The sequence below is a fragment of the Tiliqua scincoides genome, chromosome 1 (assembly GCF_035046505.1).
Source record: "Tiliqua scincoides isolate rTilSci1 chromosome 1, rTilSci1.hap2, whole genome shotgun sequence".
Classification (NCBI taxonomy): Eukaryota; Metazoa; Chordata; class Lepidosauria; order Squamata; family Scincidae; genus Tiliqua; species Tiliqua scincoides.
In genome coordinates this window covers 277,525,346-277,586,293 of record NC_089821.1, presented here as the reverse complement: position 1 = coordinate 277,586,293, position 60,948 = coordinate 277,525,346, and the positions used below count along the sequence as shown (strand labels likewise).

The 60,948-nt window shown below is 45.1% G+C and overlaps 1 protein-coding gene and 1 pseudogene across 1 annotated transcript; one reads left to right on the top strand and one right to left on the bottom strand.

Annotated features, from left to right (window-relative positions):
- The first annotated feature begins 532 nt into the window (after positions 1 to 532).
- MTMR9 (myotubularin related protein 9) lies at positions 533 to 33,585 on the top strand. Its single transcript, XM_066626447.1, has 11 exons — positions 533 to 816; positions 1,904 to 2,255; positions 9,260 to 9,368; positions 11,566 to 11,691; positions 12,459 to 12,632; positions 13,213 to 13,430; positions 17,961 to 18,122; positions 19,740 to 19,881; positions 22,671 to 22,891; positions 25,140 to 25,291; positions 27,504 to 33,585. The coding sequence occupies exons 2-11, from the start codon at positions 2,071 to 2,073 to the stop codon at positions 27,680 to 27,682; spliced, it is 1,668 nt and encodes a 555-aa protein (XP_066482544.1). The 5' UTR covers positions 533 to 816; positions 1,904 to 2,070; the 3' UTR covers positions 27,683 to 33,585.
- Positions 33,586 to 56,411: 22,826 nt separating this feature from the next.
- Positions 56,412 to 56,531, bottom strand: LOC136636992 (5S ribosomal RNA; annotated as a pseudogene).
- Between the last annotated feature and the right edge of the window lie 4,417 nt (positions 56,532 to 60,948).

Below are 60,948 nucleotides of genomic sequence, written 5' to 3'. Positions count from 1 at the left end.
ATCCCCTCTTAAAGGCAGGCGAGATGCCGTCACCACATCCTGTGGCAAGGAGTTCCACAGGCTAATCACACACTGGGTACAGAAATAGCCTGTATGCAAAGACTATACGTAAAGGCTTAATAAATAATGCATGAATGTTTATAGAAAGGCTAATGTAAAGCCCCTGTAATAGAGCCAAGAATATCTGCATGGAAAAAAAACTGCCCAGTTACAGCCCTGCTGTCACATCAATTGACAACACACAACCCCCAACCAGTGAAGGTTATAGCTTTGGGATGGGGGAATGATCTGGCTGCGGAACTGTCCTGCCCGGGGATGCGTTTCCAACCGGCGGCTTTTTATCACACCCACTTCCGGTGAGGGCAAAAAAGGCGGGGCTGGGGCGCTCTCGTTCTTCTCCCTCCACTTCCGCCCTCATCCTTAGAAACCGGCGAGGCCGGATTGGCCGCTGAAGGCCGTCACGTGACCCAAACGGTACTGGACTGGGCAGCGTTGGTTCCATCTCTCGCCGTTCACCCTCCCCTTCTTTTTTTTTTCAACATCCGGGGTACAGGTTGGGAGCTGGAGCTGCGGGATCCTTCACTAGGAGACAGCTGCGTCCCCCCCACCCCAGTCTGGGAGAGGGCTCAGTGGAGGAGGGGCAGGAGGGATGCCTGTGCGTCACACAGTCCCCTTTCATAGCGCAGAGGGTTAACCCCTCCTGCTGCCAGGCTGCAGCAGCCCCTCTCTCCTTTGCTCCCTCCCCACCATGGAGACTGGCAGCCCTCCCTGACAACTGGGTGGAGCCCCTTGGTCTGCCCTCCCCACTCCCTACAGGTGGGTATGGGTGCCCTGCCAGGAGGAGGGGGACCACCCCCAGGGGGTGGGGAGGGAATAAAGAGGGCAGTTGCATGGGGTGGGGAAGCTTTGACACCCCCCCCCCCAGCCTAGTAAGAGCTGCTCCCCTGTCATTGTGTGGCAGGGAGGTGCGGTGGGGGTGGGGGAGGTGAGGCAGAGCCTCCCTACTGGAGTCCTTCTAAAAGCGGTGGTGCCACCGTGTGAGGTGTTCGAGCACCTCACACAACGATGCCACCGCTTTTTGAAGGACTCTAGTAGGGAGGCTCTGCCTCACCTGCCCCCCACCCACCCACTGCACCTCCTTGAAGTCTCCCTATTGTCTAGGCAAGCTGGCAACTAACCCCCACCTCACTTTTCCATCACTGCACTTCTTCACCAGCTCTATTCATCTCCTGGCCTACAGCTGATCCCTGGTGGGGGTACTTAACTGTGCCCCTCTCTGCCCGGCCTACCGTACAAGTGACTCGAGGTCATGCCCCTGGTCTTGGGAACTGGGCACAAACCTTCTTCGGCTGCCCCACTGCTGCTTTCTGTGGTTTTGCCCGTGCCTGTTGCTGCGGTTTCAGCCCTAAGAGAGACAAATGAAGCCTCTGAACTATAGCCCAAGCTCTCAAAATCTGTGTGAGATTAGGTTTGCCAGATGCGACGGAGGGTGCTGGGATGCGGGTCTCTTGTTGTCTGGTGTGCTCCCTGAGGGATTTGGTGGGCCACCTTAAGAAACAGGAGCTGGACTAGATGGGCCTATGACTTGATTCAGTGGGTCTCTTCTTATGTTCTTATTTCTGTTTTTTGCTTCATTTTCTTAAACATGCTTTCATGTGATTCCTCCTGTTTTTTCCATCTTTGTTGAACAGGAACTGGGATGTCCCAGGATCCTTCCAGTGGCACCTCAGATTGTGATGTCTCCCTTCTCTCCACTGCCCCCCTCTCAGCTCAGACCCCACTTTTACCTTCCCTAACCCTCTCCTGTATCCTTAACTCTTCTTAAAACCCCATTCATATTGAGGGTTTTAATTCTTTTTAAGTTGTACATGATATAAAATTGCTTCATCTTCTTTCTTCCCAGCAAGAATTTGAATCTCAGTGATGATCTCTGCTGGATACCTGGTACCATAACTGTGGGAGTTATTGTTGTCTCTCTGGAAGCTGCCAAGACTTTAAGTTGCATCTTGCTGGCCAGCTGAAAGTGGCACCACTTGGCTGCAGGGACGTTGCGCTGGATCTGGAGAAAACATGGAGTTTGCTGAGCTTATCAAGACGCCAAGGGCAGATAACGTGGTTCTTCATCGCCCTTTCTATCCAGCAGTGGAGGGGACGTTGTGCTTGACAGGGCATCATCTCATCTTCTCCTCACGGCGGCAGGACAATGCAGAGGAACTCTGGCTTCTGCACTCTAACATTGATTCAATTGAAAAACGGTGAGAATGCTCTCATCCCTCTATTTGGGCAGGGGACAGTGTGGAAGTTAGCTACATATAGCCCAAGGAAATGGAGGTGTGATAAATGGGAAGAATGTGAAGTTAAGGAAGTTGCAGGTAGCCATGGAGGCAATGGAAGTTGGAGGTTGTGACAAGGCTTTGTGGAAGAGGTAACTTTCATAGGAAATGGAGATCACGTCATGGAAATATTCTTGGAGGCAATTCTAAGCATGAGGAGAATAAGGGTGGTTTCCTTCTTCTCCCAAGATGAGTACTGGAATGTTTTACTAAGAACTAGTGTATTAGTAATAGGGAACATGCACTAAATTTTTATTTTGTTATTAGTATTCAGTGTGGTTCACATAAAATATCTCAGTAATCCTGCAAGGTAGGGTAGTATAACTATCCCCCATATTAAAGATTGGGGGCGAGGTGGGGGAACTGTTGCTGAGCTACAGTTGCCAAATGAATTCATGGCTAAGCTTCTGCTTGAACCTGGGACATTATAGATTTCCTAGGACAGAGACAGTGGTCACACTCTAGGGCAGTGATTTGCAACCTTTTTATCTCACGGCACACTGACAAGGCACTAAAATGGTCAAGGCACACCACCAGGTTTTTGACAATTGACAAGGCACACCATGCTGCCAGTGGGGGCTCACATCTCCCATTGGCCCTATTAATAAATGACCTTCGCCCAAATTCCTGTGGCACACCCGAGGACCACTCATGGCACACCAGTGTTGCACGGCACAGTGGTTGAAAATGGCTGCTCTAGGGTATTGGTTTCCTGTAGAAATGAGGGGGAAGCAAGTGTGTCTAGTTCTGGGCTTTTGCCCAGATCATTTGGTGGTGTGGGCTTGTGCTCTGATAACAGTACTAGTATTTCAGTGGGTGGATTTGTGTTTGTATCTGATTTCTGTAGTTGCGGTCAGGAAGAACTTTTTCCTATGGTCAAATTTGTCAAGGTTCCAGAACCTGTTTGTATTGCCTTGTTCTGCAGTTAGTGATATGCCTGTGATAGAGGAAAAGCTCTCGGTTTTTAATCAGTGGAAGTCAGTGGGAGACATTTTCCTCTATCACTCACATATGTGTGCTGGAAAAAACTTCACCTGTTGACTTCTGCTTGTCCTTTATGCATCTGTCACTTCTTTGTGGACATGAGAAGCTGGGCAGTATAATCTTTTCTGTTGTTCTATTTAGTCAGCAGAGTTCAGTCCCCACCCCTGCGGATCAGGCCGAAGGTCCAGTTAGTCCTCCATTATTTTTCTAATGGTGGCCAGCTCACAGCTTTCTAATGGTGGTGAGCTTCAGAAGCTCACAATTGGTGTGAAGGTGATATTCATGTCCAGCATCTCATGCACAGAAAGATATATCATGTCTTGATATGCCATGCTGAACACTATCCTGTTCAATAACCAGTAATAGACTTGCAGCCAAATCCTGAGCTGCCCAGCACACATGGCTCCTGTGGTGCCAAAATGGTTACCACGGGATCATGAATGTGCTGGGCAGCCACTGATGGCTCCTCAGGGGAAGCGGACTTTTGTCCCCTTCCCCTAGGTAAGGAAAGTAGCCCTGCAATGGGGCTGCTTGATTCTGCAGCAGCTCTTTAGCCGGCACAGAATCAAGGAGTCCCGCGTCGGGCCATGCAGCCTGACAAGGGGCTCTGGATACGACAGCTCAGCTCCGCTGATCCCACCCTCTCCTGTCCTGCTCCTTCTCCCACCACACCTTCCCCTTGCCCTGGAACGCTTCCTCCCAACCTCCCTCACCCCTTCTTACCTTTCTGCCGCCCAGCATTCACACGGGGTGCTGGGCAATGGACTGTGGGTCCAGCACCGGAGCTGGCCCAGTGTAGGCTTGCACTAGGTTAGTTCCAGTGCTGGGCCTGTGGTAAGGCTCACAAATGTGCCTTATGGCATATTTGCATCTGTGCATGCCAGTGGTGAGCCAGCATGCCAACTTCAGGATTGGGCCCTTAATCCTCTCCTGTAAATTTGTCTAACTTTTTTAAAAGCCAGTGACCATCCCCGCATCTTGTGTCAATCAATTTTGTAAGTGAATAATTGTACAGAAGGAGAACTTGGTTTTATTTGTCCCGAAGCTACTGCCAGTCAGCATAAGAACATAATTCAGACTGATTGACTAGATCTGACATTGGGAAAGGCACTAAACTTGATACTCTTCAGGCCTCTCTTTGGCCTTTGATTCTATGAACTTCACCTGTCATTTCCAACCCCAAGTGAGCAAGGGGGTGGCAATTAACTTGCACGGTTCAGAACAACTTTTCTTCTGATAGCCTGAAAGGAAAAAAGAATGAATTATAATCTGCAGAACCTGTGGTTGTTCTTGCATTCTGCTCTCTCGTGCATGTTCCTTTCTTCTGTTCTGAAGAACAGCAAGTGGTTTGAAACAGTGTTGAAATGGGACAAATAACCTGTTGACACCCCTGCCATGCTATTTTGCAATTTCCTTAAATGTGGATGAAGGGGGAACTAACACAGCAGTGTTCCCTTTCGACTTGTAAGGGCACCAACGGGTTCTTCTCTTTAGAGTGTTAGCAGTACAGCTGTGCTGTTCATAGCCCTGTTGAAAGGGGCTTATAGTATGATAGTCACTTCCATGACATCGGATTGCCTTGCAGAAGAATTATTTTGAAACATGTATATTTTCTTCATAAAGGCAAAGAAGCACATCTTAATACTTACACCAATTCTGTTCTTGCCCACTCCTTCCCAAGAGTTCAGCGCAGGTCACAATTATAAATAAGAATATCCCATTAAACTGAATATACCTGACATCTGCTTAATCCGGGCCACTGAATGTTGATCCAGGGTGGGACATTCTACGTCTCTTCCAGAAAGTAGTCCGTGTTGGTCTTTGATGGGAAAAGAAGTGCCACAGATATGGCAGTGCCCCTAAGAACATGTCTTAAGGCTAGGTGCAATTGAAAAAAAGCTCTCTGTTCATCTGTGGCCCATATCAGACACTTGTCTTAGTGGAGGTTACATCGGGTGAACTTACTTATTCTTGTTCAAGAGGAGTTTAGTTCTGCTGCCGCCATGGTGTCAGCATAGTTGCTTCAGTGGTGATTCAGCCTGATTTGCCCTGTCCCTAAGCTGAGAAGGAAAGTAGTAATTATTCCACCTTCATTTGCTTTGGGTGAGTGGAGGAGTATGCAGCCTTTGAAAAGGGCACTTTCTCTCCAGGAGGACAGGATGCTTCTGGCAGTGATGCTGTCTTTGAAGCATCCAAGATCCTTAGGCAGCAATTAGCATTTCCATAGGCTTACCTTAGCAAGGGAGTCGGGATGCTGCACCAAGGCCTTTATTCCCCTGCACCTCAAAATGATCAGTTACTAACTGCTGTGGCTGCAAATACTGCTTTGGTACCTGGTAGCAAGATTTGACCTTGGCTAGCGGTGAAGTATTGCTGGATTTTTAAAGTTGTGATTTTCACTGACATGCTTTAGAAAACTGGTTGTTAAAAAATGCCATGCCTTGCGCTTCCACCCCCATCTGGCCCACCAGAGTAGTTTACAACATGTTATAAAACAAACATGTCAATAATTAAAAACACGAAATACAAAGAATCTAGCAAGAGAGACAAAGCATGATTAACAGAAAACCAGTCAAAACTGATGAGTCTTAACCCATTTCTGCCCAGCCCACAGGTGTGCACATTTGATCCCTGTTGTGTTGACACAACATTGGGCAGAAATAGCTTAAACAAGTGCTTAAACAGCCAGGCCTGGGCTACTCAGGCCTCCTGAGAAAGAGAATTCCACCATTTGAGTTTAATTCATTTACTAATAATTTTATTATGTGGGTCTGGGTGGGGAGGGTCTTTGGAGAATTGGGAGATAGAGTAGGCTGGCAGTCTTCTGGCAAGAGCTGAAAATCCTTGCATTAGAGCAGAAAGACTGTGTTGGCCTGACAGTGCATAATGTAATCCCCAAATCCCTGGCTGACCTCATCCACTCTTGCCGATTTGTTGTGTGTGTGCGCCAATGACTTAGCATTCCCTCACTATGGAAACTCTAGATCCTTTATGTCTAGTCCTGCAAGTCTAATTCTGTCTTAATTCTTGTTGACTGATTGTTTGAGCCCAGCATGAGCACAGTTGTGATCCACTTTGCTGTGTTTAAGCCTCCTCCACTTTCTCTAATGTTTCAGGCCATGAGGGGATTGGAGTCTCCCTTTTGGCTTCTTGTTCCACTGTTCTGTATTAGCAAGGGACACTTCCCTTCTATGCAACCACAGGCGAATACAGAATTTAACATCCTTATAAGAACATAAGGACAGCCCCACTGGATCAGGCCATAGGCCCATCTAGTCCAGCTTCCTGCATCTCACAGAGGCCCACCAAATGCCCCAGGGAGCACACCTGATAACAAGAGACCTGCATCCTACTGCCCTCTCTTGCATCTGACAGCCCATTTCTAAAATCAGGAGGTTGCACATACACATCATGGCTTGTAACCCGTAATGGATTTTTCCTCCAGAAACTTGTCCAATCCCCTTTTAAAGGCATCCAGGCCAGATGCCATCACCACATCCTGTGGCAAGGAGTTCCACAAACCAATCACACGCTGAGTAAAGAAATATTTTCTTTTGTCCGTCCTAACTCTCCCAACACTCAATTTTAGTGGATGTCCCCTGGTTCTGGTGTTATTTGAGAGTGTAAAGAGCATCTCTCTATCCACTTTGTCCTTCCCATGCATAATTTTGTATGTCTCAATCATGTCCCCCCTCAGGCGTCTCTTTTCTAGGCTGAAGAGGCCCAAACGCTGTAGCCTTTCCTCATAAGGAAGGTGCCCCAGCCCAGCAATCATCTTAGTTTTCCTCTTTTGCACCTTTTTCATTTCCACTATATCCTTTTTATATCCTTTATATCCTTTTTATCCTTTATCCTATATCCTTTATAATCTTTCTCTTCCTATTTTCTCCCCCCCCCCCCCCCCATTATTGTAGCAAGTCTCTAGCCTTTATGATTTTGGGAAACTAAAGAGATGTCCAGATGAGTTCTCAGAAGCTGAGGACAGAGATGGTACTTCTTCAGATCCTTCTCCTCCCACCAACTTTCTTCTTCATAATGTAGGTTTAGAAGTCTGCTACACTTCTGCAATGCAGAGGCATGTACAATCGTGGACTGATTCTGTCAATTGGCAAAGAATCCTGAGCATCTGTCTCATTTAAAACTGACTTGAAAGGACAGGATATAAACTGTCAAATAATGGGCAGCATCCCCAGTTATCTCCTCCTTTGGAGCAAGGTGTTGATTGGATGTCCCCAATTAAACAACAATAATAAAGTCTTTGGATGATTAGAGAAGCATTTAAAAATATGATGCAGCTGGCAACTGGAAAAATGTAAGAACTTCAAAAGAAGGTCATGCTGGATCATACCCAGAGTCCAGTCTTTCAACTCTAGGACTCCTGGACCTCTAACAGTTGTGTAGGAGTGGGAATTTCAGCAGTTGCAACTTGTCATCACAATTGTTATCACACATTTATTAAAGGTCCAGGAGCCCTAAAGTTGAAAGGTTGGCCATATCTGGACTAATGGACAGTGTTGAAATGGGATCACCTCGCTTGGTTTCTCAATTCTTCTGCTGAGGTAGAGCAGGCAAGCTGAAGGGCCACTCACAATCTCTGCTCCAAAACAATCCCAAGGTAGGCCACACTATGTTGGAACAGCCCCACAAATGCACCTTCTGTATATATCTTGTATATATTTTTTATGCAGTCTTTATTTAAAAAAATTAAAGGGGTTAATGACTAACAATTTCCAAAGAGTGTTCGAAACTAAAACATTCTGGAAGCAGTAGAAGACAGAACAGCATGCAGGAGACCTGACCAAAGAAAAGGGTTATTTTCTTGTCTTTGAAGACCTTAAGCAGGAGCTTCACAGCTGTGGCACGACCACCAGAAGTGCCCTCTTCCTGGAATACATTCCACCAGAGTACTCACTTTTGCAGAGTTTTTATTTAGTTCATCCTTTCAACAGGGCAGGGCAAAAGAAACATAGCCACATGGCATCTAGCTGTAGAAGTCTTCCAGAGAAGCCTAAAATATTTCTTTTTCAACAAGCCTTCCAATTTCACTATGGTGTTTTTTAGTGCCTGCTAGTTTTTATTGAGCTTTCATTGAGTATTCGTATTTCAGCTGCTTTTGCTCTTCTGCTGTCTTTTTGTAGTGACTTTGCTGCTAGGTGTGTGTCTTTTAATTTTTTTTTAATGTTTGTGTCTTCTATGGCATTTATATTGTTTTTATTATCTGTCTTTTGTGTATTTTTATTGTAAACCACGTTGGATCCTTTTTCCAGGGATAAACAGGTAGCATCTCCCAGGCTTGGAGGCAATTTCACACTGTAGGACCTAAACCTATGTATATCTTGGAAGTGTTTGTATCCTGTTTTTCCAAAATGATCATACCAAAATAGTCCCCAGGTGACTAATAGCAAATATTATTTTCCATAGCACTTGGCATAGAATGACACCTGACAAGATTTTTCCAAATGGAGTTTTACTCATTACACTAGTGAGTGGGGTGAGGGGAAAACTGTTGGGCCATTTCCCACTGCAAATATCTCCCCTTATTTTTAGCCCAATTCCAGCCCGGGGAGGGGGGGGAGAAGGAAAGATGTGAGAGCTGGATATATGGATTATACCTCTGTGCAAGTATTGACAAGTGCAAGGAGGGTTAAATGCCTCCTTTTCCCTTCCATTAATCCTCCCCTCTACACCTGCATTTGTGATTTGTGTTACTTTAGCAAATTAACTTTAGCCTCACAGAGGGCAGTTCTACGCGAGTGTTTCTTAACCAGCAGCTCTCTTCTGTTAAATGAAGGGTGTGTGGAAAGCTAGGCTGCGATCCATTTTTCTTTCTTGCTTGTGTGTTGTGTGTTGCTGAATGCAACAGAGTCAGTCGGTGGCTGCATTTGAAGGCTCTGGAAGCACCTGCATCCTCTTATAGTTATTTCTGCTTTTTATCACTGTAGCTTTGTTGGTTCCTTGGGGACCATTATTATCAAATGCAAAGACCTGCGCATTATTCAGCTTGACATCCCTGGCATGGAGGAGTCTTTGAACATAGCAAGCTCTATTGAGGTAAGAAGATGTGTAGAAGTTGAAAGACTCTGGCACACATCTAGATGTTTTGCAGAGGTCCACGTTGGAGGCTGCAGTGGGGCTCCCCATCCTGACGCTTGTCCAAAGAGGTGTTCAAAGTTGGCTGTTTGACCAGTTAAGTTGACAAAGTTGCTTTTTTTAAATCTGTCAAATAAGAGCCAAGTATTTTTAAAGCTTGAACAAGAAAGATGGTGTAATTAATAATCAGCAGTTTGATACTTGTACTAACTGCAAAAACAATTCAATTAAAGTTTTGTAATGCCATTAATCTTATGTTACCACAATGTTGTGGAACATTGAACCACTTACTTGAACGTATATGTGAATAAGTCACTGAATAGTTCCCCCTGCCCCCATTGCTTGTTATCCTGGAATACCAGGATCCACCTACAGTTCCAAAATCTTTTAAAAACGAATGAAATTATAACAACTCACAAAACAAAAGTCAGCTTTTCAAGGCAGTTGAGCTAGATGGAGAGCAAGTCACTGCTTCAGGTGTCACCACCATATATTCAGGGTATATTTGACTGGTCAGTTGATTGACGTGCCAGCCCTCGAGGCATTCAGATGTGGAGAATGAAGAAATGGCTAAAGAACTTGTAATATTGTGACATTTTTAAAGCTGTATAAATCTGAGGTAGAGGCAGCCATTCTGTCTAATTAATGCAGGGCTCTTGTTGTTCCCCATTGAGAGAGACCCCCCCCCTTGTTTCAGACATCCTGTTTGTATGTGATACACTGAAATCTAGACACTGCCTCTCTTACTGTGATGTTCCTGAGTGGTAGTTCCACCTACTCGGGCTGACTAGGGAAGCTGCTAGCAGTGAAATGTTGACAAATAGGGCAGTATCAGTAAAAGCAGTGGCCAGGTCAGTTGGGCTTGGGACTTGCATGAGACCTGGTGAAAAGAGAAGAAGAAAATTATTGATGGCGCATGTGTTCAGTATATAATTCGTTGTCCTAATTTAGCATTCCTTCATGTAAGGATAGGCCTTTGTGGTTCATCTCTTGATCTACTGTTCAAGGGATAGTTACCTTCTCCTGCACCTCACTGCTCATAATGGCCGTGCTTCTGCTGGCTGCCGTGTTTTCATACTATACTGTACCTATGTGCACAGTATCCTAAAGGAGCATCGTGATTGGCAGCAGGGGGCCAACAGGCATTGGGAGCAGCAGAAAGTGTAGGTGCAGTGGCAATAGGTTAAGGCTGCGGTTTTCAAACTCTCTGGGAGTTTGAAACCCACAGTAAGTCTTTGCTGGGGCAGGGGGGAGGCGGCAGGGGCAGGGGGAAGGCAGCGACACGATCCTCAGGATCGCGTTGCTCAGGGGGCTACAGGGACTGGGGTGCACCCTCCAGTCCCTGCAGTAGCTGTCCCTGTGTGTGGGGAGCCCTGCGCGAGTGCCTGCAGGGCGCCCCAGCTCAGGGAAAGGGAGAGTGGGATGATCTGCTCTGCCTTTGCAAAAGCGGAAGCAGAGCGCAATCGCCCCACTTTCCCTTTCCCTGACCTGGGGCACCCTGCAGGTGCTCGCGCAGGGCTCCCCCCACACAGGGACGGCTGCTGCAGGGACTGGAAGGTGCACCCCAGTCCCTACAGTCCTGTCAGAAGGGAAAGCGGAGCGATCATGCTCCGCTTCTGGTTTTGCGGAGCAGGGCACGATTGCTCTGCTTTCCCTTTTCCTGACCTGGGCTCCCCACACCCCTGGGCTCCCCGCACCCCTGGGAGGCTGCAGGAGGCTTGGGCAAGTGCACCCAAGCCCCTGCAGCCCCCCTGAGTGGCGCAATCCTGTGGATCGCGCCGCTGCCTTCCCCCTGTCTCCTGGCTGCCCCTGCCCCCTAAGGGGGCAGAGGCCAGGACGCACAGGTGTGATGCCCCAGTTTGAATACCACTGGGCTAAGGGTTGGGAAGAGCCAGAGCTCAGGAACATAATGTTCCAAATATAAGATGAGCCCTGCTGGATAGGCTAGAGATCCATGGAGTCCAGCATCCTGCTTCTGATCTTGACCAGCTGAATGCCCCCTGGGGAGTTCACAAGTAGGACATGAGAGGAGGAACTCTTTCGGGGGGGGGGGGTGTTTCCTGAGTGATGTGGCTCTATGAGAAGCCTTTGGAGGAAAAGGGCTTTGTTGCTAACCTGGTGACTCTGTGTGTATACCTGTTCTGTTTGCCTCCTGCAGGCTTTGTCCACTTTAGATTCCATTGCCTTGATGTATCCGTTCTTTTACCGGCCCATGTTTGAAGTCGTTGAAGATGGCTGGCATTCCTTCTTGCCTGAGAGGGAGTTCGAGCTTCTCAGTTCAGTAGTAAGTCTCAAAGAACAGGGAGGTCTGCATGGGACTAGTCAGAGAGGGCTTGTCCCAGGTTTCTGCCTTGCATGGTATGAGAACTGGGGAGGTAGGGAAGATTGGTGGTGGTGGCGCTGCTTCTTTGGGACTGGTTCCTGGAGAAAGCTGCCTTGCCGCTTCCTTGGTGGAATTTAATGACAGAATGAGAACTTCTCTCCCAGACATTTTAAACTGATGTGCAGATATTTTAATGGTGTGTGGATAATTTAATTGTGGCCTTAAGTATTATATATGTGGCAATTTTTCATAATGTATTTTAAATTTTTTCAATAATTTATATGAATTGTACCCCTCCTGGGATGTTTTTAGATGAAAAAGAGGCTGGAGGCAAGGGTGTGAAAGATCCAAATTCCCATCTCCTGAAGCTGCTTATGTTGCATCCATGTTTGTATCATATCTGCAGTCTTTGGAATGCTGCACTCTATGATTGCAGAATAAACTCGGCCAGATCGATGTACCCTGGATTTGTTCAAAGCCAAATCTGTGACCAACTTACACACTGCTCACTAGTGGTATGGAAAACCCAGGAGCATAATTGATGAAGCATCTCTCCAAGAGTGAACTTTATAAAAATGGACAAAGGAAAGGACTTCTGTTCATAGGGTAGAAATCCCAAGTCCTTGGAGGCCTCATTTCCTGGAACTTGATGGACTAAAATGCCAGAAGTTCATGTTTTCTGATCTATCTAGGATTTGTCAGGTCATGTGTATTCATTTTCTCCACAGACAAATGAATGGCGATTAAGCTATGTCAACAAAGATTTCTCCATCTGCCCCTCTTACCCACCAATCGTCACTGTCCCTAAATCAATTGACGATGAATCTCTTTGGAAAGTTGCTGCATTTCGCCATGGTGGACGCTTCCCAGTCCTCAGCTATTATCACAAGAAAAACGGGATGGTAAGTTGGTGTCTGAATGGCATTTCAGGCAAGAGGAGCTGTGTCTCATGGGGGTGGGGGCTATGATGAACCAGATGTGAAAAAGCATATTTATTCAATTGTTTCTATCCAGCTTTCCACCTGAGCAGACCTCCCTCACGCTGCCTTCTCAAAGGGGCTCATGATATAGAACAGTACACCAGTTTCCCAAGCACAGAAATTTAAAACTGATCCCCAGCATTCTAAGCAACTAGTGCATCACGAGCTCAACCATAATTGAGCCCAAAGGTTTGCTTGGAAAGCCAGATCTTGGCCTCCTGGAAGCTGAGCCACATTGAAACTGGTGGACCTTCCAAGGGGGTTCTTTGCAAAGCTTAGGTGCTTAGATCAAAAGGCTCTGTCTCAGATGCCCATTGGCAGTTGCAGGGATATGAGGCAGCAGGCCCTCTGATATTTAACCTGAGTGCAGGGGTAAGTTCATATGTTACTTGGTGTTTTTGTAGTGCCCCTATGTGAGCTCAGGGGTAAGTTCATAAGTTATTTGATGTTTGTGTAGTGTTCAAGATGCTTCACACGTACTCCCTGGCTGTTGCCCTCCTAGGTTATGATGCGTAGTAGTCAACCGCTCACAGGTACCAATGGGAGACGCTGTAAGGAAGATGAGAAGTTGATCAATGCCACTTTGAGGGCAGGCAAGCGTGGCTATATCATCGACACACGTTCTCTGAACATAGCGCAGCAAGCCCGGGCCAAAGGTGGAGGCTTTGAGCAGGAGGTGCATTATCCCCAGTGGCGGAGGATTCATAAGTGCATTGAGAGGTGAGCAAGTGAGATACAACCCACTGTGATCATGTTAAAGCTGTTTTTAAGGTAAGTGGGGAGTGGATGAGATTGAAGAGCAAACCAACTGAAAAGAATACTTAGCAGTATACTAATCCCACTTTTAGAGACAAACGTCAAGGGGAGCCAGTCTGGTGTAGCAGCTTGAATATTGGGCTTAAATCAGGGAGACTTGGGTTCAAATCTCTTTCTATCCATGAAGGTAGCTAGGTGACTTTGAACTAGTAGCTGTTTCTCACCTAACTGCCTCACAGGGTGGTTGTGAGGCTGTTGTGCACAAGGTGGGGAGGAGAAACTATGCATGCCACCTCAAACTCCTTGGAGAAAAGCATTTGCTCTACCATAGAAGTCTGGCTCTTCATAAAAGCTCCCTTTCTGTGGAGTTGGACCATCAGTTCCGCTAGCCCAGGACATTCTGCTTCAACTAGTAGTGGCTCTCGGAAGCAGAAAATGTTCTTTCCCAGTCATGCTAAGTGAGATCCCTTGACTGGGGGATGCCCAGAGCTGAATATGGGTCCTTTTGCATGCTGAGCAGATGTTCTGTCTCTGAGCTATGTATTTCCTGTATGAGGTAGTAAAAGTGTGTGCTGTGAAAGGCACAAAATGAACCACTTGGAATAGATGTCATGATTCTTGTACCCATATGTTAGTTTTGTTTATGGGTCCTTAGTAGACATTGCACTCCTATTCATGTCCTGCCTATTCCCTCTTGGGTGGAAGGAGGGTATGACTTGGTGGCAGAACACCTGTACTACATGTGGCACATTCTAGACTCAGTCCTCCTCCTCTTCAGTCAAAAGGGGAATTGGGTAGCAGTGCTTGACAAGACCTTGGAGAGGTGTTACCAGTCAGAGTGGACAGAATTGGGCTTGTAGTCCGGGACCATACCATCCGTTGTCTGATTCAGCAGCCTTGTAGGTGAGTTTTAGCTTTTCTCTAGTGGCAAGCAATTGGGACTGATTTTTGTAATGTGCCTGCTCTTACTTCTTTTTAAAATCCTTTCTTACATCCCATTTTCTCAGTAAATGGCCTATGCACCTTATCACTTCAGCCCCATCCACCAAACCCCCTGAGCTTCTCCAGCCTGCCTCCTGAGAGATACTGCTGCTTCCCCACTGTTTGCCATGCTGCTGTTCTGTGAGCGAGGACCCATAGTAGCTCCCACAATACCAATCCGTGCTCTTGTATTTCTTTGTGTATTGCACATATGCATTCATGTGTTACATGTGCCATGTCAGAAGGAAGTATAATAGCTAGTGTTCAGGATCTAGCATCCCTGTAAGCATCAAAGCGGAAGGATGTGCAATTGTACTGCAGGCCAAAGTGGGGGCATGGGTTGTCCCTCTCCATACTTTAGCAGGTGCTATCAAATGCTACCTCTGTTCAGGATCTCCTGCTTCAGACTGTGGAATTCCTAGTTAATGCAATATTAGCAGTTCCAAAGGGTTATGCAGTTTAGGTTCCGGCTTGCCCTTATCTCTGGCTCTGCACTGCCAACCAGGGTGGAGTGCAATGCAAATAGACTTAAAACTATCCTTGTTGCTCAGATAAGATGGTATTGCCCAGAGGTAGTAAACAAATGACAAAAACCAGTCAGTGTGGATCACAGTGTCCTTCAAAGCAGAAAGTCCCTTCAGAGAAAGGAAGTTTCTCCCTTCTCCTTCAGTTCTGCTTTACGTCAAGACTGGAGTGCAAAGAGCGTTTGGCCTGAATCAGATCTCCTGAGAAAGTCCTACTGTGCTCTTCAGGTAAAACCTCTCAGTGTTTTGACATAATTAAAGAGTCAAAACAGTAAGTGCATACAAAAGCTTAGAGCAGGATCAGCGGAATGGCAGGTGAGGCAGATTAAAGCGTATTCAGAGGTTTATAAAAGATCTTTAAACTTGGAAAGGCAGAGATCTGTGTGGTGTTCTACCCCCTCCATTCTGCCTTTGTCTTTGTTCCCCTTCTTCCTGCATTGACCTCCTGGTCCACTATTGCTTAGGCCAGTGGTTCTCAAACTTTTTAGCACTAGGATCCACTTTTTAGAATGACAATGTCAGGACCCACCAGAAGAGATGTCATTAACCTGGAAGTGATAAATTAAAAGTTTAAAGTTTAAGCATTTGTTTAAAATTAAGAAGAACCTGCAATCCTATCCACTGTTACCTGGGACTAAGCCCCATGAACTATCATTGTTAAGAGCATATATACAAGCAGCCTGTTAAAAGTACAGATCTGTAGCATTTCCCCAAATGCAGTCACATACCATGGTAGCATCAAATCTAATATATTAAAAATAATACACATTGAAATGAAGGGAACCCACCTGAAATTGGTTCACAACCCACCTAGTGGGTCTTGACCCACAGTTTGAGAAACAATGGCTTAGGCCAGTGTTTCTCAAACTATGGGTTGGGACCCACAAGGTGGGTCGCAAGCTAATTTCAGGTGGGTCCCCATTCATTTCAATATTTTATTTTTATTAGGTTTGATGCTACCATGCTATGTGACTGCAGTTGGGGAAATGTTAGACCTATACTTGTAACAAGCTATGAATATGCTATGTACCGTATTTTTCGCTCCATAAGACCCACCTGACCATAAGACGCACCTAGTTTTTAGAGGAGGAAAACAGGAAAAAAATATTCTGAACCAAATAGTGTAATAAAATATTAAGCTATAACAGAACATTTGAACCATGTAAAGTGAACAGCAGTCAACAGTGGCATTAAGAACCATTATCACTGTCATTAACAAATGGAGAGACTTAAAGGTTTGAGTACTCTAGTTTTCTGGAAACCCCAAGAACTCATCATCGCTAGAGTCAGAATTTATGAAGCTCACAAAAGCAGGTGCGCACAAATAGGGGATCACATTATCTTTCTGCTACAATGATGTTCTGCCAAATTCCAATCCACTGGGCCTCGTGCCCGCTTAAGGCTGATCAGTCCCCCTTGTGCAATTCATCAGTGCAGCAAGCAAAAGTGAGTCCAGTTCCAGATGCCAAGTAAATCAGTCCCATCAATCAGAGTTACCAAATCAGAGTCCAGAGCCAATAAGCCAAATTACAGTCCAAGGTCAGGTTCCAAGTAGGTTAGTCAAATCCGTCAGGGTATCCAAGTCCAGTCACAATCCACAGTCAGATTCCAAATTCAATAAACCCAGTCAGTCTCCTCTCTTACCTCCAACCTGCACTCCTTCAAAACCCACAAACCCTTTCTGCCTCAGGTACTCCTTATATCCCTGAGGGCCCTGTTGCCTTCCAGTGGCTGCAGCTGTGCAGCACACTCTGCTGGATGCCCAGGCCTTACCCTTAAAGGGGCCACTGCTGACACCACGTCTACCTCCTCGCCAGTTCTTCCGTGATTCCAATACAAATGAACAAGTGGAAAGTCCAACCACAACTTGAATTCTCAAGACACAACAAACCTCTGGATTTATGGTGGGAACCTAGCCTTACCTGGGGCTTGTGCAATAAGCAAACACTGGCATTCTGACCAAGGAGACAGTTTTTTCTTTGTGATTGGGGGGGGGGGGGCTTACATTCAGATGCTGGATGAGGTGAGTGAAAGCGCCCCTCCCCTGCTGTGTGAGTGTGGGGGGGGCAGAGCATCTGTGTGTGAGAGAGGGGGGGGAAGTGTTTGTGTTGCAGAGAAGTTGTGATGCTCCAGGCTTGGGGTGGGGAAAAAGAGAGGCTGTGATGCTCTAGGCTTGGGGGGGGGGAGCAAGAGTCTGTGATGCTCCAGGCTTGGGGGGGGAAGAGAGAAGCTGTGATGCTCCAGGCTTGGGGGGAGAGAGGATGTGATGCTCCAGGCTTGGGGTGGGGGGAAAGAGAGGCTGTGATGCTCCAGGCTTGGGGGGGGGGAGAGAGAGGCTTTCCTGGGAGTAAGCCCGCCTGACTCTAATGGGACTTACTTCAGAGTAGGCATGCACAGGATTGGGCAGCGATACTGCCACCCCCCCCCACGCTTTCCTAGGAGTGAGCCCCAGTGACTCTGAGACTTAATTCTCAAGAGCTTGGGCTCCATCCGGCGCTGCCACAGGCGCTGAGGGAAGGCAGGAGCCCCACGGCCAGCTCAGCCTCTGACTGCCCGGGGAAGCCGAGCAGAGCGAGCGGGCAGGGGGCAGGGCCAGGGTCGGGGCGGAGGTTTTTTTTTGTTTGTTTGTTTGTTTTTGCAGTATTCGCTCCATAAGACGCACACACTTCCCCCCCACTTTTGGGGGGGGGGGAAGTGCGTCTTATGGAGCGAAAAATACGGTATATTCTTTTAACAATGATAGTAAATGGGACTTCTGGGTAAGTGTGGGTAGGACTGCAGCTTAGGATTGTTAAATTTTCCTGCTTGATGATGTAACTTCTGGTCATGACATCACTTCTGGTGGGTCCTGGCAGATTCTCATTCTGAAAGGTGGGTCTCAGTGCTAAATCTGTGAGAACCACTGGCTTTGGCAATACTAAGCTAGATGGATCATTGGTCTGACTTAGTATAAAACAGCTGCATATGCTTGTATTCTTCCTCATCATAGGTACAATATTCTGCAGGAGAGTCTCATCAAACTTGTAGAAGCCTGCAATGACCAGTCTCATAATATGGACCGGTGGCTGAGCAAGCTGGAGGCTTCCAACTGGCTGACCCATATCAAGGAGATTCTAACCACAGCTTGCTTGGCTGCTCAGTGTGTTGACAGGTAAACTCCCTTGTGTATCTTTGCTTGGTACCAAGATACTGTCTCCAGGATTGGAATTGGGATTGATTGGGAGCAGAGTGTTGGATGAAAGGTGATCCTCCAGGCTGATTTGCTTTTAGTTTTAAAGGAATTAGTAAGAACTTACAGGTGAGTTTTGGATCAGAACAAAGATCCATTAAGTCCATTATTCCCCTTGCAGTAGGGGCCAACCAGATGCCTATGGGGAAGTACATGAGCAGGGCCCTTCTGGTTGTTCTCAGCATCTCATGTTCAAAGACATGCTCCATCCAGGCATGGACACTCCTTTACCTGTCACTGCTAATTGCTGTTGCTAAACATGTCCTGCATGGAGTCATCCACTTCCTTTTCAGAAAACTGTCTTCCAATTTTTATTTTATTGTCAAAAAATAAGCATATACACAGAGAATGTTCAAACACAAATATATCTATGCAAGTATTCATAAAGGAAAAAATGTTAAATGTCCATTGATTTCTATATAAGTACACTGTGATGTCACTAGCTCTGCTTTCGAAACAAGGGAATAAACAAAATGGATAAATATTATCTTCTAAACTCATATTCCAATGATTAATATGTAAAAACAAGGTGTGAACAAACTTGTCTCTATCTGCTTGTCTGTAATATGTAAGCTTAGTTAAGAAATTGCCTCTACCAGTTAAAGAAATGAAGCATTCCCAGCATATGCTAACATGGAAAAATATACACACTAGACACACAAAAAAGATACAAGTTCAAAGTCATTTGCAAGCATCAGATCTTTTAAAACAAAACATTTTCAAGTGTATTTGAGTTTTCTAATAAACATACAAACCCCCAATTTCATGCCCACCCCGTTCCCTGCCAAAAAGTTGGGGGGGGGAGAGAAAGAGAGAAGGGATAATTATTTGATTGTAATTAAACGCTTTTGTTTTGAACAAAATTTGTGTCCCATTTGTATCCAGCAGATCCTTCATATATCCCAATAATTCATTCATGTACAAAATATCATTTTATATACCCCGTATATGTATTATACACCCCAATATTCCCATCCAAAATGGTTCAGTAACAAGATATGTTCAAAAGATATGCGTAACTGCTCAGGCACCTCCAGGATCATAGGGATCAACTTTTGTAGATAATGAGCCAACTGTGTCAGTATTTAAGTGCCTCTGAAACTGCAGTTTCAAGAAACTTCCTTAAGTGATACACTGACTAAATTGTCAGCTCCCCCTGTTAAAGCACCCTGAACCGTTGACCAGTTTTGTATATTGATGGAGTGAATTCCATTGTTAATTATGCATCACATGAAGACATTTCTTTTCACTGTAGTAAAATTGCACAGGCATTTGGGAATGCTTTAGAATTGTCTGGTCTGGCAGCATTTGTTCATGTGATGTTTTGGCTGTTTTTATTTTTTTGAGATTGTACCCTGCTGTAGAAACCTGTCAGAGAAGCAATGAAGAAAAATAGTCAAACAATAAACTGGCTTAAGGCCACCCTGTTGAGTTTCAAGGCTGTAGGGATTTGAGCCTGGGTCTCTGCTCCAATACTCTGCTGCCCTGGTTTAAGCGTATGACTGGAGGTATATCTGATATTGTCCTGGTTTTTCGCAGGGAGGGAGCATCCGTCTTGGTTCATGGGACTGAAGGAACTGATTCAACACTACAGGTGACCTCCATAGCTCAGATTATCTTGGACCCAAGATGCAGGACCATACGTGGCTTTGAAGCTCTGGTTGAAAGGGAGTGGTTGCAGGTAAGAGCCTCTGGTTAGCAAATGCTTGTGTGACATCTGCGTACACAGCTCAGTGGCAGATGACATGTTTTGATGTCCTTCAGTTGCCATCTCCAGAACCTATAGGAGGGAGTTCCACAAATTACATGCTGGATAAAGAAGTATTTATTTTTGTCTGTTCTAACTCTCTCTCCAGTCAATTTTAGTGAATGTCCTCTGGTTCTGGTGTTGTGTGAGAGGGAAAAGAACTTTCTCCTATCCACTTTATCCATCCCATGCATATTTTAATATGCCTTAGTCATGTCCCCTAGCAGACAGTTTCTTTATAGGCTAAAGAGCCCCACATGCTGTAGCCTTTCCTCATAAGAGAAATTGTGCAGTGCAGTACAAAACTAAACTGGTGGAGTAGCTAAGAGCAACATTAGACCGCAGCATTCCAATTAACCAGCATCCTCCATGAATGTGTGCAATCTTGCTTTATAGTCATGTGTTCCCTTATGCCAGGTAAAGCCCCAGCCTGCCTAACAGGGCTTCTCAGATCTGTTCCAGCTGGCGAACTAGGAAGTCCCATGTGAGGCCCAAAGGCTCAGGAAGGACATAAGCGGGTTAGGATATGGCATAAGCCACCTCCACTGATCTCACCTCCCTGCTGGGCCTGTCTCACTCTCTGTTCTGCCCTGTTACATCCCTTCTCACTTCTGTTCTGCCTTCCCCCGCCCACCGTCAGCCCCTGCACTGCTCAGCACTTTACCGGTGGCCTTTCATCTAGATGCAGTGCAGCAGGCTGGCAAAAGTCTTCCCACTAGTGCTTCTTATATGCAAGTTGTTATAAACATGCTTTATGGGACATTTGCGATGGCACTTAGACACAATAAGATTGTGCTGTGAGTTAACTGCTACCCTGTGCTCACTCATTTGGGAAGCCTGACTGCCAAGCTGGTGTGGTTAGGTCCTGGCTACATGTGTCCAGAATTTTTTATAGGCAAGGGCTGACAATTGCTGTACAAAGTAGTGTTTCTCTCCAAGGTGGACAGCAAATGTCCACCAGCTGTGAAGTTACCCTAGTCGTCTTTGTCTCGCATTTTGATAATATGTGGCTGTTTGTATTCCTTGCACTACATTTAGCACCCTTCCGCCTGATCAGCAGTTTTGCACTTGGCTACATCCCTTCAATGCAGTCAGTCATTCTATGATATAATGTGACAGTCTTTGCAGAGCAGTCACTGGCTGGAAACAGTTGCGTATATTCATGCATTGGCCTCTTTTGGAGGCAGCTGCCAACTCACTGCAGTCAGCTTAAAAGTCTCACTGCTGCTGGTACCGTAACATTAAAAGACATGTGCAAGAGGCCTTCCATTGTGCCTGGGCTTATTTTTGATCTGTCAGAAGTTGGTGGTTTGTAAGGCAACATAAGAGGAAAAGATTAGTGCACATGTAATTAAGGAGTGCAAGGTGCTCCTTAATGGGTGATTACTGTGCAAGTAGCAAGTATGAGCTATGCTGAAGAACCAAAGAAGGGCTCTTCTGGATTGGACCAAGTTGAATTGCCCATTCAGTGTTACATTTCCAAGCAGCCTACAAGTAGGGCATGGAAGCAGCACCCCTTCCATTCTCACAATTTGGTCAGGCCCCAAATTTAGTATTCTGAGAAGCTGGATTTCTTCTCGTCTTAATACAAGTTTCTAGTCCTTCAGACTGTGACTATCAACTTAAAGTCTGTGGGCAATGCCAGGAGAAACAGTGTGTGTATGGAGGGGCGGGGGTGTTGAGTGCAGCTGGATATTTAAGAAGCAGGACTCTGGTTTCCTCTATAGTTTTTTTCCCCTTTTCTACACTTAGCAAACCCAGCAAATGTAGGCAAAACCTGCTTTGAATTAACATTTTATAAGGGAAAATAACTACCCTTTTCCAGGATTTTTTTCACAGATTCATTCTTTTTGATCATTAAAAAAATCCATTGCAAATATCTAAGTCACTCTACCGCATATCAAATATTCATTGGTCTGGCAAAGCCACTTTGCTGAAGCTAAGCAGGTTTAGGTCTATGTCAGAGCCTAGATAGGAGATCACCCGGGCGCCCCATGTATACTGTCTTGAGCACCATGATGGAAGAAAGGCAGCATGTAGAGTACATATTTATGTCTGTAAGAGATTTATTTATTTGCATCATTGATCTAAGACAGATTATTCAGTATATATCAAAATCAAAATATTGACAACTTCATGGGTACATTTGGATAAGTATATATCAAATCTAGTACACTAGAAATTCTCTTGTTCATAACATACCCTGCTCTTGTTGACTTTTCCCTTCCTTCGAAATATCTAATCCAATGTGTAAGCATAACCATGAACTCTGCATTCCCAGTTCCTTTTTAACCAACCTTCTAAGCAAGCACTCTAAGAATCTTTCTCCTTCTTGGCAATTTCTGCTCTGGCTGTTCAAAATTAACACCTTGGGTCCCATTCCTCACTGTAACTAAGCATAATACACATAACTGAAAGGCACGCATTCTTCCCCTGTTCATCCCTGCTTTCATCTTCATCCCTTTCCTCTGTTGCCTAACTTGTGTCCAGTTTTATGTTGCCAACCTGTCTGGTGCTTTGCAAAGTACCAAGCATGTTGGCTCTATAGAAATAAAAAACTGGTACAAGTATTTCATCTCTCTTTGACTGATTAGAAACCTTAGTTAAAGGTATATGGTTTGCAGAATGCAGAACTTTCATGATGCAGAATTTGTTTGGGTTCCTGTGCTACAAAGCCTACCTTTTTCCTTTCCTGTGTCATTGGATGTTCCCTGTTCCGACAGGCTGGTCACCCTTTCCAGCAGCGCTGTGCCCAGTCAGCCTACTCGAACAGCAAGCAGAAATGGGAGGCGCCGGTTTTCCTCCTCTTCCTGGACTGTGTCTGGCAGATCCTGCGCCAGTTCCCTTGCTCCTTTGAGTTCAACTATCACTTCCTCATCATGCTCTTTGAACATTCCTATGCCTCCCAGTTTGGCACTTTTCTGGGCAACAATGAAAATGAAAGGTAATCGAGTGATTGTTCTGGAGATTGGGTAGATGGGATACTGAGAACTAGAGAGTCACAGCTGCACTGTGCAGAATGTAGATCTGTAAGCTACAGTAGGCCGCCTTACTCTCTGAGGTTTGAAATACATTTCAAGTCACTATTGACATGAGAAGTTGCTCTCACAGAGTTGGGCCATCCAGTTAGCATTGTGTACTTTGACTAGCAAGGCCTGGGCAAGACATTTTCTCAGCGCCTGCTTCCTCTTTGCTTATAAAGTGGAGATTCTGCAGATTGACCCTGGAGCTTCCTACATGTGGCCTGCCACCAGGACTAGGGCTTTGGAAGGTGAGGGTATGGCCTCTGTGTCTTGGTGGTCTGACCTTGTATCCTGTACTCAGAACCTTTAAAGAGCAACCTGTGATCTTTATTTGAGAGGGATTTTATCCTATCACATAGATTTGTTCTCGAGTCTGTCGGTTAACCAATCAGCAGGGTGCATCTTGGATCTTGTAGAAATGTCTAGGTTATATCTCAGAAGAGCAAAAAGCCTGCTAGCCCACATGTTCTTTTCTTTCCAACCACTAGAGGGAACCTCTCAGCTAGTTTATGGGATGATTTATGTGAAACGGCCCTTTTGCTTGCTTAGAAAATGGCAGAGGAACTCTGTTTCTAGAAGATGCTATTTTTTACTCTTTTCTCCTTTAAAAAAATTATGTGTTTGCACATAAAGGTCAACAGTACTTATGCCTTTTGTGTGGACCTTTATGGAGCTGGGGTCTTGCACCAAAAGCATTTGAAGTTTTTAAAATTTAGAAAAAAGTTGTCTAAGGGGAGGCATAATGGAAGTGATTGAAATCATGCTTGGTATGGAGAAAGTAAATAGAGGAGTTCTTCTAATATAGCAGGGTTTGTTCAGCATGGAAGCTGGCTCCTGCAAGAGTGATCTAGGAAGCCGCTAAGAGTGACCCCACTCTTCTGCACCCACACTTGCCCTTGTATTCCTGGCCCTGAGCGGTCTGTCAGGGAGAAAGGGGCCATCACTCTTAGCTAGAAAGGAACAGGCATGCAACCTGTCAAAATAGCAAGAGTTTATAAAGCAAAGAGAGGCCTAAAAAGAGACTGGCAAAGTTTGAATGGATACAAAAAGCACTTGTAATTAGAGGCAGATTAAAATAATAAAACTTAACACAACTGCCTAGTCATAAGCCCTGCCAAGAAATTACTTAAGAACCTAAGAAGAAGAGCTGCTGGATCCGGCCAAGGGGCCATCTAGTCCAACTTTCTGTATCTCACAGTGGCCCACCAGATGCATCTGGCATTAGGAGACAGACTACATCTAAAGCACAGAGGTTGCATATAATCATGACTTGAAACATGTGATGGATATTTGCTCCATAAATCTGTTTAATCCCCTTTAAAAGTATCTTGACCAGGTGCCATCACACCACCCTTGCAATCCACATCTGATCCTTGTGCTGCTTGTCTGTGGGAAGGGAATCACTTTTATGAGTGCATTTTGTGACTCCTGGCTTATATGAAGCATCCTGTTTGTCACAACTGTGCTTCCCTCATTATTCTTTGTAATTCATCACAAATGGCCATTCATCTGTGGAAGGAACTAGCCTAACAAGCTGTTGTCAAGAGAGGCAGCAGTCATAACGTATTTATAAAATACTGACACCGGCACCTGCTATAAAAATTAGAAATGACACAATACTTCCCCTCAAGCCTGCAATCTAAAAAAAGACATGACACATCCAGGTGGAAAGAAAATGAAAGGAAAATCTTGCTCTGGTGGACAGGGGTCTCTTGGGAAGGGCTGCTGAGGATCCCATTCAACTAATTTTCACAGAGCTTAGGTACTAGAATCAGCAGCTCTTCAAAGGGGAATGATTCCTTAGACACACTTCCTTTTTCCTAGAGCAAGAACAAGGGTTTATGTGTAATATCGGGACCCTTCCCTTATCCAGCAAGTATTCAAAAGACTCTTGTCTTCCCTCAAAATTCCTTGAGTGACCTCTTCAAGAGTAACCCTTCCCATTCTCTTTGAATTTTGGTTTGGTTGAAGTTTCAGTGCAACTCTGTGTACAAATTTGTCACAGGAAGTATCTTCATGAAGCTTATTTTTCTCTCTGCTTTGGTGGTAAACAGAACAGAGGTAGTCTGCATGTCTTTCAGAACCTTAGGATCCACCAAGGAAACAGCACAGGTGACTACAGTGTTTTTCTTTGAAAGAACATACAGTTACTGCTGATCTCTCTGCCAGGTGCAAGCTCAAGCTGCCTCAGAAGACAATGTCTCTGTGGTCCTGGGTGAATCGGCCTGAAGAGCTCAGCAGGTTCAAGAATCCTCTCTTTGAGGCCAACAGTTTGGTCATCTGGCCTTCTGTTGCACCACAGAGCCTACAGCTCTGGGAAGGTATGTCGGCTCTGAGCAGGTCTACAGCTGGGAAGAAATATTTGGTGTGGTAATCCACCTAGATGTCTAGGTGGTGGCCATGGCAGTGTGCTTCTGCCAGCTTGGCCTGCTGTATCATCTGCATCCTCTCCTGGTCAAGACACACCAGTCTGGACTACAGTGGGTCTGCTTTATCTGCAGATTTGGGACCAGCAGATCTCAGTATCGTCGGGTCCCCAAACCTGCAGGTCAAACCCACATGGATCCTCTGGAGGTGAGGGGAGCTGTGCTCCTCTCACCTCTGGAGTATGTTCTGAGGGCTGGAGAAGCCACGCATGGGAGGCCTTGGAAGGTAACTTCTGGTTTTACGAAAAGACAGGAAGTGACGTTTGGAGGGTCTGGGGAAGCCATGGGGAGTAGGTTCTGTTCTTAGTGTCTGTAACTCAAGGACATTATGGCACAAGAACCAGAACTTTGAATCAGAAAGGAAGTGACTAGGTAACCAAGGAAGGCAGAATGATGCTGCATTAACAGTGGGCAGCAGCGTCTTGAATCTGTTGGACTTTTCATATGAAGGCGTCATTTAGAGGCAAATTAAAATACAGGGCCTCCCGCATTATCCACAGGGTTTCCATTCCAGGAACACCCATGGATAAGGAATCCCGCAGATAATGAAATCCGCTGGTTTTGTTCCATAGGGAACATACCACTACCCTACCTCACAAAGTTGTAATAACCACAATCTAATATATGTCAAGTGGTTAATACCGGCTGTTCCTGTTGCCAAGGCTGAGAACATTCTGTGTTATGCTTGCTCTGTGAAAAGCAGTATGGCTTCACTCATTGAGACCCTCAAACCAGGTGTATAGGCAAAGATAACTGGAGGAGACTGAAGAAATCATACCTAGTCTGCCATAAAACCCCTCCTTCCAGCTGCTGAAGATGACTAGCTGCTGGAGAGGTAATGATAGAAGAACAAGACCAAACATAACATGCCTGGGTTCTCTTCCCTGCTAGTGCAAGGAAAGAGAAGGAACAGGTGAGCATAACAAACTTTCAGCTTCCTTTGCTTATAGAAAGGGAGGTTTCTGTGAGCCATCAAAATGGCAGAACCAGACTTTCTTCCCTGTGCTGAGTAGTTCATTCAGCTGAGCTCTTGCATCCCACCTAAACACAGTGTCAGTGTTGGGTTCTATCAAGTAAACATCTAGGTCAGGGGTGCTCAATAGGTGGATCGTGATCTACCGGTAGATCGCGAGGCAAAATGAGTAGATCGCGGAGTGCCGACCCCCCCCCTTCAGGTGCCTCTGGGAGGAAACGCCGGGAGTAAGGCCCATTGTACTCAATGGGGCTTACTCCCAGTTACGTGTGGCTAGGATTGCAGCCTCACAGCCTAATCCTAGGCATGTCTACTCAGGAGTAAGTCCTGTTATACTCAGTGGGGCTCAAGGTACACCAACATACATTGAACACGTTATATGTTATGATGGCGCGAACATTGTAAAAAAAACTCTGGTAGATCTCCGGGCCTTGCTGGGTTTCAAAGTAGCTCTCGAGCCAAAAAAGTGTGAGCACCCCTGATCTAGGTGGAATTATCTGGTCTCCCAGTGTAAGATGCAAGGGACTAATAATGGCTTTGGAGGCATCAGATGGGGATGTAAATTCTATTCCTAAATATAGGAAGCAGATTAAGCCCACTATATTACCCAACCGGGGGGGGGGGGGGGTTATTTGCCTTAAAAAATCTACACTTCACCTTTGACTTTAAAAAGCTCCCAGGATGGCTTATAGAAAATTTAAAATGATGATAAACATCAGTTCAAAATCAAAATGATGCCGCTAACAAAAGTAGTAAAACTATAAAGCTACAACCATAAGGGGAACTTAAGACCAAACAGAATACAGAGGGATAGGGAGGTCCTCCATGTTGTTGAGGCCCAAGTAAGTAGAACAGGCTTGTTTTGGCACCTAAAGAGAACAGAAATTGTGTCTGGCAGACACAACAGGGGTGGGAAAAGTTCTGTACTTTGAGGTGACACCACAGGAAAGATTTCAGTTCTCACCCACCTAATATTAAAAGGGGGCACCTGGAGAAGGGCCTCTGAGGATGACTTCAAGAGATAGCCAGCTTCATTTGGAGGGAAAGCAGCCGTGATGGTTCATTCTTCTTTTAAACAGCCTTCTGTTTTAAGCACCTTTTAAGCACCCTTCTGTTTCTTCTTCACTGCACCAGGGGTCTTCCTCCGCTGGAACCGGTCCTCCAAGTTTCTGGATGAGTCCTATGAAGAAATGATTAACATCATAAAGTACAACAAGGAACTTCAAGTGAAAGTCAACCTGCTGAGGCGGCAGCTCGCAGAGCTGGAGACCGATGACAGTACACAGGATGAAGGGATGCCGGAGAGCCCCTGATGCCATGCGGAGGTTGTGGGCCAGGTGGTTCCTCCTCTGTTGGGCAGGCCACCACTGCACTAAGCACTAAACACAGATAAGACTTGCATGCGCTGATGCTCCTTTTTGGAGCAACCTGGTTCAACCTTTATGCTTCTAAATTCCTCACTTGACACTAGAGTTAATTCTTCTGTTGCAAATGGCATTTTGTTTTGTTTACAGGAGCAAACTCTTAATTTAATTCAGTCACCTGTCCTTTCCCAGCATTTCTGCCACCTTGAATAAATGGTGTACAGTTTCAGGCTCAGCTCTGGCTCTTAACCACTACTGAACCTCATTTGTATGATTCATGGGAAAAGCTTTGGCTTGGGGGGGGGGGGGAGAGAGAGAGGGAGGAGAAGCTAGTTCATGTGGAACTCAACAAAATGTGTTCAATATTTGCATGACCTAGTACTTCCCTAAAATGCACCTTTCTGTTCCTGGTTTAGACACAGTGTATTTTGACTTGGTTTGTGCCGTAAGTCTCAAACCAAAACATCAGCCTCTGCTGCTGCTGATTCAGCATGGCACAGGGCAATGAGTGAGTAGGGTCTTCAACAGGGTGAATCTTTTCCTTATTTTCTGGCTCTCTGCTCAACTGCAAGCAACAGGCCAGCAATACAGATTGCATTATGATCTCTATTGTGAGCCCTTTCAGATACGTAAAATAGCACACATGGTGCAACCCTCCCTAGACCATATCACTTCATATTGCTCGAAGAGAATTTTGTGTTTGAACGCTACTTGCGCTTGTGTTGCCTGTGGAAAGCTACCATGGCATCTTAGCTCTCTGCTGGCAGGGCATTCCTGTTGTGGAGGAAACCTTCAGACATGTCATTTTCTCACCTGCAGCCAGAAGTGGTACAGTCTTGAAGGGCTGTACTGTGTGCATTTTTCTCTGCATATTTGAACTGGTTTGGAGCTCTGGGGACTAGTGCTGGCCAAAGTATTCCGCCAGTAAGCACTCAGGGGATTCAAACCAAAACAATTGAGCTGACCCCTTAAGTAGGAGTGCCCTAACAGTTGCTTACTATGCATTGGGTGGAGAGCAAGTATTGCATACAGCACTGCATCTTATACAGGCACCTTGAAACAGAAGTACATTTAACCCATTTCCGCCCAGCCCACAGGTGTACACATTTGATCCCTGTTGCATATATGAAGCATTGGGCAGAAATGGCTTAACCTATAGTCACTGAGACACTGCATTGTTTTTCCACCAATACCAAGCCTGCAATGAGGAGCATCCGGTGGAGCTACAGAATTCTAATTAAGTCTTTGCAACCTGTGGCTAACCAGCTTGTAGAATTCCACTCACAAGCTACTGAATTGGCCCATTAGGGGCTCAACCAAATGTTCTGTGTCTTTTGCCATGTGACCCCATAAATGACAGCATTGACAAATACTTGCTAAGTCACCTTTCCTGGCTGATAATTTTGTATTCAGCTTGGGTCACAAGCTCTGCAAGCCCAAGTTGGGACTTGATCTCCCTGGTTGTGTGGACCTGTCACCTGTTATGAAAGTCAAGGGCTCTCTCAGTGCGTAACAAATTTTTCCACATCCCATTCTGTTAGAGAAATGAGGCATTTTTAGCTAGCAGAGATGTCAGCTTCAACTTGCTGCTTATTGAGATTCTGTTTGACGTATTCTGGTCTAAGCCAACTTTTGCCTTGCTTAGATGATCTGCCTGTATTGTCCTTTTCCAAGTATTGGACCAGTTTTACTTTATGACTGAATTAACTTTAAGCACTGCAGGGTTGTGTGTGTGTGTGTGCACACCTCCTTAATCTGGGAAACAGATATTTAACACTTGATGTGGCTGTTCAAGCTGCATCTTTTAGTGGAACCTCTTTGTGAATTGATTGCTATAGTAATGGCTGTGTGGGCTTTTAAAAAAGATATTAATGGCTGTTCTTACTGCTCGACATGTTTTACAAATAAGATTTTTTCCCGTATTTGAGTGACTGTACCTGTGATTCATTCGCCTGTGCTTTTTGGTGACCCTTTTTTCCACTGCTTTTTCTCCATGGTTTCCAAATTCACTGGCGGAGAGAGACTTGCTTTGACCAACTTCCTCTAGACTTCCAGTCTCTTAAGGAGGTTCCTTACTACTCTTCCTTCTCTTCTCACTTGCCTAGCATACAGTCCCTCCTGATCTTAAGCAATGTGAAGCTTCTTCCAAGCCTCCTCTTTCTTTCTCATGCCTCCTTCATCTTCCCATCCTTCAGGTTCCTCTCATTAACAATCCTTTGCGTATGCTACACCTGACTTTGTTCTCTTGCCCTTCTGCACCTAGTCCTTTTAGCTTATCTCTTCCTCAGGACTTATTTCCCATCCTTGGTATAAGGTTTTAATCCCAGCCAACCTGACAGCTTTTCTATTCCTTGCAGAAGCTAAACTACAAACAGCTTCATTCACTGAATGTTTCATTTCATCACCTCAGCTCAACCAATTGGTGGTGAAAGTTTTGCCACCACTGATACAGTAAAATATAAAGGATTTGGTCTCCACAGGACGGCCGTCTTGAGAAGCTGATATTTTACTGCAAGCTTCGTAAATATTTTGTTTAGGCTAGAATATGAATCCTGCTGTCTGTATTGCTGTGGCAAAATTATTTCTAGTGAGGTATACCTTGGTCCTGTTTAGAGCCTGCCAAATTACTGAGGAATAACTCTAAATGAAGAACAGGAAAATAACAGTTGTTGGGTGTTCTTCCCAGTGTGCCTTGCCCTCTCCTCCAAGCACTGCTATGGGCAGGGAATTCCTGCATTGACAATAGTGGTGCTATTAATGGGCTCCTAATCTTGTGTCTTATTGAGAATAAAAACTGCTGTATTTCCTTCCAGGTATAGGATATTATCATGGTGTGCAAAATAGTTTGGAAGTGGCCTCTAGTTCCCAGAGGCCCACAAATACTGGCCTCACTTAGTAACCCGCCTTTGTTTGTGCTTGCCACCAATCTCCTCCGTGCCCCCAGTCCTCTGGCATGTGCACTGCACTGAAGGGAGAAGCAAGGATTTCTCATTTGTGCCAGGGTCTGGAGAAGGTAAAAGTGCAGGAGACACTCTTTCCAGACACCCTTTTTTTTCCAGAAAACTAAAACATTTGTCCTGTTGGGTAGATCTGTAGGCTGCCGGCCCGACCTTTTGCATTGGAAAAAGGATAGAGCTGGTTGGAGACCATGACATACAATTGAGTTGCCAGGTCTGGAGAGGGAGGCTGACCTGAAGTCAAGAATTTTGACTCTTCTTCAGGGTCTCTAAGGAAATGAATACCATCCCAGGATGAGGGACCAGAATGAAGGAGATGCATTCATGGTTCCCCCCCCCCCGCCCCGTTTGGTCTCAGACCTTTTACTGAAGGCTGCATCCAAGGACATCCGGCTCCACCTTAAGCCACCAGGCACAGATTGCCTCTGCCAGGCTCCCCACCTTCCCATGAGATGTTGCCCCATGGGACTGGGCAATCCTAGCACCTCCTTAGCATCCAGGGGCCTTGTGAGAAGAACCTATCTTTCCAGAACTAGGTTTCAGTCTCTTTTCTAAACAGTGCCCGACAAGGATACTGGATGAAATGAATCCTCCCCTTCAAATTTGCTTTGCTTTTCTTTCAAAATGATTTTTTCCTTTAATGTTTAGTAATAATATATTTTGTTTCATATGTAAAAGCTTGTTCAAAAGCTTGGTGGCTGTTGTTCATGACCTTGATTGCACTATTTGAACAGAGCTAATATTTTGGTGCTTTTATTTTGTATTTTTTTAAGGGCATTTGGTTCAAAGGGAGTTGTAAGTACAGTATTTATTATTGTTTCAGGTTATCTGTATGGTTTAGAAGCTGTTAGAAATGAGAATGTTGTCTACTGTAACAACAATCTTAAATTCAGTTTTGATAAGTACCACTTCTTAATGTCCACTTCACTTGGCCCAAGATTTTAGTATTTACTTGATGGTCTGGAATTTAAGGCACCATTCAAATTCTCCACCAAAGAATTCTGGGAACTGTAGTCTTAGAGGTGGTTCTGGAAAATTCTTTGAAATGGACTTTTATAGCCTTCACGGAACTACAGTACCCAGAGTTGCTTGGTTAGAAGAAGGCATGGCTGTTAAGCCTGGTTTAAATTTAGAATAAGGCTGCTTGAAAAATTTAAACTTGGCTTAACTCCCATGGCTGTTCCCACCAGGGTGCATTCCCACCCTGATTTTTCCTTTGTAGAATCCACCTCCACAAATTGCTTGAAGTTGCTGCCTCATCGTAACAATCAAGAAGAGTTTGCTAATTTGGTTCTTGTACATTTAGGAAGTTTCTGGAGATTGTTGAATCTACTAATATCCTTCTAGCTTGCTGTTCTCTGTGAGTATTTTATGCCACAATACATAGGTAGTTGCTTATGTTTCAAAGTATCATCTGTAAAGGCTAGAACATGCCCCAATTCCTCTCTACAATGGTTACATTTAGTTGTGAGCTTTAACTTTGATCCACACTGCTTAGCTACAATGTCTCCACTCACATGGCTGATGCTATAGGGCAGCCAGGTCAAGTAAATGCCAGAAGCCTGAGGTAGGCTTACCAAGCTTAATTGTACACCAATTCCAGTCTGTGCTTGGAAAGTCAGACTATCAGGAAAGAGCACTGGATCTTTCATGCTGGGCTTCTAGGACTGTAACCAAGTGAATGTGGGGAGAAGGGGAAAATTGGGCAAGCAGTGCAGTGCAATGCACTATTTGGATTGCATACCCCATCTCTTCCTACTTGAGGAAGCCCACAGACAGGTCCACCTCTGGACAGGAGCTAACACAATTTTATGATCTCATATAACCTTGAAAGTGCAAAAGTAAGCCTCTCCATTCTACCCACTGGAGAACAGTGGATAATTGATCAGAATATGATCCAGATGGAGGCCCTTGATGGCCCCCATTACTCATACTTCCCATTGATAGCACCTGAATTTTAATTTTTTTCTTGCTATTTTGCAGTATTGTTTCTTCTCGAGAAGAATGTACTAAGCCACAGTTGATCTGCCAAAGGAATTTCTGTTCCAATAGATTGTCTCTTGCTTTCATATTGAACTTCTGAGCATTTTCTGTTGTACCCACACTTGCTTTTCTTCACACATCCCACAGTGCCTTGTGCTGTGGCCTGGACGCCTCAATGTAGTGACCCTGCACCTCAGCAAGATATAGGACACTCCCCCAGTCCCCACATATGTGTACCTTGGTTGCCAAAAATTACACAGACTTGCATGTTGGGAGGAACGGGGGTTTGCATTTTATGGGAGAGAGCCAAGACTTGATTGTATTTTAGAATTGAATTTTTTCTTGAATGTGGCAATCTGGTTTTAAGTGCACTATTTATCTGAATTGCCTACATCTCCAATATTCAACTCGCATATTGGCCTCTTAATGCTTTCTTAAGCCTTTCAAAAAAAAAAAAAAAAGACAAACAAGAACCAGTTTGGCTTTTCTTATAAAACTAGAAAGTGTTTAATTTGGCAGAACTCTCTGTGCAGCTAAGTAGCACCATTGATAATGTACTGTAGCACTCCGTATCCATTAACTATTACAAACTAAGTAGGGACTGTATCTCCATCCTAAATGTGGAGGCGACTGCAACTGCTTCAGAGCTTCATTTTTCAATGAGCCAACCTGGCAGCATTGGGGGAAATTGTGCATTGCCATGTTGGAGAATGTTTGCTGTATTCTGTATGAAACCCTTACATGTTGCAACACAGTTGATATTGGAGAGGTTGATAAACATTGTGATGGGGTGGGGGGAAGCAGCTCAAGTTCTAACTGTTCAAAAAATTGCAGTGGAAACAGCTGTAAACTTTGCTTTTAGATTTGCAGGTGTAGTGTAAATGATCACAATTAAAATCTAAGACTTCTGTATTTGTTATGCTTGAATCATCTTTTTGTCCATCTTTTCTAATTTACTTTTGTGTCCTTTTATTCTCTGACATGTTTGGGTTCAATTCTCAAATGTTTAGAGATTGATGCTCTTTTCTAAGTACATTCTGTCTTTTGCCCTTTTGTCTTTTGTCTATATTCATATTATAATGCCGTTGTACAAATCGATGGTAAGGCCACACCTGGAGTATTGTGTCCAGTTCTGGTCGCCGCATCTCAAAAAAGACATAGTGGAAATGGAGAAGGTGCAAAAGAGAGCGACTAAGCTGATTACGGGGCTGGGGCACCTTCCTTATGAGGAAAGGCTACGGCGTTTGGGCCTCTTCAGCCTAGAAAAGAGACGCTTGAGGGGGGACATGATTGAGACATACAAAATTATGCAGGGGATGGACAGAGTGGATAGGGAGATGCTCTTTACACTCTCACATAATACCAGAACCAGGGGACATCCACTAAAATTGAGTGTTGGGCGGGTTAGGACAGACAAAAGAAAATATTTCTTTACTCAGCGCGTGGTCAGTCTGTGGAACTCCTTGCCACAGGATGTGGTGCTGGCGTCTAGCCTAGACGCCTTTAAAAGTGGATTGGATGAGTTTCTGGAGGAAAAATCCATTATGGGGTACAAGCCATGATGTGTATGCGCAACCTCCTGATTTTAGGAATGGGTTAAGTCAGAATGCCAGATGTAGGGGAGAGCACCAGGATGAGGTCTCTTGTTATCTGGTGTGCTCCCTGGGGCATTTGGTGGGCCGCTGTGAGATACAGGAAGCTGGACTAGATGGGCCTATGGCCTGATCCAGTGGGGCTGTTCTTATGTTCTTATGCCCCCCCCCCTTTGCATTAACCACTGGATGAAGTAAATTAATGAGTAGAGGTGTTTGTTTCCAGTGAGTAAAGTAGGATTACAACCTAAGTCTTACTGAACACAATGGGCGTACTTCTGAGTAAAGTAACACTGTTTTCAAACACCGCTATTCATGAGCATACTTAATGGGGGGGAGGCTGATATAATTTATCTCCTGTTGTGACAATAGGATGTTACCACAGCTCCCCATTTGCATTACACATTACTACCTGGCAGGAGCAGAAAGTGAAAGATTCTAGATGCCTCTGTTTCTCATACAAAACCAACTGTGTATCAGCAGAATGCAGTCTGACAGAGTGCATAGAGTTTCAGACTTATAGGCACGATAGTGCAGTTAATAGAAATAAGTTTATTAAGGTTTATTAAGAAATCAGATCACTTGGAGCTCAAAACATAAAAGGAAAGCATGTATTTCTACATCTGGCTAAAAACATGACATTTGACTCAGGATAATATCCTGGGGCAAGACACTTGCAAGTCAGTTGCAATCCCACGCACACATATTGTCAGTTGCAAGTCTTGTGGAGTAAGCCCTACTAAACCGAATGAGGTGTACTTTGGAGCGAGCATGCTTAGGATTGTTCTGTAAGAACCTGTGACCAAGTGATTTTAGTGTTCTGAATGACTCTGAACATGTTGCAATTCTAGCCAAAGGCTGGAGCAGCTCCAGCAAAGAAAACTTACGTGCCTTCTAAGCAGTCAAGGAGATGCAGAAAAGAAGTGACTGAGAAAGAGTTTTCAGTAGTGAAAACTCTTGGTTTTGTTCTTTTTCTAGAGAAATCTAACACATCCTGCCATCTTACCAGTCCACATTTCCATGCTTTCGATCCTGGGCCACTTGGAGCTAGGCAAAGACTGAATGGTGTCATTCATCCAAGCTGGATAACCACATTTCTGCCTAGTAATGACTATTTAATTGCCAGAGAGCAGATGGGCAGGCAGAATTCATAGAGAACACAGGAACCCACTTCCTGTTGAGTCAGAATTGGTCCAGCTAGCTTAGTATTGTCAACAGTGACTGAATCTCAGATAGGAATTTTTCACAGCCATTCCTAGAGGTGCTGTCAGCAATGGACCCAATAGTCTTCTGCATGCAAAGTAATTGCTCCACCACTGAGTTGTGGTTCTGAACCAGAGAAGGCTTCTCTGGCACCTAAAATGGAGTCTGGGGCACTATGAGATGCTCATACCATATCAGTCAACTGCAGGATCATCATAACTGAATGGAACATTAAAACCGCAGTTGGGTGTAGAATCTATAGACATTGTTGCACATGCAAGAAGAGCTCCCGTTGCCTTCTCTTCAGTAGTTTAAAACATAAATGTGTAGAGAAGGTGAATTAACTTTTAAAAACTGTTTTCAATCTCCTAAAACAGTGGTTCTCAAATTGTGGGTCGGGACCCACTTGGTGGGTCGCGATCCGATATCTGATGGGTCGCGAGAAGCTGGTGGCAGCCATCTTGGAAGATGGCAAAAGACCTAGGTGGCACCATTTTGGCAAGTGGGCAAAGCCTGGACGTTGCCATTTTAAGCTTCCCAGCATTGAGATGTAACTAAGAGCGACTTGCACATGTGCAAAGAAAGCAGTTTCCCCAGAAAGCATGCTGCTGCCTTCCAGCTGGATCTCCCTCTGCACTTGGAGGCTTCCTTCAGGGGGGGCCAATCGCGGAGTGCAGGCTTGGATTGCAGGCAAAGAAGGATCAGGAGAGATGTGGACAAGCCAGCCAGGCTTCTCCCCACCATCCTTTGGCAGCTTGGCTGCCTTGATGGGATGGGCTGCCTCAGGGTTGCAAGACAGAGCAGCTCTCCTGCCCCCGCAGCTGGACTGGGCTGGAGAGTGTAGGTGGAGACCTGAACACAGGGCTTGGGTGAGTAGAGGCAGACCCGTGTGATCTCCCCTCTTGTGAGCCTGCCTTGAAAGCAGCATCGCCGCCGCCACCACCCCACTGCTGTTCTCGTCCTCTGCATCACAACCTCTCTCCCTCTCTGAAATCGCCTGGAAGCCACGAACCTTTCCTGCCCTGGCTAGCACGTCCTCTCTTTATATCTTTGCTGGGGTGAGGGGGGAGCCCTGGTTGCCTGGCTGCCAAGAGAGCAGCCAGGAGGGGGGGAGGGAGGGCAAGCCTGGCATGTGAGGGGGAAGCACCCAGGGAGAGTGCTGCTCCCCCAGCTGCTTCTCTGATGTGCACCTTTCCCCTCTTCTTACTTCTCTCTTAGGCTGCAATTCTGTCTACACTTACCTGAGAGTAAGCCCCACTGCCAATAATAGGAGTCAATTCTGAGTAGATGTGCTTAGGCTTGGGGGAGAGGAGGGGAAGCGTCCCTGCTTATCTATCTTCTGAGGGGGATACTACTGTTTTTATTTCCTTTATTTACAAAAGCTCAGGCTACTTCTTGTATTGAGGTGCATCAGTAGGGTGCACTTGTTTCTGGCTAGTGCTGAGCATAGTATCAATAGCCACATCAATGTCTGTTAGTTTCAATCGCAATACAAGAAGTAGCTTGAGATTTTTGTAAATAAAGACAAAAATAAAAACAGTAGTAAATACACAAATATTTTGTTCCAGATGTTTTATTTTTTGCTTGATAGCAATGGTAGCAAGGGCAGGGAGAATTGGAAGAAGCTTCTGAGCTGGAATACTGTCTCTTGTCATTTACAGTTTGAGTTTCTAAACAAGAACTTCCTGCTTGATGCAGTGATGTCACTTCCTGTTTGATGATGTCATTTCTGGCTATGACATCACTTCCAGGTTGCTGACATCACTTCTGGTGGGTCCCAGACAGATTATCATTCTCAGAAGTGGGTCCTGGGCTAAAACGGGTGAGAACCACTGTCCTAAAATAATGACAGAATCTGTGACAGGAAAGATATTGACAATAACTGTACCCTATTTTAATCTGAGAATAGAATATTTTGTTTGATTCAATTCCAGAAGAGCCATGTTAGCATCTTTTGGCAAAACCAGTCTGGTAGCACCATAAAACCTAACAGATTGGAGTACAGCCCACTCTGGCAGATGCACAGAGTGGTATCCTCAAACTGTAAAGATATACATTCATACACAGGTGCAGACCAAGGGGTGAAAGATACTGTTACAAAGTCGGGCCTAGTAATCCAGGACAAAGGTGGACATTGTAGAAAGCAAGTCTGAGTCAAAAGAATAAAATATCCAATTAGTGTGGGTGTGATCTACTCCCAGCAGCTAACAACTGGGCACAAGATGTGTGTATATAGAAATGCCTGGCAAGGGACAATTATTTTATGGAGCAAACAAACCACTTCCTATCTCAATTAAGCCAAACAGATTGGCTAGTCACCGCAGACAACCGCCTATAAGTCGATCCCACAGATAAGTCGAGAGCAGGCTTTGAGCCAAAAATCATGGAATTTTCTATGACCCCCAGATAAGTCGGGGGTTAAACTTAGGGGGGGTGTCTGACTACAGTTTTGTCTGATTTTACCTGAGGCCAGATCCTGAAAAATAACCTACCACTAATTGTTACCTAAGAACTGTAGTTCTTTTTATTTATCTATTTATTAAAAACAGAGTAAAAGATCATAACATACATTTTTATTCTTTTTAAATTCTGGTCTTCACCACCTTTTTGCAAACACTATCAGAGTAAGTGCGCTGTAAACTACATACCAGTAAAACAGTGGTTCTCAACCTGGTATTCATGTACTCTCAGGGACACTCAACAGAATCTTTAGGAGTACTTGAAAAGGGGGGAGGGGCTAAGTAGAGAATGAAACAGGACGGTCTCCAGGATCAGCTCTTGGAGATTACCTGTTTTTCACCTGAAACTGCAGGTCTAGAGATCTGGTAACAAGTGCTAGGAGAGGCACTGTTATCCTGGCAGCTTTAAAGTATATGGAAAGTTTAGAGCTTGGCCAGAGAGCTTTCTTTTCAGGACTTTGCTGGTAAGGCAACAAGGGAGGTGACTTGGTTTTCCTCAACAAGCTGCTGAACCCCTGCGCAGATACCATCTGATTGAAAGAAGATATTTGGAAGAATTAAGTAAGTGCTGTTTATGTTATGCAAATTCCAGCTATAAAGGACTGATGTAGCTCAAGGCTTTGGAAGATAAAGAAGAAAGAGGGGGAGGACTCCTCCACTTTACTGTGGAGAAGATCATTGAGCACTTGGTATTATATGGAGCATGATTTCATCGATATACATTTATAAATGTGTAACCCTGTACTGGATATAATTTCCTTTTATTAGACTTTGGATTTTGGACTATTTTGGATCCTTCACCACAGGATTTCATGGAATTTGAACTGGTGAATAGTCTTTGTTGTGTCTACTAATAGAGACAAAGAAATTCTTCAAATTCCATAGGAAAAAAACAAAAGGAACTTTATAGTAAAAGAGAGTTGACACCTAGTGGACTAAAAGAAAATTGCAAGGAGAAATGATGGAACTCCCAGAAGATGAATGGCAGATCCTGATCCAGAGACAGCTGGAGAATTTGCTTGCAATGAGCAGAAATCAGGTGATTCAAATTCTACGAATACAAATTAGTGTGGAAACTTTAAACCAACAAGTAGCTAAGCTGTGTGAATTGGAAGTAACACCAGAGAAAACTAATGATCAACAATTTGAGTTACTAACTGATGGGGTAAACTGGAAGATAAGAATTCAAAAATTGTTGGATTGGAATGGAGAAGAGATACCATGAAAAATAGATCTTGAAGGGACTGATCAAGAAATTGGTCAAACGATGGAGAGAATGTATCAGGCAGTTGTTGGGAGGAGTAAGAAGAGGATGGATTTTCAAGAAGTAATTGTTGAGAGATGTTGATATGAAGTTTATTAGGAAAAAGAAAAGAGAGATGCAAGATTTGAATTGCTATTCAAGATAATGACATGATTTGGTAGTTGTGTAATATTTGATTTGAGAGAAGACAAAATATAGGTAGGTATTTTATAGGTTAATTTTGATGAATTAGATTTAAATTTGTCTGACATTGTTTTGGAATTTATAGATGAGGAAATGATATGAAGGTAGAAAGTAAAGTTTAGAAAGCAATGGATATGTAATATATGAGTAGTTTGGTAGACTTGTTTATAATTAGATTTATGATAAGTATTTAGTAGTAATTTGTATTAGAATAAGTTGTATTAATAAAAGAGGTTAAGATTTTATTGAAAGAAGGAACATAAAGAATAATGGGAAAAGAAGGGGAGAGATAATTATGATGATGGAAATGATGAAAGTATAGAGTATGAAACAGGGTTTTTAGAGATGATATTCTTATATTAGGAGATATAAGAAATTATTGGTAGAATGAATTATTAATTAATTGGCATATAGTATCCTGCAACCTCAGTGTTTGCATGTGTGTGTTTTTGTGTGTGTTTATGTGTTTATGGAAAAGCAAAATAAATAAATAAAAGAAGTACTTGAAAAAGAATGGAATAATGGCAGAAAAAGGCAAGTTGCGCTCCAGAATGCCTTGCAAGACAGGAATGCCTTGCAAGGACCAGTAAGGCAGGATGAGAGGTAGCTAGTTGGCTGTGAGCCCCACCAATAGCTAGTTTTTGGTCATCAATTCAATCACTGGTTCATACATGAAAACCAGCACAGTAAAAAGCTGAAACATAATATGGAAAGTGATCAATCACCCAGAAATTCTCAGCACACTTTTGGTGCAAAACAGTGCAAAGGCAGAGTCTTCTGTTCTTCAAACAGATGAAAAGAGAAAATATGTGATGAATACATGAAGTCTGGGCTTTCATATAGAGGAGATGAGGGTTTGCATTATTAATTACAAACACTTTGCTAATATGAAGGGTACAATTTATGGAAATGGGCTGCCAAGAGATATGCAAGTGAATTTGCAACCCTTTTTACTCAGAAGTAGATGAGTAAACGATCTCCGATCTCTGACACTCTTTCTCTCGATACCGAGCTAAACAAACGCATCGGTAAAGCAGCTACCACGTTTTCCAGACTCACAAAGAGAGTCTGGTCCAACAAGAAGCTGACGGAACATACCAAGATCCAGGTCTACAGAGCTTGCGTCCTGAGTACACTTCTGTACTGCAGCGAGTCATGGACTCTTCGCTCACAACAGGAGAGGAAACAGAACGCTTTCCACATGCGCTGCCTCCGACGCATTCTCGGCATCACCTGGCAGGACAAAGTTCCAAACAACACAGTCCTGGAACGAGCTGGAATCCCTAGCATGTATGCACTGCTGAAACAGAGACGCCTGCGTTGGCTCGGTCATGTTGTGAGAATGGATGATGGCCGGATCCCAAAGGATCTCCTCTATGGTGAACTTGTGCAAGGAAAGCGCCCTACAGGTAGACCACAGCTGCAATACAAGGACATCTGCAAGAGGGATCTGAAGGCCTTAGGAGTGGACCTCAACAGGTGGGAAACCCTGGCCTCTGAGCAGCCCGCTTGGAGGCAGGCTGTGCAGCATGGCCTTTCCCAGTTTGAAGAGACACTTGGCCAACAGTCTGAGGCTAAGAGGCAAAGAAGGAAGGCCCATAGCCAGGGAGACAGACCACGGACAGACTACACTTGCTCCCGGTGTGGAAGGGACTGTCACTCCTGAATTGGCCTTTTCAGCCACACTAGACGCTGTTCCAGAACCACCATTCAGAGCGCGATATCATAGTCTTTCGAGACTGATGGTTGCCAACTCAACTCACAGTGGCCCACCAAACACCCCAGGGAGCACACAAGACAACAGACACAACCTGCATCCTGGTGCCTTCCCCTCCATCTGGCAATCACAGGCAGCTTGTCTCTAAAGCCAAGAGCTTGCACATACCTACTATGACTTGTAACCAGTAATGAACTTTTCCTCCAGAAGTCTGTCCAATCCCCTCTTAATGGCATCCAGGCAAGATGCCATCCCTACATCCTGTGGCAAGGAGTTCCACAAATTAATTACATGCTGGGTAAAAAAATATTTTCTTCTGCCTGTCCTAACTCTCACAGCGCTCTAGTTTGGTGGATGTCCCCTGGTTCTGGTGTTTCCAATTGGTCCTTCCAATGAACAGTCAGGGTTGATTTTCACGCTTGTCCTTCATGGCTCTCTGACATCACTCCTGTGCCTTCTGAGTCACACTGGCGCTTTTCTCTGTATACCTGGCTGCCCCAGCAGAGGGACACACACTACTGAGGGAAGCACTCCCTGCAGCTGCACCCGAAAGGTGCTTGTGCCAGGCAAGGTCTTGACACTGACAGTTCACACGGCTCTGTATGTACCCACCCACAGCCCCTTGCTCTCCTGCAGAAGCCCCTGCTCAGTGGCGTCATCCACCCCCCCCCCCCGCGCAGTGCGTCTTGGCCATGACGTCGCTTCTGGCCTGCCTTACTCAGGGCTCGGGCCTCGCCAGGTGGTTGCTATAGCAACCGCGGGGGGGCCGCGCCCGCTTGTGTGGTTTGGGTGTCGGCTCGCTCTCAGCCAATCAGGAGGCCGAAGCCGAGGGGCGTGTGGACGAGCCTCGCGGCGCCGGCCTATAAAAGGGCAGGTGGGCGGTGTCGCTTGGCGTGCGGCTGGTGGCTGCGTCTGCCGGCGCTCTGCCTCTTTGGCGAAGTCGGGCCAGGTAAGTGCCGCCTTCTCGCTCTGACCGCGGCTTTTCTGCCGCTCCGTCGCCCAGAGAGCCTCAGGGGGTGTCGTCCTGCGCCTGCAAATGCGCTCTGCACATGCCTAGAGGCACTCTTGGCTGACCGCTGCAGCGTGTTTCTCATCCAAAACCCTTGTCTTGAGGAGACTGTGGCTCCAATCCTATCCACACTACCTGGCAGTAAGACCCATTGATTGTAATGGGGCTTGCTTCTGAGTAGACATGGCTAGGAGCGGGCTCTGTGTGTTGCTTGTTCTTAATCACGTTTGATGTTTCTTAATTTGCCTTCCCCCTTCAAGTAAATACCAGGGATGTGCAGTGGGTGGGGAGGCAGGTGAGGCAGAGCCTCCCCACCGAGGTCCTTTGAAAAGCGCAGCTGCTGTGTAAGGTACCCAAGTACCCACATGCTCTGCACTCCCTCCTGCACTCCATGCTTGGGTGCCTCACTTGGCTGTGGTGCTTTTCAAAGGACTCCAGTGGGGAGGCTCTGCCTCGCCTGCCTCTCCACCCACTGCACATCCCATAGTTCTGCCCTTCTTCTGCCTCCTGGTCCTGAACATCTTTACCTGGCTTAGGTGGTGTGCCCCCATCCCCATGAGCCTTATCATTGACCATCAGGAACCCTCTCCATCATTGTTGATGACTGCCATCTAGTTTATTTTTTTGCTGCATGCTTTGTCAATGTTTTGCTCTGTGCTGTTGTTGTAAACCAAAGCAGGGTATATGTTTCTTAACTAGGGACAATTGTTTATCTTCATGTGTATGCTGCCCTATAGAACACCAGCAAAGAGACTGGCTTATTGCCCCAAGGCACATACAGTCTAGACGTGTCACGGGAGCACTGCAGAGGGAAAGCTGAACAGGGCAAGCTTCTGCCATTCTGCTCAGAAACAGGCTTGGTTTTGTAGGCAATGGAGGGATTAAGCTAAACACTTCATAGGGAAAAAAAGTACTTTATGGGGCTTGCCAGAAGAAGCTGCATCATGTAGGTGTCCAAATCTTTTGGAGCAGTAGCGGGTTCTTTCAAGCAGCAGGTTCAAACTATCATTGGTCTAACGAACAAAGTACATGCTGGCTTTCAGATCTCCTTGGGCTCCTTCACACTAATCTGTCATAGGGTAGGTTTCATTGATTGTTCTCTTTTTCATTTGATGCCACCTTTTTTCTTTCTCTTGCTGTAGTCCTCTCTCAATGGGGCATGCTCCTGTTGTCATTGTACGCTTGGACTTTCAGAAGCCTTTTCTAAAGGTTTGTCCCATCAAAGGCTTTCATATAAACTTAGCAGTCATGGTGTATGAGGGCAGGACCTGTTATGGATTCATAACTGGTTAAAGAACAGGAAGCAGAGAGTTGAAATAAATGGACAGTTCTCAAAGTGGAGGGGAGTATGAAGAGCCTCAAGGGTCTGTCTTGGAACCAGTACTTTTAACTTGTATGTAAATGATCTGAAGATAAACAACAAGATGGCCAAGTTTGCTGATGATGCCAAACTATTCAGTGTGGTAAGAACTAAAGCAGTTTGTGAAAAGCTCCACAAGAATCCCATTTAAATGGCTGAGTAGATACTCAATGGCTAATAATAATAATTAATAATAATAATAATAATAATACAGGTATTTCTATACCGCCTTTCTTGGTCCTCAGATTTCTCCTTAGACTTTATTCAAGGCGGTTTACATAGGCAGGCAAATTAAATCCCTGTAGGGATTTTTACAATTTTGAAAGAAGGTTTCTATCTTTCAAGAAACCACAACATTCAGATGTTTCTTTCTTGATCTGGTCGCACATTCTGGCCTCCATCCTTCCACGCTCAGGAATAGCTCGGCTCAGCTTGTCAGCTGCTTCAAGGTTGCACGGTGCCGGTGACCTCGAACTGGCGACCTTTGGATGTTATCTTCAGGCAAATGGAGGCTCAAGCCTCTAGACCAGACCTCCTGCCCTCAGGAGGTCTGAGGGTTCTATCAGGGTTAATGAGAGTGCCAATATATAGGCATGGGAATATATTCCCCTGGGGGCTGGGGATAAGAATAGACCCTCAGTTTGGCTGTACTTTAGTTGTACTCTTATGACAACATAAGAGGCAACTAAACAGCCACCAGGTAGATGGGACTCGTCAGCCTGGGAAGGCAGCTCATCTGAGAGAAGGAAAACTCTGATCCCAAACCTCCACTGCCTTATGGCTACATCCAGTTGTGGAAAAGGCTTCAGGAGTCAACCTCGAGGCAAAATCAGGAGCCGGAGTCCCTGAGGCAGTTCATGGCTGAACACAGTCACATTCTGGCAACTCCTGCGATGCCGCTGGAACCAACAGTATTGGCCTCTGCCTTTCCATTGGACCATTTCAGCGACGTGGAGAGGGGGGATTTGCTGCATGGGTAACAGCCTGTCCTCCATACCTACTTTACCCAGGCTTCGCGCACTGAAGAGGACACTCTGTTCCAGAGCCACCATTCAGAGCATGACACCATGGTCTTCCGAGACTGAAGGATGCCAACACACAGCATCCCTGCATAAGGTGTGGCCACATTTGGAATACCATGTTTCAGTCTAGTTGCTATGCCTCGGTGAAGGATGTAGAGCTGCAAATGAGGCCAACCAAAGTGATCAGAAGGCTGTCACGCCTTCCTTATGGTGACAGCATTTGAGTTTGTTTTTTTAAATTTGAGGAAAAGGTTATTTAAAGGGAGACATGATTGAGATTTATGCATTGTATGGAGAAAGTAAATCTTCTCTCTCCCCCCCCCCCCCCCCACAATAGTACCTAGGGATCACTCAGTGAAGCTGATTGCTGGAAGGTTTAGTATAGACAAAAGGAGGCACACAGCAGCTGATTAGGCTGTGGAATTTGTTGCCGCAAGTGTGATGATTTCTTTAGAAGGGATAGGACAAATTCATGGAAGAAGTCTAGTGAGGTCTACCTGTCATGATGCTTGTGTGGTATGTCCCAGTTCAGGCGTAGTATACCCCTGGATGTCAGTTGCCGTGGTGGGAGAGAAGTATGCCCTCTTTTGCTTGACTTCCCAGAGGCAGCTGGTGAGTCATGGTGGGAAGCAGAATGCTGGACTAGATGGCCCATTGGCCTTCAAAGCATAGTTGCTCAGTGGACACTGAAGCAGTAGCTTCTTGGTTGCGCTGAAGGAGGGGAAGTGGGGAAGAAGCAAGATGGGCTGGAAAGGAAGAGAGTTGTCTGATACCTGTCCTGGATTCCAGTGGAGAGAATCTATTCTCTCCCACCTATTGCAGCCCCAGTGGGTACACAAATGGCAGCAAGGCAAAGAACATGAGAAGGCTGTGACCCTTGCTTTTCATACTCTAAATTTCCAGAAGAGCACATAGAGGTTTTTGTGGGAGAAGCTCATTGAGAACCTTCTTTTGTGGCTTGATGGCCTTTGATAGCCCTTCCCTGGCTTGAGATGGTTGCCTCTATTTTATATCCTGCCGAGGATGTGGCAACAAACTCTTGATTTGCTCTGAGGCCAGATCCTTGATTAACATATACCTCTTTATTAGATTTAGCATTGGAGTTGGTGAAGACAGCTGGAGTTGGGAACCCTTCTTTTGTGTTTGTGTCACTGTGTTTAATGACTGTGCTTACTCCCAGGACATAGCTTTTGTTCACAAGTTCAAATTTGCCATGTAAGGAAGGTGTAGCCATACATGGACTTTTCCAAGAAAGAAAAGGCATGACTTCTCCAGCCAACTAGGCCAAAGTTGTGGCCTTCCTTGAGGTCTGTGGGAACTGAGATCTCATGCAGTCAGTTTTAATTTAAATGCCACAAGGCTTGCTTGGGTCAATTCTCCTTGCATGATTTGTCATCGCACACATGTCATTGTCATTCATAACAAAGAAAAATAAAAGTTTGCCAGGCAATGCTAGGGCCAGTCGTGGACTTGAAATGAAATTGTGGACAAAAGAAAATGTTCCTTCTGAATCCTGGAATTCAAGAGGAACAGTTGCAGAAAACACATTCAGTAAGAGTTACTTGTTAAATCCCACTGAAATAAAGTTCCTCAATGCCTGACTTGTCCCATTAATGGGACACTGGATGGGGAGGATGAGGATGGGGAGGTTAGAGAACAACAAGACAAAGGCAGGGTAGGAGAAGAAATTGGGAAAGGTAGGGAGATGGGATGTGATAGACAGTTTGGCACACTGAGAGGATGCAGGGACAAAGGAGCGAATAAGCAGCCCATCCTGGGGCATTCCGTGTATAAATGCTTTTATGCGAATGCCCGAAGTCTACGAGCAAAGGTGGGAGAACTGGAATGTCTGGTGACAAGGGAAAATATTGACATAGTGGGCATAACGGAAACCTGGTGGAATGCGGAGAATCAGTGGGATACCGCAATCCCGGGCTATAAACTCTACAGGAGGGACAGGCAGGGGCGTGTTGGAGGTGGGGTGGCCCTTTATGTTAAGGAAGGGATAGAATCCAGCAAAGTAGAGATTGAAGGTGGGTCCGACTCCACCGTAGAATCTCTGTGGGTTAAATTACCAGGCTTGAGCAGCGATGTAATACTGGGGGTGTGCTATCGTCCTCCAGACCAGAAATCTGATGGGGACCTTGAAATGAGGAAACAGATCAGGGAGGTGACAAGGAAGGACAGGGTTGTAATCATGGGGGACTTCAATTATCCTCATATTGACTGGGTCAATTTGTGTTCTGGTCACGATAAGGAAACCGGATTTCTTGACGTGCTAAATGACTGTGGCTTAGATCAGCTAGTCACGGAGCCCACCAGAGGACAGGTGACTCTGGATTTAATTTTGTGCGGTACGCAGGACCTGGTTAGAGATGTAAACGTTACTGAGCCATTGGGGAACAGTGATCATGCTGCGATCCGTTTTGACCTGCACGTTGGGGGAAGAATACCAGGCAAATCTCTAACAAAAACCCTTGACTTCCGACGGGCGGACTTCCCTCAAATGAGGAGGCTGGTTAGAAGGAGGTTGAAAGGGAGGGTAAAAAGAGTCCAATCTCTCCAGAGTGCATGGAGGCTGCTTAAAACAACAGTAATAGAGGCCCAGCAGAGGTGTATACCGCAAAGAAAGAAGGGTTCCACTAAATCCAGGAGGGTGCCCGCATGGCTAACCAGCCAAGTTAGAGAGGCTGTGAAGGGCAAGGAAGCTTCCTTCCGTAAATGGAAGTCTTGCCCTAATGAAGAGAATAAAAAGGAACATAAACTGTGGCAAAAGAAATGTAAGAAGGTGATAGGGGAGGCCAAGCGAGACTATGAGGAACGCATGGCCAGCAACATTAAGGGGAATAATAAAAGCTTCTTCAAATATGTTAGAAGCAGGAAACCCGCCAGAGAAGCGGTTGGCCCTCTGGATGGTGAGGGAGGGAAAGGGGAGATAAAAGGAGACTTAGAGATGGCAGAGAAATTAAATGAGTTCTTTGCATCTGTCTTCACGGCAGAAGACCTCGGGCAGATACCGCTGCCCGAACGGCCCCTCCTAACTGAGGAGTTAAGTCAGATAGAGGTTAAAAGAGAAGATGTATCAGACCTCATTGATAAATTAAAGATCAATAAGTCACCGGGCCCTGATGGCATCCACCCAAGGGTTATTAAGGAATTGAAGAATGAAGTTGCAGATCTCTTGACTAAGGTATGCAACTTGTCCCTCAAAACGGCCACGGTGCCAGAAGATTGGAGGATAGCAAATGTCACGCCTATTTTTAAAAAGGGAAAGAGGGGGGACCCGGGAAACTATAGGCCGGTCAGCCTAACATCTATACCGGGTAAGATGGTGGAATGCCTCATCAAAGATAGGATCTCAAAACACATAGACGAACAGGCCTTGCTGAGGGAGAGTCAGCATGGCTTCTGTAAGGGTAAGTCTTGCCTCACAAACCTTATAGAATTCTTTGAAAAGGTCAACAGGCATGTGGATGCGGGAGAACCCGTGGACATTATATATCTGGACTTTCAGAAGGCGTTTGACACGGTCCCTCACCAAAGGCTACTGAAAAAACTCCACAGTCAGGGAATTAGAGGACAGGTCCTCTCCTGGATTGAGAACTGGTTGGAGGCCAGGAGGCAGAGAGTGGGTGTCAATGGGCAATTTTCACAATGGAGAGAGGTGAAAAGCGGTGTGCCCCAAGGATCTGTCCTGGGACCGGTGCTTTTCAACCTCTTCATAAATGACCTGGAGACAGGGTTGAGCAGTGAAGTGGCTAAGTTTGCAGATGACACCAAACTTTTCCGAGTGGTAAAGACCAGAAGTGATTGTGAGGAGCTCCAGAAGGATCTCTCCAGACTGGCAGAATGGGCAGCAAAATGGCAGATGCGCTTCAATGTCAGTAAGTGTAAAGTCATGCACATTGGGGCAAAAAATCAAAACTTTAGATATAGGCTGATGGGTTCTGAGCTGTCTGTGACAGATCAGGAGAGAGATCTTGGGGTGGTGGTGGACAGGTCGATGAAAGTGTCGACCCAATGTGCGGCAGCAGTGAAGAAGGCCAATTCTATGCTTGGGATCATTAGGAAGGGTATTGAGAACAAAACGGTTAGTATTATAATGCCGTTGTACAAATCTATGGTAAGGCCACACCTGGAGTATTGTGTCCAGTTCTGGTCGCCGCATCTCAAAAAAGACATAGTGGAAATGGAAAAGGTGCAAAAGAGAGCGACTAAGATGATTACGGGGCTGGGGCACCTTCCTTATGTTCTTATGTACTGAGTGTATCTGGTGGTTTTTCTCTAGATTAGAGGTGCTCAAACCTGGCCCGGGGGCCATTCACAGCCCTTGGGGACCCCCAATCTGACCTGTGGGGAGCCCCCAGTTCCCAATAAGCCTCTAGCCCTCTGGTGACTTGCTGGAGCCCGTGCTGGCCCAACACAACTGCTCTCAGCGTGAGAGCAACTGTTCGATTTATTGTGTGAGCTGCAAGATGAGGGCTCCCTCCACTGCTTGCTGTTTCATGTATGTGATGCAGCAGCAGTAGTGAAGGAAAGTCCGGCCTTGCTTTATGCAAGGCCTTTTTATGGGCCTTGAGCTATTGCAAGACCTTCGTTCATATAAGTTCATCTCTAATATATTCATTCATGTAAATTTATTCAAATTTTAAATGTAAATTAATTCTCTGACACAGTGTCAGAGAGATGATGTGGCCCTCCTGCGAAAACGTTTGGACACCCCTGCTGTAGGTTAGCACCATGTTTTGTTCTTAAACAACATTCCCACACTTCCTGACTGCATGAAAAATTGAGATGGGACCTTCTGACCAAATGCTCTATATATCCTTCATCATATTGACCTTGCTGTCTCAGGCTTCCTAAAAGCTCTGGCATGTGGATGCGGGAGAACCCGTGGACATTATATATCTGGACTTTCAGAAGGCGTTTGACACGGTCCCTCACCAAAGGCTACTGAAAAAACTCCACAGTCAGGGAATTAGAGGACAGGTCCTCTCCTGGATTGAGAACTGGTTGGAGGCCAGGAAGCAGAGAGTGGGTGTCAATGGGCAATTTTCACCATGGAGAGAGGTGAAAAGCGGTGTGCCCCAAGGATCTGTCCTGGGACCGGTGCTTTTCAACCTCTTCATAAATGACCTGGAGACAGGGTTGAGCAGTGAAGTGGCTAAGTTTGCAGATGACACCAAACTTTTCCGAGTGGTAAAGACCAGAAGTAATTGTGAGGAGCTCCAGAAGGATCTCTCCAGACTGGCAGAATGGGCAGCAAAATGGCAGATGCGCTTCAATGTCAGTAAGTGTAAAGTCATGCACATTGGGGCAAAAAATCAAAACTTTAGATATAGGCTGATGGGTTCTGAGCTGTCTGTGACAGATCAGGAGAGAGATCTTGGGGTGGTGGTGGACAGGTCGATGAAAGTGTCGACCCAATGTGCGGCAGCAGTGAAGAAGGCCAATTCTATGCTTGGGATCATTAGGAAGGGTATTGAGAACAAAACGGTTAGTATTATAATGCCGTTGTACAAATCTATGGTAAGGCCACACCTGGAGTATTGTGTCCAGTTCTGGTCGCCGCATCTCAAAAAAGACATAGTGGAAATGGAAAAGGTGCAAAAGAGAGCAACTAAGATGATTACGGGGCTGGGGCACCTTTCTGATGAGGAAAGGCTACGGCGTTTGGGCCTCTTCAGCCTAGAAAAGAGACGCTTGAGGGGGGACATGATTGAGACATACAAAATTATGCAGGGGATGGACAGAGTGGATAGGGAGATGCTCTTTAAACTCTCACATAATACCAGAACCAGGGGCCATCCACTAAAATTGAGTGTTGGGCGGGTTAGGACAGACAAAAGAAAATATTTCTTTACTCAGCGCGTGGTCGGTCTGTGGAACTCCTTGCCACAGGATGTGGTGCTGGCGTCTAGCCTAGACGCCTTTAAAAGGGGATTGGACGAGTTTCTGGAGGAAAAATCCATTATGGGGTACAAGCCATGATGTGTATGCGCAACCTCCTGATTTTAGGAATGGGTTAAGTCAGAATGCCAGATGTAGGGGAGAGCACCAGGATGAGGTCTCTTGTTATCTGGTGTGCTCCCTGGGGCATTTGGTGGGCCGCTGTGAGATACAGGAAGCTGGACTAGATGGGCCTATGGCCTGATCCAGTGGGGCTGTTCTTATGTTCTTATGTTCTTATGTTCTTATGACATCCCATAATTCAGCTTGAGATCCCTTTGTGCCATAGAACCAACATCCTTTGCATTTTAATAATGGAACATGATCCATTGAAAGTATTCCTAGAGTTCACTTTATACTTGGGGAAACATCCATTGAAGGTCAGAAGTTAAAATGCTTGACTGTTAACAGTGAGGTGATGTAAAGAAAAACAGCTGGTGATGTGTAGCTCTGCTCCATTGTTCAATGGCCCTCCTGAGAATGGAAGGAGAAACTGTGCTCATGTAAGGGGCACTTTTGCTAATGCATCTCTTCCCATTCCTGGAAGGAGTTTTCAATAGTGGAGTGGCATTTTGCTAAAGTTAGAATCCAATTTGCTATAGGGAGGGGGCAAGCTTCTTTTTGTGTTGGTTAATATGTAACTGTGATGTCTGTTCTTTCTCCTGAACTTCCATTTCTTATTACTCCTTCAGGGAAAAAACAACCCCTTCTTGCATGTGTCTTTTGCAGTAGGACCACATTCCTGCAGCAGCTGAAAAGGCAACGGCAGATCTATAAATTGTCTGCCGGTTCTGCAGTGTGCCACACATAGCAAGTGCTGCATAAGCGATATTGTCCAGTGCAGTTTGTGAGCCTGAGGTTACCTAGTGCTTGGCTGCTAGAATTTATGGGCTGTAATTTAAGAGCATCTTCAAATTAAAATGGAAATGGAATCGTTATACAGCAGTTCTGTGGAAGCAACTGGCTATAATTGTATAACTGGCTATAATACTCAGACACCAACGTCAGCATCTGAGTAAAAATGTGCATAACTTTGTGCTCCATCTGCTGCTAACAAAGTAGTTTTTTAAAAAAATCCTGTTATATTTATTTATAATCTGCTTAGTCTAATATAGTGTTTCTCAAACTGTGTGTTGGGACCCACTAGGTGGGTCACGGGCCAATTTCAGGCGGGTCCCCATTTCAATATTTTATTTTTAATATATTAGACTTGATGCTACCATGGCATGTGACTGCATTGGGGAAATGTTACAGACCTGTACTTTTGACAAGCTACTATGTATATTCTTTTAACAATGATAGTCAAAGGGACTTACTCCTGGGTAAGTGTGGGTAGGATTGCAGCCTAGAATTGTTAAAAATTTCCCGGCTTGATGATGTCACTTTTGGTCATGACACCACTTCCGGTGGGTCCTGACAGATTCTTATTCTAAAAAGTGGGTCTCAGTGCTAAATGTGTGAGAACCACTGGTCTAATAAATGCCAGAGCTTAAGAAGAGCTGTGTTGGATTAGGCCAAGGGCCCATCTAGTCCAACTTCCTGTATCTCACCATAGCTACCAGATCATTGCATCACAGGTGGGTGCGGGCTGTACTAGCGGACACTATTAGGGGGGGTGACATCAAATGACTGTTTCTCTGTATCCTCACCAATACTTGGGAGAGGATCACCTTGGCCTGCTGCTCCCCCTCCCCATCATGCAAGATTTATCCATTTTAACATCTTTGGTGCATGCGGAAGCGGGGCCAGCCATTTTGAACACAGTTTGGAACTTCATGTTCTGGATCTGCAAGGACCTTCCTAAACTGCAAGGATCACTCTCCTGGATATGCTGGCAGTGGTGGTGTTGGGAATCCTGGCTGGCTGTCTGGCTGGAGGCACCTTGATGCCCGCCTTTCCCTGGATGCTGGGGATGCAAGTGGACCCCATCTCCGACCTCTACCTCCCATTTTACCCTCTTCTTCCACGGCTTTGCCAAATTGATTCCCTCCTCTTACTCCACCATGAAGTGATTCACCAATACTGGGATCATCACACAGCACTTTTCACTGCTGCGGCTAAACTCTCAGTCTCCGGAAGACTGTCTCGCAGCTGTTATTGCAGGGGGTGATGCCAGTTTAGGCGTTGTGGGGTTCCGTTTGGACTTCCGGTGTGGATTGCCCATTGGCCTTTTGTTACAAGGGACAACCCTCAGGCCTTTTTTCCACAAAAACCCACTCCTGGTATCCTCTGTTCTTAGGAGGTATGTTTCCATGTTTATTAATTTTTGACTGACCTTCCATCAGTAAATTATGGGAGTGGGTGGAAAGCTGACCCAAGCTTTCCCCTTGACCAAATTGTTCCCCTGTACTCAATTTCTCCTAGTTTCAGTGGTTGTATAAAAAGGCAGAGAACTACTCATACTAAAAAGTACATGTAATTTGCATTTAGCACTTAATTTTTTGAGGGATGTTCAGGCAGCAAAACAGAAAAGCATACATGGGCATTTGTATTTGCTCGCCTTTAAAAGAAGAAATTATGCCAGGTTTTTTGTGTGTTTTGCTTGCCTCAGTAAAGCTTATTATGTCACATGTGAACAAAGGTTATTAGTAATGGTTGACTTCACCCTGACTCATGTCAGATTGACTCAGAAAATAAGATGAGCAGCTACTTTCTTTAAAGCAAACAGAAATAGCTGCATTTCTCCCCCCCCCCCCAGCCAATCTGACCTCAAATGCTGCTGTCGGTTCCTGACTTCCCAGGCATGCAAGGATCCCTCCAACTTGAACACCGTTAACTCAGTTGGAGCAGCAGTGATGGTGTTGCTCTGGTTTCAGGAAAAGAGAGGTGTCTTCCTCTCCTGCACCAGGGGAAAAATGCATTGATTTTGATGCAAGTTCGCAGCTTTGAAGTCCACGAAAGGACAGTTCTGATTTAATAAATATGTTTAGGCAGAGTGTATAACATTGTTACACCTTTAAATTTTGCTAGTTTGTCATTACTAATACCATAACATTCAGTGATATGTGAGCTTTATGAGTAACATTGGTAGCAAAATCATTACTAAAGATTCTGTATAGTCTGGTACGGGAGGATGTCCATGGGGGCATGGCACCAGATACCTCAACCAGATGCCTCAAAAGCACTCAAGACAGGTACATGTATCCTGTTGCTGCTCTCTTGAGCATTACTGATAACAGTGAAAAATAACAACGGAAGTATAAAGATAGCTGTTAGAAATAATTGCTGGAATATAGACTAGCTTTAAACAAAGATCTTGTATTGATCTTGCTGCTTTTTAAAACATTGTAGATTTTAGCTGTATCAGGTTTTATTTCACAATGGTCAAAGGATGACGGCCACAGTGAAGAATGCCCTGCCATGTTCCCGTGCTAATTGTATAGAGTGGGGAGGGGAAGGCCGTATGCATGCTCTCCACTGCAGAGATGCTTTCCAGTGTACCACATAGAATGTCATATGTGTGATTTTTCACTCTGTTGGTAATGTCATTAGTGTGTTTTTTTGAACATATATATAATGAGCTCCTGGCTCTTGCAAAAAATTTTTGTTAATTGAAACTAAGGTAGCTGAGCTGGAGAAACTGAAGAGTCAAAGGTATGTTGATGAGACCTTTGGTGACATGATCGAGATGTTCCACTCTTGAATTGGCAAATTGCCTGCTGTCATTGAGAGACTTGGAAGGAGGATGTCATTTTGAGGAAGAGTGAATGGATTCTTTAGCGGGGTTGTGTTCAGGGTAGAATAGCTCTTTGTGTGAGGATATAGAATCCAATAAATTGAAAAACTTACGAAGACCACATTGCTCCACATAACCTTAATAGGTGGAACTACCATATTAAAATTTTTTGTCTCTATTGGAGACATGCTGTTGGCTATCTGATGAAAATGCTGAGGTCAGTCTTGACCTGGAGAAAGAAATCAGGGAGGCAGCCAATGGAGAAAGTGTTGTAGTGGATAACTTGCATTATCTTTGGTACTTTTCTCTTTACCATGACCTGAACATGAAATTTCTAGATGCACTAAATGACTGTGCACGACAACAGTTGGTCTTGCAACCTACCTCAAGCTTAATCCTTTTTGATGCCCAGGACTTGGTGTGAGATGAAAGTGGTGTTAACTGATAACAGAAGAGTGACTGTCGTGCTATCCAGATCAACATGTATATGACAGTTACTGAGGACATCCAGCACACTTTAGACTTCAGATAAGGGAACTACTCAAAAAATGAGGACTAGTAAAAAGGAAGCTGAAAAGGAAGGTCAAGAGGGTCAAAGCTCTTCAGAGTACATGGAATACCTCAACAACAGAAACTCGGTTACAGTATACACCATGAAGTAAGAATGGCACCATTAGGTCAAGGAAAAGGGCAGCCTGACACACAAGTGGAGTAAAAAAAATCTAAAGAGCCTTAATCAAACAAGAATGAACAAAAAGGAATACAATCTGTAGCAAAAAAAAAAAGACTGGCAATAAGAGGTACAAAAAATAAATATGCCCATGGTGCCCCTCCCAATCAAAAGCAGAAAACTTTCAGGAAGTAGTTGGACTTTTGGTAACAAGGGAATAAAAGGTTTAAAGAGGACCAGGGCATTGCACAGAAGCTAAATGAACTCTTGGACATCTTCACTACAGAAGAGGTAGGGCAGATACCTGTGCCTGAATTTGTCTTCAGTGGGTTGGAGGGATCTGAAGAACTTAGTGGAATAGGAATGTCAAAGGATGAAGTTCCAGAACATATTAACAAATCACTAGGTGGTCCATATAGCATCCATGCAAAAGTTCTTGAGGAGCTTGCATATGAAATAGCAGATATGTAATCTGTCCTTTACCATCAGCCATAGCACTAGAGGACTTCAAGGGAACTAATGCAACACCAATATTTAAAAAGGAATTGGGGGAGGGGAAGAGATCTGGTGGAAAGCCTAATTAAAGATAACATTATAAAGCCTCCAAGAATAAGTCTCGCTGAAGGAGAATTGGCATGGTTTCTACAAAGGTAAGTTGTGCTTCACTAACCCTGTAGTGATCTTTGGCAGTGTCAGCAGACACATGGATAGAGGTGATCCAGTTGACATTGTACGCTTGAACTTTGAAAAAGCTTTTGAATAAAAATCAAAAGTTCCTTCCACCAAAGGCTTTTGTGCAAACATGGAAGTCATGGAATAAATCCTTTTCATGGATTGGAAACTGATTAAAAACAGGAATTGGAGAGAAGAGAAAAAATGGGCAATTCTCACAACTTTCTGGAGGGGAGTAAGAAGGGGATCCTTAAGGGTCTATCTTGCAACTAGTGCTTTTTAACTTGTTCATGAAGGATCTGGAGGTAAAGGTAAACAGTACGGTGTCCAAATTTACAGGCCGCACCAGACTGTTCAGGGTGGTAAAAACCAAAGGATCTCTCCAAACTGGGATTTCTCAAAGGGCAACCAAATGGCAAATGCATTTCAGTGTCAACAAGTGTAAAGTGATGCACATTAGTGCAAAACACCCCAATTTCACATATAAACTGATGGGGTCTGCAATGTCCAGAAACTGAGCATCCTAAACTAATTATAGCTGAAGTCAGGGGAATCCTTGAATTCAGAAGGGAATCTAGTGAACATCATGTAAGTGTTCTGTGTATCACCAAGGAAGCAGAATCTTTTGACAGTCTGCCAGGGCTGTTGTGTGCAACCATCATCACAGTGACTCTTCTGTGCTGCCCATGGTGTCTGTTGGATGATGGCCCTCTCTCGTGGCGTCCAAGCCTTTGGCATGCTGCAGTGGCTACTTGGTCTATTTGAGAAGGTCTTGGGCGGGCTTTTAGACTTCTCAGTTTGCTTGCCATGAACCACTCAAACAGCCCAATTGCCACTGGAAACTTTTACACAGCAGCTGCTCCAAGAAGAGCTGTTTTGTCTCTTTGTCTGGCTCTTAAGGCAGACCCCAGAGCTCCTTGTAGGTTGGTTGGCAACCTTCAGTCCCAAAAGACTATGGTATAAGCCTACAGCACCCGGTATTCCCAGGTGGTCTCCCATCCAAGTACTAACCAGACCTGACCCTGCTTAGTTTCCGAGATCAGATGAGATTGGGCATGTGCAGGGTAACAGTTGCTGCATAACTGTTCTGATCTCGGAAGCTAAGCAGCGTCAGGCCTGGTTAGTAATTGGATGGGAGACCACTTGGGAATACTGGGTGCTGTAGGCTTATACCATAGACTTTTGAGACTGAAGGTTGCCAACCATTTTCCTTGCAGGAGAGGAAGCAAATGCCAGGACTACATTGGTGTTCCCTATTTTTGTAATGATGGTTTTTAAGTGTGCAACAGTGTTTAACCATTTTGCCTTGCAACACTGTACGATGGGTTCACCTGAGAGTGATTCCACTGAGAAAGTCGTGAAGGCAGGAATCTTGGAGGGGGGGAGTAAGCAGGGCTTGACCAAGCCCAAACATTGACTATGATGGCCTGGTCATGGAGTTGGCTCTACTCCCCCCCCCCCCCCACAATCCAGCACCATTCTGTGTCCACTGCACAGCCCAGATTCTGAGTTCTTGACTCAGTCAAATGTTGCAGCAACACTCAGAATGATCAAATTCAGTCTCTCTGAGTAGGTGTTGGGGGGAGAGAAGCAACTTAAGATGTTGGATTCTCACTCTGGGGTGTTTCCTCCCCCTCCCCCCAGCTCCCATTAACATAAGAACAGCCCCACTGGATCAGGCCATAGGCCCATCTAGTCCAGCTTCCTGTATCTCACAGCGGCCCACCAAATGCCCCAGGGAGCACACCAGATAACAAGAGACCTCATCCTGGTGCCCTCCCTTGCATCTGGCATTCTGACGTAGCCCATTTCTACAATCAGGAGGTTGCGCATACACATCATGGCTTGTACCCCATAATGGATTTTTCCTCCAGAAACTTGTCCAATCCCCTTTTAAAGGCATCTAGGCTAGACGCCAGCACCACATCCTGTGGCAAGGAGTTCCACAGACCGAACACACGCTGAGTAAAGAAATATTTTCTTTTGTCTGTCCTAACCCGCCCAACACTCAATTTTAGTGGATGTCCCCTGGTTCTGGTATTATGTGAGAGTGTAAAGAGCATCTCCCTATCCACTCTGTCCATCCCCTGCATAATTTTGTACGTCTCAATCATGTCCCCCCTCAGGCCTCTCTTTTCTAGGCTGAAGAGGCCCAAACACCGTAGCCTTTCCTCATAAGGAAGGTGCCCCAGCCCCGTAATCATCTTAGTTGCTCTCTTTTGCACCTTTTCCATTTCCACTATGTCTTTTTTGAGATGCGGCGACCAGAACTGGACACAATACTCCAGGTGTGGCCTTACCATAGATTTGTACAACGGCATTATAATACTAGCCGTTTTGTTCTCAATACCCTTCCTAATGATCCCAAGCATAGAATTGGCCTTCTTCACTGCCGCCGCACATTCGGTCTATACTTTCATCGACCTGTCCACCACCACCCCAAGATCTCTCTCCTGATCTGTCACAGACAGCTCAGAACCCATCAGCCTATATCTAAAGTTTTGATTTTTTGCCCCAATGTGCATGACTTTACACTTACTGACATTGAAGCGCATCTGCCATTTTGCTGCCCATTCTGCCAGTCTGGAGAGATCCTTCTGGAGCTCCTCACAATCACTTCTGGTCTTTACCACTCGGAAAAGTTTGGTGTCGTCTGCAAACTTAGCCACTTCACTGCTCAACCCTGTCTCCAGGTCATTTATGAAGAGGTTGAAAAGCACCGGTCCCAGGACAGATCCTTGGGGCACATCGCTTTTCACCTCTCTCCATTGTGAAAATTGCCCATTGACACCCACTCTCTGCTTCCTGGCCTCCAACCAGTTCTCAATCCAGGAGAGGACCTGTCCTCTAATTCCCTGACTGTGGAGTTTTTTCAGTAGCCTTTGGTGAGGGACCGTGTTAAACGCCTTCTGAAAGTCCAGATATATAATGTCCACGGGTTCTCCTGCATCCACATGCCTGTTGACCTTTTCAAAGAATTCTATAAGGTTCGTGAGGCAAGACTTACCCTTACAGAAGCCATGCTGACTCTCCCTCAGCAAGGCCTGTTCGTCTATGTGTTTTGAGATCCTATCTTTGATGAGGCATTCCACCATCTTACCCGGTATGGATGTTAGGCTGACCAGCCTATAGTTTCCTGGGTCCCCCCTCTTTCCCTTTTTAAAAATAGGTGTGACATTTGCTATACTCCAATCTTCTGACACCGTGGCCGTTTTGAGGGACAAGTTGCATACCTTAGTCAAGAGATCTGCAACTTCATTCTTCAATTCCTTAATAACTCTTGGGTGGATGCCATCAGGGCCTGGTGACTTATTGATCTTTAATTTATCAATGAGGTCTGAAGCATCTTCTCTTTTAACCTCTATCTGACTTAACTCCTCGGTCAGGAGGGGCCGTTTGGGCAGCGGTATCTGCCCGAGGTCTTCTGCCGTGAAGACAGATGCAAAGAACTCATTTAATTTCTCTGCCATCTCTAAGTCTCCTTTTATCTCCCCTTCCCCTCCCTCACCATCCAGAGGGCCAACTGCTTCTCTGGCGGGTTTCCTGCTTCTAACATATTTGAAGAAGCTTTTATTGTTCCCCTTAATGTTGCTGGCCATGCGTTCCTCATAGTCTCACTTGGCCTCCCGTATCACCTTCTTACGTTTCTTTTGCCACAGTTTGTGTTCCTTTTTACTCTCCTCATTAGGGCAAGACTTCCATTTACGGAAGGAAGCTTCCTTGCCCTTCACAGCCTCTCTAACTTGACATTCCATGCCTCTGTCTGCCTGGGGATAGATGCCTGTCCTAGGAGAAGCAGTCTTTTTCCCCTCTTTTTCTCTTTAGGATAGTTGTAACTATCTAGTCTTGACACTCCAGATGGTAAACTTTGTGTCTCTTTTGCTCCTGCAAATTGCAGTGAGTATCTTAGAACAAGCAGCTGTTAAGCAGCTTTAGAGGGTTGCTGGAGATCAACGTGACTTGATCTCATGTTTCTTCATTTGGTTGTTTTGGAAGTGAAAGCTCCAAAGACTTCAGTCAGGCTGTCAAACATACAGGTCCAGTTTAGCCTTGGTTCTGAGGAGCAGTCTGGTGTTGCAGCAGCATTCTCAAGTTGTGTTGTTAATAGTTTGACTTCCAGCCTTTTTTCTTATATTAGCATTGTCTGAATTCAATGTAGCGATGGCACATCTGAGAACTTCTTGCCAAGAACGCAATGCTACAAAGTTCCTTATCGTGTCCTTTAAGGGTCATTAAGCCTTTTTAAATAGCTATATTGATACTGATGAAAGCCAGTTGATAGATGTTTTTATTCTGGTGTGGGTGTTGGGTACCTGAATTACCTTTGTTGATCTGACAAATATGCACCCTCCAGCTAAGATTAACTATGTGCTAGCTACAAAACTTGCATAATCTTGTCTTTACAGTTTCTTATTTCAATTTCTGGATCTTTCCTGCAGTTTGAGTGGGTTTGCTGTTTTGTACTTCAAATGTAAGGAACACTTTGTGGATGATGACAGCTACAGGGTTAACACTGGGGAGCAAGCTCTCATTTCAAAGCAAGAAACTATAGCAGTATTTGATTGAAGGATGCCATTTGTTTGGTCTGTATACTGTCAAGTGTTAACAGTTGGAGTGGTTTTGGTTTAGAGCAGTGGCTCTCACGCTTTTACCACTGGGACCCACTTTTTAGAATGAGAATCTGTCAGGACCCACCAGAAGTGATGTCATGACTAGAAGTGACATCATCAAGCAGGGAAATTTTTAACAATCCTAGGCTGTAATCCTACCCACGCTTACCCAGGAGTAAGCTCTATTGGCTATCATTGTTAAGAGCATATACATAGTAGCCTGTTCAAAGTACAGATCTGTAACATTTTCCCAAATGCAGTCACATACCATGGTAGCATCAAGTCTAATATATTAAAAATAAAATATTGAAATGAATGGGGATCCACTTGAAATTGTCTCGGGCCCCACCTAGTAGGTCCCAACCCACAGTTTGAGAAACACTGGTTTAGAGGGTAGTATAAAATTTGGGAGATACCTGCATAAAGCAGTTATATGGCCGCTGCTTTTGAGGCAGAACATTACAAGCTTAAGACTGCAATCCTATACACACTTTTTGGGAGTAAGTCCCACTGAACACAATGGGACTTACTTCTGAGTAGACATGCATAGGATTGTGCTGCAAGATTTTCACACCTTTCAGTGGGAATAGTTGTCACCAGGTCTTGTGTCCATATTCATCAAGAATCTTAAGTGTGAACTCAAAGCCTTCTGCCCTGAAGATGCTATTGACTTTCCTAATAGCATCTAGTGCCTTTTGTTGCATGCCTAGGACAAGAGGAACTATTGCTGGCTTCTTGGATTTCAAATCTGAAACATTGCTCAGTGGTAGGGTATGTGCTTTGCCTACAGAAGGTCCCAGATTCCATCTCTGGCATCTCCTGGCAGAGCTGGGAAACCCCATTCTTGATGGTTGTGGTCAGTCAGCCTGGATCAATCATTTTCAACCAC

Bases quoted from the DNA above. Each gene is read 5' to 3' on its own strand.
- MTMR9 (XM_066626447.1), top strand. From the start codon at position 2,071: ATGGAGTTTGCTGAGCTTATCAAGACGCCAAGGGCAGATAACGTGGTT. The intron at 12,633-13,212 runs GTAAGTTGGTGT...TTGCCCTCCTAG, and splicing joins ATCACAAGAAAAACGGGATG to GTTATGATGCGTAGTAGTCA. The intron at 22,892-25,139 runs GTAATCGAGTGA...TCTCTCTGCCAG, and splicing joins GGCAACAATGAAAATGAAAG to GTGCAAGCTCAAGCTGCCTC.